We start from the raw sequence: 72,089 nt of genomic DNA, 5'->3' as shown, positions 1-72,089 counted from the left end.
TAAATTGATATGAATATGAATCCTTTGGCATATCTTATTTTTAATTAATCCCATATTATTTAATTTATTTATTTATTTAAGTTATCTTAACATGTCTTTTGATAAATAAATATCATAGACAAATTCAACAAAGTGATGTGTATTAAATTTAAATGATGAATCATGTTACGTATAAATTCGACAAATAAGTATTACATTCAAATACAAATAATAATAAATGACATGTATCACAAACTACATTCTATACAGATCCCGCAATATCAATTTTTATTAATACAACAGAAGATTACAAAATGCGTTACATGAAAAAGAGACATCATTAGGTAGTACATGCATATAATGCGTCATAGGCTTCTTGGAGCAAGGCCCCATGGTCAAAGCTACTCTTTATTGTAGGCAACAATCTATTTTTCCCTAGAAGTTCCTGCCTAATGACACTAGGGTCTTCAACTGCAGCAACCATATCATGGGCCACCATGGAGAAAAGTGGGCCAAACTTAGTACACCACCTTTGAACGTCAAAGGAACACTATTTTCTTCAAGCTGGAGTTGGTTAGGATGGTCTTGAAGGGGCTAGCCTTTGTCACTGCCCTCAGCCTCAAGAATTTCTCAGCGAAAGCAAAAGAACATATCTTATGAAATACTACTATCACTACAAGATACAAGCCTCATATCGATGTTTAAAGTGATTAAAATGTTTACAAAAAAAGTTACCCCTATCGTCCCTAAACGCATTGGTATTAGTGTCTCCGTAGAACCATTGCTAACAGCATAGATAGGGATGCTTTGTGATGCCAATAGCGGCACTCTATGATGCAAATTGCGATGCCGATAGCAACACATGTAGTAAATTTGCAACGCTAATAGCGACGGTTACATAGAAAGTAAAATTCTGGTAGGGCAGAGAAATTAAAATTGTGGTAGTGCATCTTGCTGCCCTGCCACATGTAGCACTATGTGTTGTAATTACATTCCACAAATGGCTTACATATAAAGTGTACAATGGTCATCAAAATGAAGGCAAAGTGTAGTTGAATCCACTAGACTGATACATAAAATAAATACAAGATCAGTTAATGAAAGCGCCCATGGAATCATAGCAAGATACAAAGGATGATAATAACATAGTGCATAGAAAATGTATACACAAATCACAGGACCAAAAAAGAAGAGAATGTGCACTCCACAAATCCAAGTGCAAGGTATAGATTCTTGACATCCCGACACAAAGGAGCATCGAACGGACTCTGCAAAAAAAGAAGCAACTACACAGTGGTCCACCATATAATAATGCATTTTAATTAAAAATAGTAACTACGGACAAGAAATATGAGTGACTTATTGGGCCACCGTGTGCATTCAATCTATCGATCAATGTAGTGAGACTATTTCTCTCTGCATATTGAGTCCCTAGGTTGGTGGGATCGCAATTTGTAATGGAGTGCTGCAAAGAAAACAAAATACAACTATTAGAAACACGATTGTTAGTGCAAGAAATATTGCAAAAAAATAAGCAATAAGAACAGAAGGAAAACTTACAAAGTCCTCTAGATAAGTCATGTGGGCGCCACTCCTAACATGATGGACCACTCTTTCCTCCAGTCCTACCCTCACTACCTTACACTCCTGCTATCTCCAATGTCCTGAAGAATCTATAGCCTCCTCCTTGAGTCGGCACCAGTCATCTGCATCTAGCCACTCAGACTTTGAGGCCCCACTCTTAAGTGCCTTGCATGAGTCCAATTATCTGTGAAACATGTACGCACGTATGCACTTCATCATCCACCCTATGGAAAACCTATATGCTACAATGGGTATCGAAGACTCCTCATACAAGGATGTTACTATGTAGTCCTTACTCCCCTTTGGTATGTTCTTCTAGTGATCCAAGACATTGTGTCAAAAAACTTGTTGGCACAATTCTCTCATATGATCTATCCCCCTCCTCCCCTCATCATTTATGATGATGGCTCCTATCCTATAATCTACAAGGTATCCATACCCCTTTGGGGTATGTCTAAGATGTGTCTTCTCCCACCTGTGACCATGCTCCTCGGCATATCCAAGAGACTCCTATACATTTGGTGTACCCACGAGGGTGGTATCTCTAACATTAGCATCCATAGGGATACCACCTACGAACAGCTCATTAAAAGCTAGAGTGATTGGAGTAGACGTCCCCACACATGTGACAAATCCCACAGGTGACGCAACTCCAATGGAGCCCCGAGAGGAACACCAAGGAAAAGGGAATTCTCTTGCAAGAAAATCTATCTTGTAACATCAACAAGCTTGTTTATCATATTTCATATTATCACAATGAAGAAAAGAACACCAGGCACAACAAATCTTCATGCAGCATCATGTAAATCTCCCACGGTTTTTAATAGAATCAACCATATTCTTCAACATCTTCACAAAATCCATCAATATCACAAAGAAATCAAAGAAATACACCATCTTTGAATGGAAATACATCACATAGTATTCATCTTCAATATCTTCATAGTCTTCTCTCTCAATCTCTCATATACAATCACTCTATTTCAATAGAATTGGCTATCTCTGACTCTCTCTCTCTCTCTCCATCAATAATACATCATATCCTCACTACAATCTCTCAAAATCACACTCAATAATCCCTCTTAGGTCGTGGATACCCCTCCCAAGAGGTATGTCTGATATGAAAGGTCACCAGAGCCACTACAGTGTCTCTTCACAGCTCACTACTGTCACTTCACTCTAGTCTTCTCTTGAGTCTTCAGCAGCTACTTCTTCCACTTCTTTCAGCTCTTTTGCACTTGTATTCACCTCTTTCCAAGGCTAGAAAACTTTCCCCAAAGTCATACATACATTCCTCAGAACACTTACAGAACAGAACCAGAACAGAAGCAGAAGCTCTACAGAAGACCTACAGAAGGTTACAGAAGGTCATCCAAACCACATAACTTACTCTCAAACCATGTCAAACTCTCACAAACCATTCAATAAGCTTTCACAATATCTCATTCTTCATCAATCAATACTCCATCCCTCCTTACAGAAGACAATCAGAACAAAAACAGACCAAAACAGAACAAAACAGAAGGTATACAGAACCATTCAGAACCTATCAGAACATCACAGAACCATCAACAAACATCATGATCTTCCAAAACACAATCAATATCATCCAAAACACTCTCAAACCACTTCCTAATCAATCAATCATCCCATAAAATCAATCATTCAGCTCTCAAAAACAACAAAAATCATCCAAAAAACAAGTCATTTCAGCACTCAACATCCAACAAAACGATGAAACAGAGACAGTGCGTCGGTATCTCCACAACAACTACCTCAGCCACCCTTTCTCAAACCTACATGAGAGCAAGGAGTAGCACATGTATCTCGAGCCGACCGTGGGCTCATCTTATCCATGTCTCCATAGCATCCCCCAAAACCACTCCCTTCGTCAGTCTGGAGCATCGACCTCATCTACTAGAAACCTAAGCATCAGAGCATGTCAAAATAGATCTAACAGAACGGCCTGATGGTGTCCAAGATAGCTCCAGATCCACCATATCTCTGAATCAAGCCATCTAATCTAGAGACATACATGTGAAGATCTCTTGTAGCTCCTCCTCGCTCATCCCTTGACTCATCGTGTTGTCCAAATATCCACACAGGTCATATGCACAAACAAACATTAATGTTAGCATAATGAATATAAAGGTTCAAGCAAAGCACAGTAATATAACTCTGAACAAAATGATTTTTCTTAAAATTCATATTCTAGAATGCCCATATAAGCAATTCATCAACGAAAACTTTAACAGCATCTCAAGCAGCTTAATTATTTTTGAAAACTGTTTTGACTAATCATGGTTTACCAAAAGTTATTATTTCTGATCGTGACTCTAGATTTTGTAATAATTTTTGGATTACTTTGTTTGCTAACTTAGGCATAAAGATTGAATAGGTGGATGCTACAAGTATGACATAGCCTATTGTCCCATGTCAATATCATGACATAACTCTACACACACTAGAAGGTCAATAGAAAGGTCACCACAAAAGGATGAGTCCACCTCATTCTCAAAGAATTCTTGGCCTCTTGTCTTTCCATCATCGTTATCCAATTCTCCCTCCTTTACATGCTACAAGATTTGGCTGACCTCCACCCCTTGCAATATTGACCCCTCTGTCTATATGATGTCCTCATCTACATTGGGAACATTATTTTCATCACAGAGCTGAAGGTAAAACATACTAGCATTGAGGTTGTCAAGGGTTTGGATAAAAATTTACCTGCTCAAAATGAGATACAAGAGACATTTAACATTTATGACATATACCATGTCGTAATAAAATTTTAAAATACATGAGTTTAAGTACTTGTTCACTATGGGCCAGCAAGACAAATGTGTCATGCAAATCCGTCCATCTTTTTTCAAAATATATTTTGAGAAATGTAGATGAACCTCATCAAATAGTTTCCCCAGCTCCTTGTAGGATCACTTTAAACCATTGCACATTAAATAGGATCATGGAGAAGCTATGGTACTCCACTGTGATAATACTTTGCAAGTTCCCAAAATACTCCATCTCTTCTATAATGATATTTGGATCCGTGGCTCCCAATTGGCTCTCTTGCTCGAACTTTGCCATGACACCACAATCCATTGTGGAGTGCCTTTTGTCAATATGCTCCACGTGAAAATGTCGTCTGTGCAACCATATCGCACTTTATATTTTGTACTGTACATTGAAATGGTTAACTAGTTGTCACATATAAAATATAGATACAACAGCTTATAAAGCATATGGTCACCTTTGAACTACATCCCCTCAAGAATTTCAACTTCTCAGTAAAGACCTCCATCCTTTAGGAGAGGCTATGATCAAAGCTCCATGTGACCATCGCATAGACATAAACTGCGGCATCTCCTCCATGCCCTTGGGATATCAAATTAGTCAATGGCGCATACTACATCGAAATTTGAATCACGCTTCTTTTTTATTTTTCCTAGCTTGCTCATACCTTGCGAGCTACGTCTCCACGGAGACATAGTGCAATATACAAAAACGATTCACTTTCTCCTCCATTGCAACATCCATCATTTTTTCTACCCCATTTCCAACCACCACATCTACGATTAGTCTATCATCGTCCTTCAATGAACATAGCATACTGTTGTCTAAATCCATCGTTGGTAGCCACTGTGAAATATGCACTAACACCTCAGACACCAACCAATCTTCAGCCATACTACCTTCGAGCCTAGCTCTTTCTCACACAAAGCCTTTCAGGGTTTTCATGAAGTGCTCCAAAAAGAACATCCATTGTGTATGGACAGGTCTTGCAATCTCCACTTCATCTACAAGGTGCACTAGGAGGTGGGTTTGTATCATGAGCATGCTGGTGGGCAAGTACTTCTCAAAGAGACAAACTGTATCAACTGCTCCCCACCTTGAAAATTCAATAGATGATGTCTGTAAAGTTCTAAACCTCCTTCCTCATGTGAACTAACCCTTATAGGAAAGGGGAATAATGATAAGGAAAATTTTATTAAATTTTTGACAATAAATAGAAATTTTTTTCCTTATTCCCTCCCCAGTCGATAGTCCTGCTGGAGGGGGAGGAATAGAAACCAGGCGGATGCTCCTCAGTGGAGCTCGCAGAGGGATAGGCTCATGCATGAGGACACGAAGGGAGGGAGGATCCCCCTCCCCTCCCCTATTTAAACCAAGGGGGGGCTGCTGCCATGGGGGACGAAAGGAGAGAGTAACCGCCGCCATAACGCCGTGTCGTGCCGCTGCTGTAAGGAGGGAGGGCCGCCTCATTTCGGTGCTGTGGACGAGGACTGGGCTCCCGTGCAGCCAACAGGAGGCGCTACCTTCCTTTTCGCCGTCGACAGATGGCTCTCACCCCCCCACGTAATCTTCTACAAGTCAGAAGCTTCCAAAGGGGGGGCCTCCTTAACCCCCCTTCCTATACCTTATTATCCCCCGCCGTGTGTCTAAACCCCCCTTTCCATGGGTATTAGAACCCCCTCTCCCCGTGTCTAAACCCCCCTTTCCATGGGTATTAGAACCCCCCCTGCCCGGTTTTAAAAATCCCTTAATTCCCCTTTCACCCTCGTGCTAAAACCCTTTCCCTTCACTTTGGAGTCACTCCCTCCAAGAGCACGAAGGCCTTAAGGGTCTTATTACTTTTTTCCCCCCCCGTGTATAATCCCTAAAAGCCCTATCCCTTGGCTTTGGGATCACCCCCCCTATATTTTATCCCTTGAAACCCCTTTCATCCCCGTATCATAAAACCCTCCAAGGGCCCTACTTGTTCCTATTATTTACCCCCCCCTCCCCCTCTTGTTTAAAGGTCTATAAGCCCCTTTTTGCCCAGTAAAGAGTGGGCTTAGAGATCCTATTATTACTCCCCCCTCGTGCTTTTAATCTTTCTTAAGCCCTTTTCCTTGAGATTTGAAGGCCGTGCAAAAATACCCCTTGGAACTCTCTCACGCCTTGTGTTTTTTCCACACCTTTCTATTCCCCTTCGTGCGAAGTTTACAAAGGCCATTAAGCCATCCCCATGGTTTAATGGGTCTTAGTCGTGAAAGATTCTAAAACACCCTTTCGAATTCCCGACTTCAAGGAGGGAGCCTTCCAAAAACTACTTTTGATGGATGGTACAAGGGAGTGACAATGGAATTCCAAGAAGGAATTGTAAAGCTGCTTCCATGTCCGAAAAACTACAATTGCAATGCCTCCTAAGAAAGTCCAAGGCACAACCACGGGAGGGTCATCTCCCGGTATCCATGTGGATATTTCACCTCAAACCCAGGTTTTTCTTCCTAAATTTTATTTGATATTTTTTTAATTCAATCATGCAAAGTTAATTGTTAGAAATAGAATATATTCTCCTCCTAGTTGTTCATGACGAAGGAACTAGTCATCAATACGTTTAAATGAAACATGCTAATTAAGAAAGCATAAAAGCATTTCTAGCAAATAGCTTATGCATTGAAATGAATTATAAGATTAGATTATTATCCATTGAAATAATATACTTCGATTAAGCCTAGAATTATAAACTGCATCTCGTACTATTAATCCATATCCTCTTTGCAATGAATCATCATGGAAAGTGCAAGCATAAAATGATTCTTATGATGCATAAACTCTAGGAAAATATCGTTTGTCAACAGCATAAATCATTAAGTAAAAGGTTGCTTGTTTAGCATGAATTTTGTTCGCAAAGTGTAGGAAGATTATTTCGAATTAACTTAACCTCAAATCGATAAAGTTTAGGATTGAAAAATCAATTTACGCATAGACAACGAATCATGTGGAAGTAATCTTGAAATTATCTTCTAGAGTTAATCAAATTGACATAAACTTAAAACACCTATAGTGCAAAATACTCGTTGAGAATGAGTTAAATTCCAAGAGACGCCTATACCTTAAATACTTGCCCACATTCCTTGAATGTAGGGACATTGAATTGTAATCGTAAAAGGGACTAGGGTTTGTCCCTGAGAATCTTATAAAGATCAAGCTTGGAAACCCTAGGTCTAACGACGTCAGCTTAAAGAACCTGAAACAAATTGTTTCGTAATTCCATTGTCTCATAGTTCTATGCAACGCTTGCGTAGCAAATGCGGAGTCATATGATCTTGTGATTGGATCACAAGAGAATGGCCAAAGTCTCGGAATGGGATTGGCGGATCCTTACGCAAGTTATCTTGCAAGAGGATGAATACTTTAGTATCCTTCTTGAGTAAGGAAGATTGTTTAGAAACTAAAGACCGGCCGATAGACTGAAGTAACCAATGAACTCAAGGTTTGACCAAGTTGGGTTAATAGGGTACGCCCTAACCCAGGATATAGGGGATCTTGCCAAGTTGCAAGTCATCCGGCATCGAGTGCTGGACGCATTTGAAAGGAAGGATTCATTCCTTAGTAGTTTGCCAACAAAAACGATCAATGGAAATGTTTGTGCTTGCTATAGATTTTAGAGCACTGTTTGGATTTATTTGATCAATGAATTAAAAGATAAATGGATATCTATACTTTAGGTTGAAGTCCTGAAGGGACAGGCAGCTTCAGTTACCCCCGAATGCCTACCTAACCCTAACCAAGGGGGTTGTTGACCGCGCTGAAAAAGTGGACCGAACCTGTCATGAGAGGTCTCTCCATTGAGCGCTACTTGGAGCAGGAGGACGCTTGGGTGCCAAGGGGGCTCTGGCCATAAATCCCTCACCTTCCGGGTCCTGCACAAGAGGCTAACGTGACTCGGGATTGGATCTCGAGGCCCGCATACTAGTCTATGGGCGGAAACTTGGAATAGTGATCCTTGTGGATTGCTGGATAGCCTTCGGGCGGATTGTGGATACGCCTACGGCTTAGACTCTTTGTATTTCAAAGATAAATATAATAACCTGTTAATAAGGAACTTGTCTGACATTGTTTTTCTATGTCAAGTGATAAGATTACGTGAAGGAACCAGTGCCTAACGGGTTAATTAAAGAAGCTGGTTAATACATGTCTAACTAATGTGTTAGGTAATTAAATAACTAAAACAACCTGACGAAAGTGCAGAGGATGGGCCATAGGACCGTGCTACGGATGGGTGGTCTCGGTTGGCCAGGAACTTTTCTCAAATCACGATTGTCAGCAGGAGGATTGTCAAAGAACACGAATAACAAAAGCGTTGACCTAGAGTTATGATTAAACCTGATTTATGTTGTTTTAGGGGAGCTGAATGGGACTATGCCTTATGGCAAAGAGGTTGAGCTTTGCATCCCTCTCATTTCCTATTCTCCTTGAACCAAGTGCAGTGTGAATCCGCTTCGGACTTGGCGTTTTTGCATAAAGTAGTTCGCTTGGGTCCGACGCTAGTTGTTGTTAGGAAATGACCAATAAGGAAAACCCTAATTCAGCTCGATCCTAAGTGGGAACGGCCGGAAATATTTCTGCTACGTGGAGGATGTGGAAAGCCCTAGATTGCAAACCCCGTAACATTCCATGGGAGTGCCGGGCGGAGCTTTCTAGACATCCTTTCCGATGGACTGCTAAACATATCCTGGATGATATTAGTGGACACGTTACAGTTGATATCAGAGCCGACCAACAAGGGAAATTTTTTTATGAAATCTTAATAAGATGAAGTAAAGGAAATATTGTTGTCCAAACATTTCCTTACCTTCAATGCTGTCTTGCAGAATTACGAAGTGTGGAACAAGTTCTTAGTATTTCGAATCATGTTTATGACTGCAATGCATTCTCCGCATTATCAACAAAGGGTTGGGATGATGAACATCCTGGAGCAAATCTATAATCCATCACCTTTGTACATGGAATAAAGATGGACGGGTGCTTCAGGAATCTACTATATAGCCGCCCACCGATGTGCTTATCTACAAACCAACCTAAAGAGGATCAAGTGGTTGGAAGACCTGAAAGTCGTGAAGCTGTTCATTTTTGTGGAAGCTCACGTAAACACAACTTTACATATTTGAGGTCGGAGGGTTGAGATGAACTCATATGTATATGAGGAAGTAACCCGTGTAATCCCCACCGACAGGATTAAAGTGTTGGGTCGCCATGAGAAGTATGGATTTCAACGGAAAGGATGTCCTGAACTTCCAATGACTTACCGATTCCTGAAGATCCATGACCCGAAACCATACTATTATACAGTTCCTATAAATAAATGTAATACAACGTTATTCTCCCCAAACTCAATGTAACAGTTGGCTTATCATCACAATAAATGTTGTATTCAAAAGGGATATGGCCATATAATTACAAATAAAGACTTCTTTTTATCAATGTCTGATTGTGCATAAGAGTTGATAAAAAGTTAAGTAGCTACATTGTTTACATGATAGCTGAATTAAAGATGTAATATAAATCAATAATGATTATCGTATAATAACATTAAGAAACCTTTATCCAGGCACAACCCCAGGTACAGGTTCCTAGTTTGCCTCCTACATCAAGTACTGCTGTAATCCAGGAGAAGAAGTTCCTTCTCAAGCAGATTAAGTCGCCCGAGTTTGACGGGAGAGGCAGATTCGTCCAAGTTGATGCTGAAATTTGGATTGAATCCATGGAGGATTACTTTGAAGTAGCCGGTACTGCACCCACCAATCAGACTATGCTCACCGAGTTAAAGCTCACTAGCGAAGCCAGACTTTGGTTGAAGCAATGGTGCAGGGATCAAGGGATTGCGGAGGGATTTGTTACCTGGGAGAAGCTAAAGAAAGCCGTGCACGGACGATACTTGCCACCTGCATATCGCACGTAGAAGATGAATGAGTTCTACGAGCTAAAACAGCTGGGGCTCACGCTTGATGCATACTATTCTAAATTTGTCTCACTTCTTAAGTATGCGCCGCAAATGGACATGACACAGCAGGTGTCCAAATTTTATGTGGGTTTAAATCCACCAGTAAATACCCGTCTTGAATCTATGCATCCATCGGATCTTTAGGACGCACTCATTCGAGGGGCGCCTATAATTCAGGAGGTTCAGGCTAGACCAAGGGGTAACAAAAGTTGGTCTTATAGTGACCCAAACTGAGGAGCATTCAAACCTCAGACAAAGAGAGTTCAAGGTCATAATCAGGGACAAAGAAAGAAAGCAAGGACTAACAATGTCAACAACTTTGTTCCTACTCAAAGCAATGGCCGAAACCTCTGTTCTTTCCACTGCAACAAACTCGTTCACTTCAAGAGGCAATGTCCCAAGCTTGGTGGGGGACAGCACCAAGTTCCTTTCCAAGGAACAGGCCGTGGTCAAGGAGCCACTACCCGAGGTAGAGGAAGAACCGCCTGCATTGCCAATAGACAAATGTGCGATGAAGAAGAAGAGGAAGATCCGACCATGGAAGCAGAGTTCGAAAGGGCGACAATCCATGCCGCCCTACACAAGAAAGGCTCGAATCGCCAATTCTCGGTGATTCACACACCGTCAGACTATCAAGGTAAAAGTTTCAAGACCTTGATTGATTGTGGCAGTACACATTCCTTCATCTCACCAGCATGTGCAAAAATATTAGGAATAGCCACAGTAGAAGTACCTACCCTGCTTGTGGAATTGGAAAATGGTCGTGAGGTTACTTATACCAGGAAAACTGCTAAGGTGGAATTCTTTCTGGGAGGAAAGAAGACTTCGGTCAAATTCAAAGTCATGAATTTAGGTATCCATGAGTGTCTACTTGGAATGGATTGGCTTAAGCCTAATGACGTCCACATTCATTGTGGAAAGGGTCAAGTTTCCTTTTAAAACTCTGAAAGGGAATTAGTCACAACTCAAGGTGAGGCCAGAGTGCTGAGAATCCAATTGGCCAAAGTATCTCGGATCATAAAAGGAGTCAGAAAAGGATTACATGTTTACTTGATCAAACTCAACAAGTTAGATCGGAAGCAAGAGTCTAATGAAGGACCTTCTTGGCTAAAGGAATACGCGGACGTATTCCCTGAAGAGTTGACTGAACTTCCGCCTCAAAGAGAAGTGGATCATGAGATTAGGTTAGCACCTGGAGCTGCACCAATTGCAAAGAGACCTTATAGAATGTCTATACCAGAAGCAATTGAGCTGAAGGAACAATTCAAGCAACTACTAGATCAGGGCTACATCTAGCCTAGCAATTCACTGTGGGGAGCTCTAGTACTATTCTAGAAAAAGAAAGATGGAACACTTCGACTATGTATTGATTACAAAGGGTTGAATCAATCAACTGTCAAGAACAAGTACCCTATTCCTAGAATAGATGAGCTTCTTGATCATCTTTAGGGTGCGAAGATATTCTCTAAGATTGATCTAAGGTCTGGTTACTATGAGATAAGGATCAAGGAAGAAGATATCCCCAAGACGGCCTTTAATACAAGATATGGGCGCTTTGAGTTCCTAGTTATGTCATTCGGGCTTACGAATGCACCTACCACCTTCAACATGTTAATGCAGGATATCTTTAGGCCATATCTTGATGATTTTGTGCTTGTCTTCTTCGATGACACTTTAATCTATTCTAAATAGGAAAAAGATCATGAACCCCAACTTCGGATTGTCCTTGAGACAATGAGGTCACATAAGTTGTATGCTAAAATGAAGAAGTGTGCATTCTTCAAGTGTCAAATTGAATATCTGGGATTCATAGTATCAGCAGAAGGAATCTCAGTGGACCTAGCCAAGGTCAGAGATGTGCTTGAATGGCCAATACCAACATTTGTAAAGGAAATACGCAGCTTTCTTGGTTTGACAGGATGGTAAAGGAAATACGCAGCTTTCTTGGTTTGACAGGATGGTATAGGGCACCCTTGATGGACTTATTGAAGAAGCAAACTTCCATTGCATGGTCAACTCCCGAACAAAATGGCTTTGACACACTGAAGCAAAGTTTGGTATCAACACCTATCCTAAAACTTCCAGACCTCAATAAGGAGTTCTAAGTAGTAACTGATGCTAGCATTCTTTCCTTGGGGTGTGTACTCATGCAGGAAGGTCATCCAATAGCATACTCTTCAAGGAAATTGAAGAGTCATGAAAAGAATTATGCTACGCATGATCTAGAATTGTTAGATGTCATCCATGCTCTAAAGCTTTGGAGACACTACCTATTGGGTAACAAGTTTACTCTAGTAACTGACCATAAGAGTCTCAAATGGATCTTTACCCAGAATGAGCTCAACATGAGGCAATGTCAGTGGATTGAAGTGTTGGAGGAATATGACTTTGAAATCAAGTACCGACCAGGGAAAGAAAATGTAGTTGCCGATGCACTTAGTCGCAAGGCATTCCTTAATTCCCTAATCTTGCAGAATCCATCAACAACCATATCTCTAGCTACAAAAGTATCTATGCCAAACAACCCTATACTTGAGTTAGCTAGAGAGGATGCATGCCATGATCTGGCCTACCAAACAATGCTAAGGGAGATCTCTATCAAGGATTAGAATAAAAAGTTGCAAGCTAAGTATCATGAATTTTCTATCAATAATGGACTTGTCTACTATAGAACAAGGCTGTGTATACTAGCAAGCCAGCCACTTAAGCAGAAGGTATTGTGGGAGGCTCATGATTCCCCTTTCGCAGGACATCCTGGCTATGCCAAGACTCTTAATGCAGTTAGGAAGAGCTACCATTGGGTGAGGCTCAAAGGTGACGTTCTCAAATATGTCACCGAGTGTTTGTCTTGCCAACGTATCAAACCCGAACATGTCATGATGCCAGGGAAATTGCAACCGCTTGACATTCCCCAAATGAAATGGGAATTCATTAGTATGGATTTTGTTGTAGGCCTATCCCAAGTCCAGGGAGGATACAACTCCATCATGGTTGTGGTTGAAATGCTTACTAAGGTTGCACACCTTATTCCAGTAAAGACAAACTATAAAGCCTCAGACATTGCAAGATTGTTTATCAAGGAGATATTCAAGCTACATGGTTTGCCCATAAGAATCATTAGTGATCGTGACTCTCTCTTCACATCACACTTCTTGAGAGCTATCTTTGAAGCTATTGGGACTCAACTCTATTTTAGCACTGCTTACTATCCTCAAACGGATGGCCAAACAGAGCGAGTAAATCAAGTCATGGAGGATATGCTAAGGGCATATTACTGTCGTGAGCTGAAGAGGTGGATTCAATACTTGCCTTTGGTTGAATTTGCCTACAATGCTTCATACCAACAAAGCATTTAGATGACCCCTTTCCAAGCATTGTATGGTCATGACTGTCGAAGTCCCCTAAACTTTTCAGATCCAACCTTAAGGGTTGAAGCTTCAAGGCAAATGTTGGAAGAGATGGGTGACCAAATAAAGTCAATAAGACAGGACATCCAAGTGGCCAAGGATAGAAAGAAGGCATACGCGGATTTGAAGCATCAAGATAGAGTCTTCAAAGAAGGAGACATGGTCTTCATTTGCGTATGCCCTAAAAAGAGTTCCCTATCCTTAGGAGATTGCAAGAAGCTAAGTCCAAGGTATTGTGGGCCATACAAGAGCCTCAAATGCCTAGGACCTAATGCTTATAAATTGCAACTTCCTCAGAACCTAAAGGTTCACAATGTATTCCATATCAGCCTATTGAAGAAATATGTACCTAACCCTAACCATGTACTTGACGATCAACAAGTTGTAATGCCTAGTCAAGGAGTCCTTGAACTAAGGCCTGACAGGATCTTAGATGTTAGGGAGAGACAATTAAGATCCAGAACCTTGAGAGAATGCCTCGTCCAGTGGAAAGACTATCCCGAAGAGGATGCCACTTGGGTAGATGAAGGCACTCTCAACCATCAATATCCCTAGTTCATCTCGAGATGAGAACATCTCGATTCCTCTAAGGGGGAGAGAATGTAAAGCTCAAAATCTCCTTCCTCGTGTGAACTACCCCTTATAGGAAAGAGGGATAATGATAAGGTAAATTTTATTAAATTTTTAACGATAAATACAAATGTTTTTTCCTTATTCCCCCCCTGGCTGACAGTCGTGCTAGAGGGGGAGGAATAGAAACCAAGCAGATGCTCCTCGGTGGAGCTCACACAGGGATAGGCTCATGCATGAGGACCCGAAGGGAGGGAGGATCCCCCTCCCCTCCCCTATTTAAACCAAGGGGGGGCTGCTGCCATGGGGGACCAAAGGAGAGAGTAACAGCCACCATAATGTCGTGTTGTGCCACTGCCGTAAGGAGGGAGGGGGTGTTGTGGACGAGGATTGGGCTGCCGTGCAGCCAACGGGAGCCGCTGCCTTCTTTTTTGCCGTCGATAAACAGCTCTCACACCCCCCCATGTAATCTTCTGGAAGTCAGAAGCTTCTAGAGGGGGGAGCCTCCTTAATCCCCCTTCCTATACCTTATTATCCCCCCCCCCGTGTCTAAACCCCCCTTTCCATGGGTATTAGAACCCCCCCTGTCGGGTTTTAAAAATCCCTTAAGTCCCCTTTCACCCTCGTGCTAAAACCCTTTCCCTTCACTTTGGAGTCACTCCCCCCAAGAGCACGAACGCCTTAAGGGTCTTATTACTTTTTTTCCCCCCGTGTATAATCCCTAAAAGCCCTATCCCTTGGCTTCGGGATCACCCCGCCCCCCCCCCCCCCCCCCCCCCGGTGTTTTATCCCTTGAAACCCCTTTCACCCCCATATCGTAAAACCCTCCAAGGGCCCTACTTGTGCCTATTATTACCCCCGCTCCCCCTCATATTTAAAGGTCTATAAGCCCCTTTTTCCCCAATAAAGAGTGGGCTTAGAGGTCCTATTATTACTCCCCCCTTGTGCTTTTAATCTCTCTTAAGCCCTTTTCCTTGAGCTTTGAAGGCCATGCAAAAATACCCCTTGGAACTCTCCGATGCCTTGTGTTTTTGCCACACCTTTCTATTCCCGTTCGTGCAAAGTTTACAAAGGCCATTAAGCCGTCCCCATGGTTTAATGGGTCTTATTCGTGAAAGATTCTGAAATACCCTTTCGAATTCCCAAATTCAAGGAGGGAGCCTTCCAAAAACTACTTTCGACGGACGGTGCAAGGGAGCAACGGTGGAATTCCAAGGAGGAATTGTAAAGCTGCTTCCACATCCGAAAATCTACAATTGCGATGCCTCCTGAGAAAGTCCAAGGTGCAAGCGCGGGAGGGTCATCTCCCGGTATCCATGTGGATATTTCACCTCAAACCCAGGTTTTCCTTCCTAATTTTTATTTGATATTTTTGTAATTCAATCATGCAAGGTTAATTGTTAGAAATAGAATATATTCTCGTCCTAGTTGTTCACGATGAAGGAACTAGTCATCAATATGTTTAAATGAAACATGCGAATTAAGAAAGCATAAAAGCATTTCTAGCAAATAGCTTATGCATTGAAATGAATTATAAGATTAGATTATTATCCATTGAAATAATATACTTTGATCAAGCCTAGAATTATAAACTACATCTCGTACTATTAATCCATATCCTCTTTGAAATGAATCATCATGGAAAGTGCAAGCATAAAATGATTCTTATGATGCATAAACTCTAGGAAAATATCATTTGTCAACAGCATAAATTATTAAGTAGAAGGTTGCTTGTTTAGCATGAATTTTGTTTGCAAAGTGTAAGAAGATTATTTGGAATTAACTTAACCTCAAATCGATAAAGTTTAGGATTGAAAAATCAATTTACACATAGACAATGGATCATGTGGAAGTAATCTCAAAATTATCTTCTAGAGTTAATCAAATTGACATAAACTTAAAACACCTATGCTACGAAATACTCGTTGGGAATGAGTTAAATTCCAAGAGATGCCTATACCTTAAATACTTGCCCACATTCCCTGAATGTAGGGACTGTGAATTGTAATCGTAAAAGGAACTAGGGTTTTTCCCTGAGAATCTTACAAAGATGTGTAAAATATTACACGGCGCAGCGAACAGAATCTGAGAAAGAGATAGAGAGTACACAACAGATAAGAGGAGAATCAGTAAAATTCTTTAACTCCAAACAACTGATACAAAGATGGCTCTGTCCACCCGTGCGCTTCCACTGTGTGAAGCTTAGATGGCGATCTAGACAGAAGATAGGTGAAGAGCTTAAGGCTAGCTGGAACAACAACTCTGACTGGGTGAAAGATCAGTGTCCGATGGCTGCGAAGGGGTTTAGCTTTTATAGCTCGCGAAGGTCGTTAGGTCGGCCTGCTGACCGACCTACCATATGAGCCTCCACTAGTCGGCCAGGGAATATTCCCTTTACCATCGGGCCGGGGGCGCTGCCCCCGGACCCCCGCCAGGGGGGCCGCTGGCCCCCCTGGGACCCCCCAGCCAGGGGCCGCTTCCGCGGCCCCCGGACCCCACAATAGGGGCCCCTTTTAACTCCCTTACCACGCAACTCAATGCAATGTGCCTCGAGTTGCTACCAACTTAACCACTCCGTCTAACCCAAAGATTAGACCCACAATGGTCACCTTTTTGCCATCCGGTCACATAGACCTCATCTGATATACAAGTCAGGACTCCACCAATGTCCGGGCTCACACTTGGCTTCTCCTCATAATGGGGGCCTTACAACTTTGAGCACCATGGATCATTGGTAGTACCTAATGAGGGTGGGGCATTGATCATATCTAACACCCCCCCTCAATGTCCACCCATAGGTGAACTATCTCCTCGGCCCAATGCCGAGTCTCTGAAGATGAACTTGAAGCAGATCCTTCGTAAGTGCTTTGGTGAAGATATCTGCTCCATTCTCCTCTGTTGGACAGTAGACCAATTCCACTATCCCATCCTCCATCAAATCACGCACATAGTGATACTGGATCTCTATATGTTTGGTGCGTGCATGAAACACTGGATTTTTGGCAATGGCGATGCAACTCTGATTGTCACATCTCAGCACAGTTGGTTCTTCATCCTGCACTCCCATATGCCATAGAATCCTTCTCAACCATACGGCCTCACATGCAGCAAAACAAGCTGCCTTGTACTCTGCTTCGGTAGAAGACAATGCCACTGTTGGTTGCTTCTTACTAATCCAAGAGAAAATTCCTGAACCCAAAGAGAAACAATAACCAGAAACTGACTTCCTGGAATCAATGTCTCCTGCCCAATCTGAGTCACAGTTCCCCACAAGAGAAGTTCCGAAACTGTATGTGATACCATAGTCAAGAGTTTTCTTCAAGTATCTGAGCACCCGCATCCCAGCCTTCCAATGACTCTCATGAGGTTTGTTTGAGAACCTGCTCAAAACACCAACAGCAAAACTGATATCTGGTCTGGTGTTACACAAGTAGATTAGACTGCCGACCAACCTCCTATACCTCCCAATGTCTGCTAGTGCTGATGTATCCTCAACGGATAACTTTACATTCACCTCCATAGGTGTAGCTATCTCCTTGCACTCGGTCATACCAAATGCCTTCAAGATCTCCCATGCATACTTCTTCTGAGAGATGAAGATCTTTCCTAGCTCTTGCCAGACTTCAATCCCCAAACAATAGTGCAGCAAGCCCAAGTCTGTCATTTCAAACTCAAAACTCAAAGCCTTTCGAGTTTGGTTGATCATATCTTCATAGTCACCTGTAATAAGAAGGTCGTCCACATATAGGACAATCACTGCAGACTTTTTACCATCCCTGTAAACATACAAGTTAGCATCTGAGGCACATCTTTTGAAGTTTAGGTTTAAAAAGAACCTATCTATCCGCTGGTACCATGCTCTGGGGGCTTGTTTCAGCCCATACAATGCCTTCTTCAGTTTACACACTTTGTTCTCAGAATGGGGGGCCTCAAACCCTGGTGGCTGAGCCACGTACACCTCCTCCTTGAGGTCACCATTTAAGAACGCTGACTTAACATCCATTTGGTACACTGGCCACTTCTTGTGGGCAGCCACTGCAAGTACCGTGCGAATAGTGGTCATTCTGGCAGTTGGGGCAAATGACTCTTGAAAATCAAACCCTTCAACTTGTGAAAATCCTTGGGCAACCAGTCTAGCTTTGTACTTTTCTAAGGTACCATCAGCCTTGTACTTTACCTTCCAGATCCACTTGGTGCCAATAATCTTCCGCTTTGCTGGCCGATCCACTAGCTCCCAAGTGTCATTCTTCATTATGCTGTCATACTCCGCCTGCATAGCAGCCTTCCATGATGGATCTGCAAGTGCTTCTTCTAAGTCAGTTGGCTCCTTTACTTCTCTCATAATCTCAACCATCAAGGCCATGTTGACTATGTGAGCAGAAGCCCTCCTTTGCTCCTCTATTCTCTGAGACCTCCTTGGTCCGTCTGCCTTCTCCTCAACAGATGCAGGCATAGGATTATTGTGGTCATAGAGCTGCTTCACCCAGCGCGGCAATGGCTTTTCCGGTGGGGTGATGTCAGGTTGGTGAACTTTTTCCTCATCATCTGAAGATGATGCTTCCTCCTCCTTAAGGATAGGGATAGCTCTCGGGACAGGTTCATAGTGGACTACTTCTTCGCTTGATGATAAAGTGGAAGACCTTGCCTTCTCCTCCTCCACTGTATGCGGCTCCTCCTTGAACACCACATCACGGCTCGCGATGATCTTCTTTGCCTCTTGGTCATATAACTTGTAAGCCTTCTGCTCATCACTATAACCCAAGAAGATACATTTTCTGCTTTTTGGTTGTAACTTGTTTCTCTTCTCATCTGGAACATGTGCATAACATTCACATCCAAAAATTCTGAAATGTGAAACAGATGGTTTCTTACCAGTGTAAGCCTCATGAGGTGTTTTTCCCTTGAGAGCCTTTGTGTAGCTCCGATTTAGAATGTAGACTGCAGTATTAACAGCTTCAGCCCAAAAATGGTTAGGCAATCCCTTGCCCTTTAGCATGCATCTTGCCATCTCCACAATGGTACGATTCCTGCGTTCCACAACACCATTCTGCTGAGGTGTGTGAGGCGTCGTCAATTGACGCTTGATCCCTTTGCTCTTGCAAAAGCCTTCAAACTCCTTTGAGTTGAACTCACCACCACCATCTGTTCTAAATTTCTTCACACTTTTCCCTGTTTCATTCTCAACAAGTATTAGCCATTCTTTAAACTTACCAAAAGCTTGAGCCTTATCACGAAGGAAGTACACCCACATCTTCCTACTGTAGTCGTCGACAATCAACATAAAATAAGAAGATCCCCCCAAGGCCTGTGTAGGCATCTTACCACACAAGTCAGCATGCACCAACTCTAGAGGAGCATGTGCTCTATTCTTGCTTTCTTGTGGAAATGCCTTTCTCTGTTGCTTGCCCATCATACAAGCTTCACATGGTTCCTCCAATTCAGTTATTGTAGGTAGGTGAGCAACCATACCTTGCTTTTGCATCTCCTTCAATACTGCAAATCCGATGTGTCCAAACCTTTCATGCCAAAGCTTACTTGTGCCCACTCCAGCGGTGGCTGTAAGAGCACTTAGCTCATACAGGTTGTTCCTCCTTTCTCCTTTGCCAACAATTGTGCCAGCACTATCAATAATTTCTGCACCTGTCTTCTTGAACCTTACTTCATGACCAAGATCAGTTATGGCAGCAACTGATAAGAGATTTCTTCTGATTTCGGGAACATACAACACATTTGAAAGCTTTTTGACTTCACCATTTGCAGCAACAAAAGAAATAGTACCTGTGCCCGCAGCAGGGCATTTAGCATCATTTCCAACCGTCACAGTGATGGATTCTTGTAGAGGCTGCATAGAACTGTATAGACCTTTCTTGTTGGTCATGTGACGGGAGGCCCCACTATCCAACACCCAAGAGTCAGTGGTAGATTCTTCTTGCGCCGAGGAGCACACTTCCTCAATGGTCGCCATGAATAATTCCAACTCTGCTTCAGCCGTATTGGCTGTCTCTTTCCCTTTAGTTTTAAGGGTACCATTCTTTTCATCTGCCTTCTTGACACGACAATCTGCAATTGCATGTCCTTTCTTCTTACAGTAGAAGCACTCTCCTTGAAACTTCTTCTTGCCGCCCTTTTTCTTTTTGTCACCATCATTTTTGGTGGAGGAAACACCTTTGCCTTTTGCATTGGCAGAGAATGCAGCATCTCCATTGTTGCTTCCTTCTCGGGCTTTCAGCCTCAACTCCTCCTCCATTAATAATGCACAAAACTCCTCAAAAGTCAAAGCTTGAGGTCTCACCTGAGTATTAAGGGCAGTTACTAGTCCATCAAACTTTTGTGGACAAATCCGAAGACACCTCCGAGCTAGCTCTTCGCTAGTCTTTTGTATCCCAGCGCCAGCCATCTGGTCGCGCAGATTCTTAATCCGAGTGATGAATGCTTCAACCGTCTCTCCTTCAGCAAACTTCTCCGCTGCTAGTTGATTCTCCAAGTTTTGAATCCTTGTTTGGTTTCGTGTTTCATACTGACTCCTTAGTACATTCCAAGCCTCTGACGCTTTGGTTGTATGCTGAATCAGAGTCAAAACACTGTCAGAACAGCTTGTAACTAAGGCACACAATGCATCTGCATTCCTTCGTTTCCAAGCTCGTAGAAGATCTGCATTCGGAGGAATCATCACACTAGGATTTGATGGGTCGGGGGTAGGCTGTGGTTCTGCGTCAGTCCCCAGCACAGTCTCCAGAAGCTCATAAGAATCAAGGATAGTAGTAATTTTGAACTTCCACAAGGTGTAGTTTGTACCATCTAACTTGCCTTCGCTGAAGGTTGGTGGACGAATCCTCAGTGTTTGAATAGCCGGTACAGCAGCACCACCTCCTGCACCGCTTCCTGATGCGCCAGAACTGCTTCCCGGAGTCGACATCGTTTCTCTTTGCTGTTGAAGCCTTTGCCTCTTGCACTCTCTCCGATCTCTAGAGCCCCCTGGGCTCTGATACCATGTAAAATATTACACGGCGCAGCGAACAGAATCTGAGAAAGAGATAGAGAGTACACAACAGATAAGAGGAGAATCAGTAAAATTCTTTAACTCCAAACAACTGATACAAAGATGGCTCTGTCCACCCGTGCGCTTCCACTGTGTGAAGCTTAGATGGCGATCTAGACAGAAGATAGGTGAAGAGCTTAAGGCTAGCTGGAACAACAACTCTGACTGGGTGAAAGATCAGTGTCCGATGGCTGCGAAGGGGTTTAGCTTTTATAGCTCGCGAAGGTCGTTAGGTCGGCCTGCTGACCGACCTACCATATGAGCCTCCACTAGTCGGCCAGGGAATATTCCCTTTACCATCGGGCCGGGGGCGCTGCCCCCGGACCCCCGCCAGGGGGGCCGCTGGCCCCCCTGGGACCCCCCAGCCAGGGGCCGCTTCCGCGGCCCCCGGACCCCACAATAGGGGCCCCTTTTAACTCCCTTACCACGCAACTCAATGCAATGTGCCTCGAGTTGCTACCAACTTAACCACTCCGTCTAACCCAAAGATTAGACCCACAATGGTCACCTTTTTGCCATCCGGTCACATAGACCTCATCTGATATACAAGTCAGGACTCCACCAATGTCCGGGCTCACACTTGGCTTCTCCTCATAATGGGGGCCTTACAACTTTGAGCACCATGGATCATTGGTAGTACCTAATGAGGGTGGGGCATTGATCATATCTAACAAGATGAAGCTTGGAAACCCTAGGTCTATCGATGTCAGCTTAAAGAACCTGAAACAAGTTATTTCGTGACTCCATTGTCTCATAGTTATATGCGATGCTTGCATAGCAAATGCAGATTCATATGATCTTGTGACTGGATCACAAGAGAATGGCCAAAGTCTCACAATGGGTTTAACGGATCCTTACACAAGTTATCTTGCAAGAGGATGAATACTTTAGTATCCTTCTTGAGTAAGGAAGATTGTTTAGAAACTAAAGACCGGCTGATAGACTGAAGTAACCAATGAACTCAAGGTTTGACCAAGTTGGGTTAATAGGGTATGCCCTAACCCAGGATATAGGGGATCCTTCCAGGTTGCAAGTCATCCTGGATCGAGTACTGGACGCATTCAAAAGGAAGGATTCATTCCTTAGCAGTTTGCCAACAAAAATGATCAATGGACATGTTTGTGCTTGCTACAGATTTTAGAGCACTTTTTGGCTTTATTTAATCAATGAATTAAAAGATAAATGGATATCTATACTTAAGGTTGAAGTCCTGAACCGAGAGGCAGGTTTAGTTACCCCCGACTGCCTGCCTAACCCTAACCAAGGGGGTTGTTGACCATGTCGGGAAAGTGGACCGAACCCGCCGCGAGAGGTCTCTTCGTTGAGCGCTACTTGGATTAGGAGGACGCTTGGGTACTAGGAGGGCTTTGGCCGTAAATCCCTCACCTTCTGGGTCCTGCACAAGAGGCTAACGTGACTCGAGATTGGATCTTGAGGCCTGCATACTAGTCTACGGGCGGAAACTTGGAATAGTGATCCCTGTGGATTGCTGGATAGCCTTCGGGCGGATTGTGGATAAGCCTACGGGCTGGACTCTTTGTATTTCAAAGATAAATATAATAACCTGTTAATAAGGAACTTGTCTGACATTGTTTTTCTATGTCAAGTGATAAGATTACGTGAAGGAACTAGTGCCTAACGGGTTAATTAAAGAAGCTGGTTGATACATGTCCAACTAATGTGTTAGGTAATTAAATAACTAAAACAACTCGAGGAAAGTGCAGAGGATGGGCCATAGGACCGTCCTATGGTGTCAAAGAGTTTACTGTTCATAATATAAATCATGGGATTCTTATGAACACAGAAGAGCTTCACTGGAAGTTATATGAGGAATTTGCATACAAAATTCAGACATTGTTATCCAATAACCAACTTAGTTACACAAGTTCTTTTGTATTTAGCATATAATTTTCAGGTATACCATGTATATTTATGAAAAATAAGTCTATGGGAACGTACAACTTGGTCAACTGAAAGTAATTGACAGTCTGCAGGATAAAGCACATTGATTCAGGTGCAAAAATATGGTCAGAATCCAAGAAAAATGCCAAAAGTTGCCAAAAGTCCACTAGGTCCACATGGGACGTGAAGTAATAGACTTACGTGACCAGCAAGTGACGTGGGTAGGTCAAAAAGTGACCAGGGGCTGAGCAGGAGCAGCCTGCATTTTTTGGTGCAAAATGTGGGCTGCACAGTCTGAAGCAAACTGGAGAGAGCTGGAGCTATGGTGCATGATTTGGAGCATGCAAACTGAAGATCAACAGGCCCAAATACTGAAGATGTAAACATGGTGAGAGCTCCACTTTTCTGCCCATTTGGTCTGACAAAAATGCATGCTCAAAAAGTCTATAAAAGAGGGAAATTTGAGAGAAAAGTATTTAGCCTGCTCTTATGCACGACTTCTCTCATTTTGTCTACCTTATTCTTGGTCCAATGAATCCCGACTTGTACCCAAGTACTTGAGTGACTTTGGGGCAAGCAAAGGGTGAGGATTTTGAAGGTATATGGGTTGTTATGGGTTGAAATAACCAGTCTCATAAACAAGGCAACCCACTATTATGGTCCAATTTTATAAGCAAACATGAGATTTATGTGGTTGTAATGGAAGGAAATGTCCTCTTTTCATCAGGACTTTGATCATGAATGATTGGAAGTGCTTCTTCTTGAGTTTATGCACTCATTTTGAGTTTGATTATGGGCTGGAATTTTCTGTTTTAAAACAAGGCTGAAGCTAAAATTATGCTTCTTCAATTCATTTCATGTATCTTTGGCCCAAATCTTGAATGCATTTGAATCTATCAACAAAATACTTGTTCCAAAGGGTTGAAATCCATCTATGTACTTGAAATAAATGCCATTAGATCTTGCATTTGATATTCATAATTGAATTGAGAATCTAAAATATCCTTTATGATATGATATATGTATCCAGAGGCATTTGATGTAATCAAGATAGACTTATTTCTTCCGTTCATGTATGCTAAGTACATAGTGAAAAAGCTTGAACTCTTCTTCCGTACCTAAATCATTTCTAAATCCCGGATTTGATTAAACCCCAATCTACTTCCCCTTCCTGAACCTTGAATCCTAAACTCCTCTTTTGCACTAAAGCCCCGGTGGTAGACCTTCAACCCTTAACGCGACGACAGTGGTGAACCCGACGTGAAGGTCTGCTGCGGAAGAAGAAGTCCAATGGGAGAATCATCGAGTTCGGGAGGAGATGCCTTGCAACAGTTGGTTCGTCTAATGCAAGAAAGCCAACAACAACAGTTGCAATTTTAGCAGCAGTTGCAATTGCAACAACAACGAAGAAAAGAAGAAGAGCGGATTGATGCTGCTGCCATTAAAGCCTTAGAAGCAGTTGGACAAGAGCTCAAGAAATTTAATGGGCAAAATGTATCCTCTTTTATCCGCCTTTATACTGACAAGATGGTCTTCTTTGGAGTTTCTCAACATGCCTGGAGCTGTTATTTTGCTCGCCAGGCTGTACATAGTCTCCAGGACCGAATTCATGGTCTTTTCCAGAAAGATGCAGGATGGACTGTGTTCAAGAAGGCTCTTCAAGAAGAATTTTTCCTTGAAGATTCTGGCCTTATGACAAAGAAAGTCTTCACCGAATGGGTCGAAAGGCCCAATAAGAGTCTAACCGCTACTGCTCTTCATCGAGAATTTGAAAGCAAATTTGCCCAACTAGATCCTGATGACCAACAAGGTATGGAAAGTCAAAAGATTGAATTATTTTTAAAGGCTGCAGATTCTTCTCTTCAGGAGAAATTAACTGACCGACTTGAAGTCCCTAACTCTGAGTTGGGATTGAAGACTGCTTGGAGTGATGTCACTAAAACAGTTAATATGATTGCTTGAAGAGAGCGATTGCGCCTAAGATGGGGATCAACCCCTGCAACAACTGAATCTATGAAGGAGCTTGTTCCAGTTTCTCGACCTCCTGTCTCTATGGCCGAGCAACAAAGAAATTTTGTTGTTCCTTCTCCAAAGAAGGATGTCATGGACGAGCTAATTAAAAGCATGCGGGATCTCCATCTTAATTTAATGGAAATTAATTCTAAAGTAGAAAGGCTTGATGTAAAAGTAGAAGAAAGGGGTCGATCAACTGCCCAAAGGCCTGCACGAGAAGGCTTCAAAACACGCTGCATTTGGTGTGATAGCCTTCAGCATGACAAGAGGGAGTGCGGTGCATTCCGTGAAGCTGAAGCACAAAAATTAGTCTTTTAGAAGGATGGTAAAATTCATGCAACCGAAACCAGGCTTCCTCTCGAGCCAAACTTCGGCAACGGTGGCATGAAGAAAAGATTGGAGGATTTGGCAACAAGAACGGCCTATGCAGTTGTTGATGCTGCAACTCATGGGCTGCAAATTGAGCCAACTAATGAAATTGTTAACTAAAGATGATTTAACCACTGCCAAGTCAATGTATTCGAGGGAGAACCGGTTGGTCCGAGCCTGTAGATTCATTTTCAGCTTTTTCTCGGTTAGCTGAAATTAATAATCAAGAAGCCATGATAGAAGAAAAGAGAAAAAGAGAAGAAGATATTGCCGGTCCTTCTTCTTCAGGACCGACTAAACACATAACAAGAAATAAACCAGACCAATAGAAGGTTGTTGAAAATCCGCCGCCACCAGAATTTGACATGGGAGATGCCCCTCAAGCAAAGAAGATAGAAGGAAAAAGAAAAAGCAAACATCCCAATTACAAGTTGCAGTCAGACATAGAGACCGCAACGGATCTTAAACGGATCCTAGAAGAAAGGATTCTTGGAAGTAGAATTGAATTTATATTAGGTGAAATTCTCGGTATTGCAAAACGAGGATTTCATGATGTAATAATTGATGTAATTAAACAAAAAAGACAATATGTTGGTGAGGAAACTGAAGAATCTGTACATGCTTTTTTGCAAGTACTTCATGTGTATTTGCAAGATGAAGAGAAGCTGAAAACTCAAGGGATTCGATTGGAGGCAATCAAAGAATCGATTGCAGCCATAGAAGCCAAAGATGAAGACATTTATGAAGCAGAAGCTGAAGAAGCCGTAATGGTGGGGACTTCTCAATCTAAAGTGCAGCCCATGTGTAAGAAAGAGACTCTTCTTCACAACATGCAAGAAGAAAGTGAAGCTCACTTTATTCCTAGTAGTCACTATTCCCGTACCCATTGGGCAAGGGAGACTACTGAAACTGTTGTTAAAATCGGTGAAAAAGAAACTCCATTCATTGCCCTTATAGACCATGGTTCAGAAATTAATGTTATGTCAAGAAGTCTCTATGAGAATGGTGGATGGCCCATTGATGTGGACCCAGGATGGCGCATGAAGGTAGCCAATAACTCTTCTGGCGATCTTTATGCAGCATGTCCTTATGTACAAGTTACTATTGGTAATGTAAAAGATAAATTTCATTTCTTTGTTCAAGATTCCTGCAGTTATCCTATCATTCTTGGACAACCATTTATTTCCGAGTCTCGTTTAGAGACAAAGGCTCTTGATGATGGTTCATCATATGCTCGGATAAGAAGCAAGGATAATGATAAAGCTGTTGAATTCCTAACTGTCTGTGTTAATCACCACCGGAATAGGGATCGATTGAGAGATCATCCTGTTCCTCCTAATGCCCGAGAATTTAAGGGTTTTCCGGTAGCGCTGCTATAAGTGGAGACTATGGCAGTGCATCATGTCACAAAAAATTGCCTCCACATATGAAGGAGGCAAGGCCAAAAGCTGATTTGCAGGTTTTTTCAGTCAATGGTGTGGGCTGTTATAAATAGTTTTCAGCCATGAACAGGGCTGAAAGAAAGTATTTGAGTCATATGGAGCAAGAGCTGAAGCAAATTGATGTTTTACCTAAAGATGAAGAAATTTCGGGACTATTTTATGGACTGAATTATAATGATACAATGGCTGAAATTCATACAGCCGTTCATGCAAAAAATCAAGCTGAAAATCAGTCCATACAGGTATGTACATTGGATATGTATGACATAGTTTAAGAATTTGCAGATTATGAAGCTTTTGGATAGCCAAACAAGGATGAAGTAAGAGTAGAAACAAAGTATAAAACTGTTGATAAGAAGGTCAAGCTGGTAGCTACTCCTCTACCACCTGAAAGCGAAGGACTGGCAGAAAGGGTATCCAAACAACCAAGCCTTCGTGATCCTAAAGATATTGGTCACCAATTTACAGCAGAAAGTCTACAAAAGCTGAAAATTGGTGAAGACTCTTTCCTCTTGCCGGCTGAAAAGAAAATCTTCATGCAGATGTTAAAGAACCATGGTAAAGCCTTTTCATTTCAGCCACATGAAAGTGGCTGTGTGGATCCAAGCATTGTTGCACCAATGGTAATTTTTACAGTCCCACATGTTCCTTGGAATCTTAAGCCAATTCCGGTCCCAAGGGCCGATTTGCCTAAGTTATTGGAACTTTTAAATGAAAAGATAAAAATGCGAATATTGGAGCCATCTTCAGCTCCATATTCCAACCGATGGTTTACCGTACCTAAGAAGAATGGATCTTTACGATTCATTCAAGATTTACAACCCGTCAATAAAGTCACTATTAGAAATGTTGGATTAGGACCAATTGTGGATGAGTTTACTGAAGCTTTTGCAGGTAGGGCAATCTACTCCATGGGAGACTTATATTCAGGCTACGAGCAATTTTAGCTTGCTTTGGAAAGCCGTGACATTACCACAATGAAGACACCTCTTGGCCTAGTTCGCATGTGTACTCTACCTCAAGGGGCTACAAATTCAGTAGCTCACATGATGAATGCTATGCATAAAGTATTGATGGATTATATTCCTCAATTGACTCTTCCTTTTCTTGATGATGTTCCAATCAAAGGATGTGAAGTTCATGAGAAAAATGAAGGACTCAATGAACTTGGATGTCAAAAATTTGTCTCTGATCATATTAATGATTGTGCTCAAATCTTGTCTAAATTAGAAGAAGTCCATCTTACTCTTTCAGGAGATAAATCTGTTTTTGGAGTCGAAGAAGTCCTTGTGGTCAGACATATGTGTGGTCCATACGGACGAAAGCCTTCTCCATCCAAAATAGATGCTATCGGCAAAATGTAGGAAGAATGTACAAATGTTTCAGAGGTGAGAAGATTTCTTGGTGCATGTGTCTTCTACCTTATTTGGATACCACATTTTGCCCATGTTGCTGAAAGTCTTTATCAGCTTCTAAGAAACGGCCAAAGGTTTCTATGGGAAAAAGAACACACTCACGCTATTCGGAAACTCAAGAAAATGCTGATTTCAGCCCCCACTTTAAAGAGGGCTGACTACTCTAATGGACAGCCCATTATACTCACAGTGGACATAAGTCCTATTGGAATAGGATGGGCAGTTGGTTAAGACAACCTTGAAGGCAACAGATATGTAATCTGCTTTGGAGCAAAGGTTCTTAATGAATGACAAAGAAGGTATGCTCAAATTAAAAGAGAACTTTGGGGAGTAGTAACTGCATAAAAATGTGACAGGGAGTACTTCATGGGCGCACATGTTATAGTTGAGACTGATTTCCTTCCACTCTTGGGCATGATCGCCAACTGTTCCACTCCCGACATAGCCATGCTAAGATGGATAGCCTATATTAAATCCTTAAATCCTGATTTGAAACATATTGCAGGTAGAGATAATCCAGTTGCTGACATGCTTTCACGTGCCAGATATATGGATAAAGAAGAAATGATGGATGAAGAAGAATCAGAGTTTATAAATGATGCTGTTAATGTAGGTACAAATTTGAAAACAGCAAGTATAGTTGAATCTAATATTGATTCAGCAGTCAAAAATGCAGGTACAACAAAAATTACAGCAAGTACAGCAGGTTCAGCTGCTAAAACAAATGTTACATCAGCAAGGAAGGATGAAACAACCAAAGAAGGACAATGGACAGCTAGTAAACATCATATTCAATGTTTTGTTATGGTTTGTTCACACTTTAAAGAAGGATATTATGCAGATGATTGGCTAAAAATTGGCCAAATTTTGAGCACTATGACAAAGAAGGAAGATGGACTAATGAAGAGTTCAAGAGAATTAAGAGAAAAGCTTATGGTTTTTTTTCTTAAAGATGGTTACCTTTGGAGGCATGCGAAAAAGAAAGGAAGGGCGCCTGTTCGTGTCTTAGGAGATAAAAAGACACAAAGACAGGTCATGCAAGAATTCCATGAAAGCCTATTGGCTGGTCATAGAGGCATATGGGGCATTTTTGCCAAATAAAAGAGAAATTTTGGTGGCAAAGCATGTATAAAGATATTGAGCATTTTGTTGAATCTTGTTATGTTTGTCAAATGTATTCTATGGTAAAGCATAGAGATGGGCTTCAGCCTACCTATCCTTTATCCATTCATTATAGATGGGTTATTGATTTAGTAACCATGCCTACAGGAATTTGGAACATGAGATATCTAGTACTTGCTAGAGAAGATCTCACAAATCAAGTAGAAGGAAAGGCCTTGACAACAAAGTCCACCCATGCTGTTTGTAGATTTTTACTTGAAGTATTTTGCATGTATGGATGTGTAGCTAAAGTAACTGCTGATAGAGGGGAATTGGATGCTGATGAGGCTTGCCATTTCTTTGCTCAATTGGGAATTAAGCTATCTCTTACTTTAGCCTACAACCCTGAAGGCAATGGTAAGAGTGAAAGAGGTCATCAACCAATTCTTAAAGCTTTAGCAAAATCATGCAAAGGAAAGTTGAGGGAATGGCCTAAAATGCTACCATTTGCATTATGGGCTGATAGAACTACCCATAGTGCAGTGACAGGATATATGCCAGCTGAACTTATATATGGATAGCCACCTGTTATGCCTATTGAGGAATCCATTGTCACATAGAGTATCTTGCCTTGGGATAAAGGCGTGAATAGAGAAGAATTGCTGTCTTTAGGCATAAGGCAACTTGAAAGAAGGCCAGAAGATGTCAAAACAACCATTGAAAGGCTAAAAACAGCAAGATTAAAGAATAAGAAGAGGTTTGACAAGTATCATCAACTCCGTCCAAGAGCTATTCAAGAGAATGATTGGGTTCTTGTCTATGATAGCAGCCTAGATAATCAATATAGTGCTCATAGGAAGTTAGCCAAGCGATGGTTTGGGCCATATGTTGTAAAAGTAGTACATAATAATTCTACTTACTCTTTGGCTGAAATGGATGGGACCATGATTAAGATTCCAATAGCTGGGAAATGAATCAAACTCTTCAAACGAAGAGAATCTTCAACTTATGAACTTGATGACTTAGATATGAGCCCTCTACTTGAAGACATGCCAGAAGAAAAAGACTTAGAGAATGAAGATGAAGAAGAAGACCGTCCTTGACCTGTAATCTTATCAAATGGCACATGCCGGAGGCTGTGCAGGTTAGGAGGGGGTGAATGTCAAAGAGTTTACTGTTCATAATATAAATCATGGGATTCTTATGAACACAGAAGAGCTTCATTGCAAGTTACATGAGGAATTTGCATACAAAATTCAGACATTGTTATCCAATAACCAACTTAGTTACACAAGTTCTTTTGTATTTAGCATATAATTTTCAGTTATACTATGTATATTTATGAAAAATAAGTCTATGGGAACCTACAACTTGGTCAACTGAAAGTAATTGACAGTCTGCAGGATAAAGCACATCGATTCAGGTGCAAAAATATGGTCAGAACCCAAGGAAAATGCCAAAAGTTGCCAAAAGTCCACTAGGTCCACATGGGACCTGAAGTAATAGACTTAAGTGAACAGCAAGTGACCTGGGTAGGTCAAAAAGTGACCAGGGGCTGAGCAGGGAGCAGCCCGCATTTTTTGGTGCAAAATGCGAGCTGCACAGTCTGAAGCAAACTCGAGAGAGCTGGAGCTATGGTGCATGATTTGAAACATGCAAACTGAAGATCAACAGGCCCAAATACTGAAGATGTAAACTGAGAGCTCCACTTCTCTGCCCATTTGGTCTGACAAAAATGCATGCTGAAACAGTCTATAAAAGAGGGAAATCTGAGAGAAAAGTATTCAACCTGCTCTTATGCACGACTTTTGTAACGTGTCCACTAGAATCATTCCGGACACGTCTTAGCAGTCCATCGGGAAGGATGTCTAGAAAGCTCCGCCCGGCACTCCCATGGAATGTTACGGGACTTGCGATCTAGGTCTTCCCGCGTCTGCCACGTAGCGGAAGTGTCCTGGCCGTTCCCACTTAGGATCGACCTGAATTTGGGTTTTCCTGTTTGGTCATTAGCTAGCAACAACTAGCGTCAGACCCGAGCGAACTACTTTACGCAGAAACGCCAGGTCTGAAGCGGATTCACGCTGCACTTGGTTCAAGGAGAATGGGAAACGAGAGGGATGCAAGGCTCGACCTCTCTGCCATAAGGCATAGTCCCATTCCGTTCCCCTAAAACAACGTGAATCGGGTAATAGTTAATTCTAAGTCATTGTTCTCGTTATTTGTTTCGGTGATGACGATCATCCTCGGTTCGTTGAAGACTTTGAGAAAAGTTCCCGGCTAACCGAGACCACCCATCCATAGGACAGACCCATGGTCCGTCCTCCGCACTTTCCTCGGTTTGTTTTAGTTATGTAATTACCTACCACATTAATTTGACATATATTAAATAGCTTCTTCCATTAACCCTGTTAAGCACTGGTTCCTTCACGTAATCTTATCACAGGACATAAAGAAAACAATGTCAAACAACTTCTTTGTTATCATTTTAGCCCTTTTATCTTTGAAATACAAGGAGTTCCGCCCGTAGGCTTAATCATAATCTGCCCGAAGGCTATCCAGTAATCCACCAGGGATCACTATTCCAAGCTTCTGCCCGTAGACTAGTATGCGGGCCTCGAGATCCAATCTCGAGTCACGTTAGCCTGTTGTGCAGGGCCCGGAAGGCGAGGGATTTACGGCCAGAGCCCCCTCTGGCACCCAAGCGTCCTCCTGCTCCAAGTAGAACTCAACGGAGAGACCTCTCACGGCGGGTTCGGTCCACGTTCCCGGCGCGGTTAACAACCCCCTTGGTTAGGGTCAGGCAGGCAGTCGGGGGTAACTGAAGCTGCCTCTCCCTTCAGGCCTTCAACCTGAAGTATTTAGATATCGTTTCATCCTTTAGTTCATTGAGCAAACAATGCAAACAGTACTTTCTAAACTGTTACAAGCACAATCAATTTCAATGGTTGTTTAAGCTGGCAAACTGTTAAGGAGTGACTCCTTTTCTCCGAATGCAACCCACATTCGATTCGGAATCAATTGCAACTTGGCAAGATTCCTATCATTCTTGGGTTAGGGTCATACCCTACCAATACTTTAGGTTTTGTTATGGTAGATTCCAGCGACCATGTCGCTTTAGTTTATTGACTAATCATTTGCGTCCAAGCAAATACCTAGCTTCCCTTAACTTGACAAATTTTCCCTAATGAGGATAGAGTAAGAGGATGACTACCCTTTTCCCTTGCAAGTTAACTTGCACAAGAACCTGCCAACCTTAAACCATGGAATGGTAAAACTTCCTATGATCAGCCCGCAAGGCTAAGTGACGTTGCAATTTATTGCACAAGTGTCGCCTCCATTCCAAGGGATCATTTCACCTAATGAATGGCGTATCCAGGTCACGGAATTAACTTCAGCTGAGAAGGAGGGTTTAGGGTGTCTTTTTACCCAACCCATCCCTAATTCCCTAAGTCGACAACGTTTTAGTCCTAGGGTTCCAACTCAATTCGGGTTTCATCATTTTGGATGCTTGGACCCATAAGGTAGGAATCCTAGCTTATTGTTTACATGAGCATCCAATTAGCTCAACATTTTTCGGAAATGTGGGTATGATCTTTGGGTTTGAGGGTTTTGACTTGGCAACAAGTGTAAACTAGGTGGACTCCTTATCGTGCTACCTTAGTTAGCACCTTGGGATATTTGTCGTATCGACTGAACCATGCCCATATGAATCCCTTGGGGTTAGGTGATTTAGGCAACTCAATATACTTGTCCTGCGACAAGGATGAACCTTTCCTAGAGATAATAAACTAGATCTAAAGGAGGATAAATAGTTACAACTACACCAATACTCGTAAACATGCGATTTATTGCTTCTACGCATCACATGGTTCACGATAACTTTATCTTTCCTTGGTGTAGTAAAAATGCATGATAATCTGGATACTAACTTTTCCTAGGACTTACTAGGACTTACATCAAATAATCATGCCTACAACCTTGTTGTCTACACTTTAGAATCTTATGCTTTGACGAACCATGCAACCTTTCCTTAATGCGGCTCCTGATGAATGACATTTTTGCATGATGACTATGCAATACGCAACGTTCTCCTAGCTACAATGAAACTTATACAAAACTAAAGCTAGTGATAATTTATTCCATTTTACATGCCACTTGCAAGTCCATAAGATCATTTCCATACCCTTCTATTTCTTTTCGGATAATATCTTATGGGTGTTAACTTTTCCTCATGAAATCATTACGAGGAGGATGTTGCCTAACATGCGGCACACGCTTATTCCTACCATGTCTAGGAAGAAAAATGCACTTATCAATTTCATTTCTTTGCCCTAAGTAATATATGTTTAGATTCATTACTTTGATAATTTACCAAAATAGCTACATGCAGCTAGTCTTCTAAGGCAGACAACTCGTTTCAATTTCATGTCATGCTTCAACCTTGCCTAATGTTTCAAGAGATACTTTATCCAATGTATTTTTACCACTGCCACATGCCTTAAAAATAAGCGTAAAATGCATTCTCCCTTATGGAACTAAGCGCACCTAATCATTTCTTTATGCGAAAATAAACTTGAAAGAACCTGGACTTGTGGGCTCGGGGAGATATCCACTTGTATGCTCGGAGATGAACCTCCCGCAGTCGCACCTTGTGTCCTTTTAGGGGCCATCGTAGGCGTGGTTTCGGCTTCTGGGTTGCCTTTGCGGTCAATGAATTGACTTGCCTCGGAATGCAGCTTCCAGACCTTTGCCTTTTTCCCTCGTACGCAGGAGATTCCTTTGCGGGACTTTGGATAAATGGTGCTTGCGGAAGAGGGCTTTATGAGTCCTTTAGGAAAACCCGGGGTGGCTAGGAATGGGTTCACGGACGGCTTATGGGCTTTGAAACCTAATTTCAGGAAGCCTCTTACGAAGGTCTTGCGGGAGGGCTTTATAGCTTCATCCTCGTCTCTTCAAAGTTCCGGGGGGGGGGTATGAATGGACTTTTGGGCCTAGTGGGAAGGGGGCTTTAAAAAAAACCCCCTTAGAAGCTTCTTAAGAAGCTTCTAAGAAGCTTCTAGTCCACTGCAGCACCATCTAATATCTTTTCGGGTCTTAGTTCAAGGACTCCTTGACTAGGCATTACAATTTGTTGGTCATCAAGTACATGATTTGGGTTGGGTACATATTTTTTTAAGAGACTAATATGGAATACATTGTGAACTTTTAGGTTATCAGGAAGTTGCAATTTATAAGCATTGGGTCCCAGGCATTTGAGGATTTTATATGGTCCACAATACCTTGGACTTAGCTTCTTGCATTCACCTAGAGATAGAGAACTCTTTTTCGGCTGTACAAGAATGAAGACCATGTCTCCTTCTCCGAAGACCCTCTCTTGGCGTTTCAAATCCGCATATGCCTTTTGCCTATCTTTGGCTGCTTGAATATCTTGTCTTATTGACCTTATTTGGTCATCCATGTCCTCCAACATTTGTCTTGAAGCTTCCACCCTTAGGGTAGGATCAGAAAAGTTTAGGGGACTTCGACAATCATGACCATACAATGCCTGGAAAGGCGTCATTTGAATGCTCTGCTGGTAAGAAGCATTGTAAGCAAATTCTACTAACGGCAAGTATTGAATCCACCTCTTCGGCTCCCGACAGCAGTAAGCCCTAAGCATATCCTCAATGATTTGATTTACTCGCTCTGTTTGTCCATCTGTTTGGGGATGGTAGGCAGTGCTAAAACAGAGTTGAGTTCCAATAGCTTCAAAGATAGCTCTCCAAAAGTGTGAAGTGAAAGAGAATCTCGATCGCTAATGATCCTTCTAGGTAACCCATGTAGCTTAAATATTTCTTTGATAAACACTCTAGCAATGTTGGAGGCTTTATAGTTTGTCTTTACTGGAATCAGGTGTGCAACCTTAGTAAGCAAGTCAACTACAACCATAATGGAGTTGTACCCTCCTTGGACTTGGGGTAAGCCCACCACAAAATCCATACTGATGAATTCCCATTTCATTTGGGGAATGTCAAGTGGTTGCAATTTTCCTGGCATCATGACATGTTCAGCCTTGATACGTTGGCAAGACAAACATTCAGTGACATATTTGAGAACGTCACCTTTGAGCCTCTCCCAATGATAGCTCTTCCTAATTGCATTAAGAGTTTTTGCATAGCCAGGATGTCCTGCGAAAGGGGAATCATGAGCTTCCCATAATATCTTTTGCTTAAGTGACTGGCTTGTTGGTATACGTAGCCTTGTTCTATAGTAAATAAGTCCATTGTCAACAGAAAATTCATGATACTTGGCCTGTAACTTCAGATTCTGATCCTTGGTAGATATTTCTTTTATCATTGCTTGGTAGGCTAAGTCATGGCATGCTTCCTCTCTAGCTAGTTCGAGTATAGGGTTGCTTGGCATAGATACCTTTGTAGCCAGAGATCTAGCCGTTGATGGATTCTGCAAGATTAGGGAATTTAGGAATGCCTTGCGACTAAGTGCATCGGCAACTACATTCTCTTTCCCTGGTCGATACTTGATTTCAAAATCATACTCCTCCAATACTTCGATCCATCGACGTTGCCTCATGTTGAGCTCGTTCTGGGTAAAAATCCATTTGAGACTCTTATGATCTGTTACTAGAGTAAACTTGTTACCCAACAGGTAGTGTCTCCAAAGCTTTAGAGCATGGATGACAGCTAATGACTCCAGATCATGCGTGGCATAATTCTTTTCGTGACTCTTCAATTTCCTTGAAGAGTATGCTACTGGATGACCTTCCTGCATAAGAACACACCCCAAGGCAAGAATGTTGGCATCAGTTACTACCTCGAACTCATTATTGAGGTCAGGAAGTTTCAGAATGGGTGCTGATACCAAACATTGCTTCAATTGGTCGAAGCTATTTTGTTCGGGAGTTGACCATGTAATAGAAGTCTGCTTCTTTAGTAAGTCGGTAAGAGGTGCTGCAATCAAAGCATAGTTTTTTATAAAGACCCTATACCATCCTGTCAAGCCAAGAAAACTACGTAGCTCTTTGACGGATACTGGTATTGGCCATTCAAGCACATCTCTGACTTTGGCTGGATCTACTGATATTCCTTCTGATGATACTATGAATCCTAGATATTCAATCTGACGTATGAAGAATGCACACTTCTTCATTTTTGCATACAGCTTGTGAGACCTCATTGTCTCCAAAACAATCCGTAGATGAGGTTCATGATCTTCTTCCTGTTTAGAATAGACTAAAATGTCATCGAAGAAGACAAGCACGAAATCATCAAGATATGGTCTAAAAATATCCTGCATTAATCTATTGAAGGTGGCAGGTGCATTTGTAAGCCCGAATGACATAACCAAGAATTCAAAGTGCCCATATCTTGTATTGAAGGCCGTTTTTGGAATATCTTCATCTTTGATCCTGACTTGATAATAACCTGACCTGAGATCAATTTTGGAGAAGATCTTTGCACCTTGAAGGCGATCGAGAAGCTCATCTATTCTAGGAATAGGATACTTGTTCTTGACCGTTGATTGATTCAACCCACGGTAATCAATACATAATCGAAGTGTCCCATCTTTCTTCTTCTGGAATAGAACTGGAGCTCCCCATGGTGAGTTGCTAGGCCAGATGTAACCCTGATCTAACAGTTGCTTGAGTTGTTCCTTCAACTCAATAGCTTCCGGAATAGACATTCTATAAGGTCTCTTTGCAATTGGCGCAACTCCAGGTATTAGCCTTATTTCATGATCAACTTCTCTTGGGGGTGGAAGTTCAGTTAATTCCTCAGGGAATACGTCAGCATATTCTTTTAGCCAAGAGGGTCCCTCATGAGACTCTTGCTTCTGATCTAACTTGTTGAGTTTGATCAAGTAAACAGGTAATCCTTTCCTAACCGCTTTTATGATCCGCGATACTTTGGCTAACTGGATCCTTGGCACTCCTACCTCACCTTGAGTTGTAACAAACTCTCTTTCAGAGTTTCGAAAGGAAACTTGGCCCTTTCCACAGTGGATGTGAGCGTCATTAGGCTTAAGCCAATCCATCCCGAGTAGGCACTCATGGATACCTAAGTTCATGACTCTGAATTTGACTGAGGTTTTCTTTCCTCCCAGATAGAACTCCTCCTTAGCAGTTTGCCTAGCACAAGTTACCTCACGACCGTTTGCCAATTCCACAAGTAGGGTAGGTGCTTCTACTGTGGCTATTCCTAATCTCTTAGCACACGCTGGTGAGATAAAGGAATGTGTACTGCCACAATCAATCAAGGTTTTGAAACCTTTACCTTGATAGTCTGACGGTGTTTGAATCACCAAGAATTGGCGATTCGGCCCCTTCTTGTGTAAAGCAGCATGGACCGTCGCTCTTTCGAATTCCGCTTCCATAGTCGGGTCTTCCCCTTCTTCTGCTTCACATCTTTGCCTATTGGTAATGCAGGCAGCTCTTCCCCTTCCACGGGTGGCGGCTCCCTGACCGCGGCCAGCACCTTGACGGTGTCCTTCGCTAAGCCTGGGACATTGCCTTTTGAAGTGACCGAGTTCATTGTAGTGGAAACATCGGATGTTTCGGCCACTACCGTGAGTAGGAACAAAGTTGTTGACGTTATTTTTCCTTGCTTTCTTCCTTTGTCCCTGATTGTGTCCTTGAACTCTCTTAACCTGGGGTCTGAATGCTCCTCTGCTTGGATCGCTATAAGACCAATTCTTAATACCCCTTGGTTTAGCTTGCACTTCCTGAATTATAGGTGCCGCTCGAATGAGTGCATCCTGAAGATCTGATGGACGCATAGATTCGAGACGGGTATTTACAGGTGGATTTAAGCCTGCGCAAAATTTGGACACCTGCTGTGTCGTGTCCATTTGTGGCGCATACTTTAAGAGTGAGACAAATTTAGAGTAGTATGCGTCAAGAGTGAGTCCTAACTGTTTTAGCTTATAGAACTCATTCATTTTCTGTGTACGATATGCAGGCGGCAAATATCTCCCTTGCACGGCTTGCTTTAACTTCTCCCAGATAACGGACCCCTCTGAAATCCCTTGATCCCTGCACCATTGTTTCCACCATAGTCTGGCTTCACCGGTGAGTTTTAATTTGGCGAGCATGGCCTGATTGGTAGGTGCAGTGCTAGCTGCTTCGAAGTAGTCCTCCATAGATTCAATCCAAATCTCAGCATCCGACTGGACGAATCTGCCTCTCCCGTCAAACTCGGGTGGCTTTATCTGTTTGAGGAGGAACTTCTTCTCCTGGATCACAGTAGTACTTGATGTAGGGGGCGAATTTGGAACCTGTACCTGGGGTTGTGCCTGAGTAAAAGTTTTCTTAACATTATTGTATGATAATTGACATTAGCTTATCTTTAGTTCAGCTATCTCGTAAATCATGAAGCTACTTAACTTTTTGCAACAACCCTGATGCACAATCGGATAGTGATAAAAAGGAAGTCCTTATTTATATTTATATGGCGTAGCCTTATACAACATCTCGTGTGATGATAATCCAATCATTACATTTAGTTTGGGGAGAACAACATTGTATTGGATTTGTCTACAGGAACTGTGTAATAGTAGGGTTTTGGGTTATGAATCTTTAGGAATCGATAATTCATCGGAAGTTCAGGATATCCTTTCCGCTGGAATCCATACTTCCCATGGCGGCCCAATACCTTAATCCTATCAGCTGGGATTACACGGGTTACTTCCTCATATACATATGAGTTCAATTCAACTCTCCGACCTCGAATATGCAAAGTCAAATTTACATGAGCTTCCACAAAAATGAACAGCTTCACGACTTTCAACTCTTCCAACCACTTGATCCTCTTCAGGTTGGTCTGTAGATAAGCGAACAGGTGGGCAGCTATGTAGTAGATTCCTGAAGTCCCAGTCCATCTTCGTTCTATATATAAAGGTGATGGATTATAAATCTGCTCCAGGATGTTCATCATTTCGATTCTCTGCCTATAATGCGGAGAATGCATTGCAGTCATAAACATGATCCGGAACACCAAAAACTTGTTTCACGCTTCGTAATTCTGCAAGACAGTATTGAAGATGAGGAAATGTTTGGACAGCAACAATCTCATGAAAACAATTCCATTGTTGGTCGGCTCTGATACCAACTATAATGTGTCTACTAGAATCATTCCGGACACGTCTTAGCAGTCCATCGGGAAGGATGTCTAGAAAGCTCCGCCCGGCACTCCCATGGAATGTTACGGGACTTGCGATCTAGGTCTTCCCGCGTCTGCCACGTAGCGGAAGTGTCCTGGCCGTTCCCACTTAGGATCGACCTGAATTTGGGTTTTCCTGTTTGGTCATTAGCTAGCAACAACTAGCGTCAGACCCGAGCGAACTACTTTACGCAGAAATGCCAGGTCTGAAGCGGATTCACGCTGCACTTGGTTCAAGGAGAATGGGAAACGAGAGGGATGCAAGGCTCGACCTCTCTGCCATAAGGCATAGTCCCATTCCGTTCCCCTAAAACAACGTGAATCGGGCAATAGTTAATTCTAAGTCATCGTTCTCGTTACTTGTTTCGGTGATGACGATCATCCTCGGTTCGTTGAAGACTTTGAGAAAAGTTCCCGGCTAACCGGGACCACCCATCCATAGGACAGACCCATAGTCCGTCCTCCGCACTTTCCTCGGTTTGTTTTAGTTATGTAATTACCTACCACATTAATTTGACATATATCAAACAGCTTCTTCGATTAACCCTGTTAAGCACTGGTTCCTTCACGTAATCTTATCACAGGACATAAAAAAAACAATGTCAAACAACTTCTTTGTTATCATTTTAGCCCTTTTATCTTTGAAATACAAGGAGTTCCGCCCGTAGGCTTAATCATAATCCGCCCGAAGGCTATCCAGTAATCCACCAGGGATCACTATTCCAAGCTTCTGCCCGTAGACTAGTATGCGGGCCTCGAGATCCAATCTTGAGTCACGTTAGCCTCTTGTGCAGGGCCCGGAAGGCGAGGGATTTACGGCCAGAGCCCCCTCTGGCACCCAAGCGTCCTCCTGCTCCAAGTAGAACTCAACGGAGAGACCTCTCACGGCGGGTTCGGTCCACGTTCCCGGCGTGGTTAACAACCCCCTTGGTTAGGGTCAGGCAGGCAGTCGGGGGTAACTGAAGCTGCCTCTCCCTTCAGGCCTTCAACCTGAAGTATTTAGATATCGTTTCATCCTTTAGTTCATTGAGCAAACAATGCAAACAGTACTTTCTAAACTGTTACAAGCACAATCAATTTCAATGGTCGTTTAAGCTGGCAAACTGTTAAGGAGTGACTCCTTTTCTCCGAATGCAACCCGCATTCGATTCGGAATCAATTGCAACTTGGCAAGATTCCTATCATTCTTGGGTTAGGGTCATACCCTACCAATACTTTAGGTTTTGTTATGGTAGATTCCAGCGACCATGTCGCTTTAGTTTATTGACTAATCATTTGCGTCCAAGCAAATACCTAGCTTCCCTTAACTTGACAAATTTTCCCTAATGAGGATAGAGTAAGAGGATGACTACCCTTTTCCCTTGCAAGTTAACTTGCACAAGAACCTGCCAACCTTAAACCATGGAATGGTAAAACTTCCTATGATCAGCCCGCAAGGCTAAGTGACGTTGCAATTTATTGCACAAGTGTCGCCTCCATTCCAAGGGATCATTTCACCTAATGAATGGCGTATCCAGGTCACGGAATTAACTTCAGCTGAGAAGGAGGGTTTAGGGTGTCTTTTTACCCAACCCATCCCTAATTCCCTAAGTCGACAACGTTTTAGTCCTAGGGTTCCAACTCAATTCGGGTTTCATCATTTTGGATGCTTGGACCCATAAGGTAGGAATCCTAGCTTATTGTTTACATGAGCATCCAATTAGCTCAACATTTTTCGGAAATGTGGGTATGATCTTTGGGTTTGAGGGTTTTGACTTGGCAACAAGTGTAAACTAGGTGGACTCCTTATCGTGCTACCTTAGTTAGCACCTTGGGATATTTGTCGTATCGACTGAACCATGCCCATATGAATCCCTTGGGGTTAGGTGATTTAGGCAACTCAATATACTTGTCCTGCGACAAGGATGAACCTTTCCTAGAGATAATAAACTAGATCTAAAGGAGGATAAATAGTTACAACTACACCAATACTCGTAAACATGCGATTTATTGCTTCTACGCATCACATGGTTCACGATAACTTTATCTTTCCTTGGTGTAGTAAAAATGCATGATAATCTGGATACTAACTTTTCCTAGGACTTACTAGGACTTACATCAAATAATCATGCCTACAACCTTGTTGTCTACACTTTAGAATCTTATGCTTTGACGAACCATGCAACCTTTCCTTAATGCGGCTCCTGATGAATGACATTTTTGCATGATGACTATGCAATACGCAACGTTCTCCTAGCTACAATGAAACTTATACAAAACTAAAGCTAGTGATAATTTATTCCATTTTACATGCCACTTGCAAGTCCATAAGATCATTTCCATACCCTTCTATTTCTTTTCGGATAATATCTTATGGGTGTTAACTTTTCCTCATGAAATCATTACGAGGAGGATGTTGCCTAACATGCGGCACACGCTTATTCCTACCATGTCTAGGAAGAAAAATGCACTTATCAATTTCATTTCTTTGCCCTAAGTAATATATGTTTAGATTCATTACTTTGATAATTTACCAAAATAGCTACATGCAGCTAGTCTTCTAAGGCAGACAACTCGTTTCAATTTCATGTCATGCTTCAACCTTGCCTAATGTTTCAAGAGATACTTTATCCAATGTATTTTTACCACTGCCACATGCCTTAAAAATAAGCGTAAAATGCATTCTCCCTTATGGAACTAAGCGCACCTAATCATTTCTTTATGCGAAAATAAACTTGAAAGAACCTGGACTTGTGGGCTCGGGGAGATATCCACTTGTATGCTCGGAGATGAACCTCCCGCAGTCGCACCTTGTGTCCTTTTAGGGGCCATCGTAGGCGTGGTTTCGGCTTCTGGGTTGCCTTTGCGGTCAATGAATTGACTTGCCTCGGAATGCAGCTTCCAGACCTTTGCCTTTTTCCCTCGTACGCAGGAGATTCCTTTGCGGGACTTTGGATAAATGGTGCTTGCGGAAGAGGGCTTTATGAGTCCTTTAGGAAAACCCGGGGTGGCTAGGAATGGGTTCACGGACGGCTTATGGGCTTTGAAACCTAATTTCAGGAAGCCTCTTACGAAGGTCTTGCGGGAGGGCTTTATAGCTTCATCCTCGTCTCTTCAAAGTTCCGGGGGGGGGGTATGAATGGACTTTTGGGCCTAGTGGGAAGGGGGCTTTAAAAAAAACCCCCTTAGAAGCTTCTTAAGAAGCTTCTAAGAAGCTTCTAGTCCACTGCAGCAACGTCGGGGGGGGGGGGGGGGGGGGGGGGGGGGGGTTGTGATCCAGGCGGCGGCGGACTGTGGCAGTCTGGCGGCCCGTGGCGTCGGCTATGGCGGCTGGCAACTGGCGGACTGGGGCGGCAGCGTGGCGGCTTCACGACGGCGACGGCCTGGTTTTCCCAACGGCGGCAGCAGCATCCTCTCCTCTTCCTCACAGTCCCGTCCCTTTCCTTGCCTTCTCTCCCTAACGGGGGTTCATATAGGCAAGGGGGGGGGAAAGATAGAGGGCCTCCACACACATGGAGGACTCCTCCTCATGCAATCCGACTCACTCCTCCTTGGCCATTCCTCCCCACACTCCCTCTCCTCCAGCCATGCATCGGCTGGGGGAAGGGATAATAATTTAAAAAAAATTGCCTAAAAATCTCCAAATTGCCCCTTCAAAAAGGGTGTTCCCTCGCGGCTTTTACGGTCTTCAACCTCAGCCTCTTATTTACAATGTGGAGGCCTCATTTTTGAGCGTGCATGGTATGGATTATGCTCCCAATAATACGATGTAGGGGATAACCTTGCACAGGATTTTCACGGCGTGCGGAAAGTCAATTTTTACGGTACGCAGTGTGCGGAAATATTACAACTTCTCTCATTTTGTCTACCTTATTCTTGGTCCAATGAAGCCCGACTTGTACCCAAGTACTTGAGTGACTTTGGGGCAAGAAAAGGGTGAGGATTTTGAAGGTATATGGGCTGTTATGGGCTGAAATAACCAGTCATAAACAGGGCAGCCCACTGTTATGGTCCATTTTTATGAGCAAACATGAGATTTATGTGGTTGTAATGGAAGGAAATGTCCTCTTTTCATCAGGACTTTGATCATTAATGATTGGAAGTGCTTCTTCTTGAGTTTATGCACTCATTTTGAGTTTGATTATGGGCTGGAATTTTTTGTTTTAAAATAGGGCTGAAGCTAAAATTATGCTTCTTCAATTCATTTCATGTATCTTTGGCCCAAATCTTGAATGCATTTGAATCTATCAACAAAATACTTGTTCCAAAGGGTTGAGATCCATCTATGTACTTGAAATAAATGCCATTAGATCTTGCATTTGATATTCATAATTGAATTGAGAATCTGAAAATATCCTTTATGATATGATGTATGTATCCAGAGGCATTTGATGTAATCAAGATAGACTTATTTCTTCCGTTCATGTATGCTAAGTACATAGTGAAAAAGCTTGAACTCTTCTTCCGTACCTAAATCATTTCTAAATCCCAGATCTTATTAAACCCCAATCTACTTCGCCTTCCTGAACCTTGAATCGTAAACTCCTCTTCTGCACTAAAGCCCCAGTGGTAGACCTTCAACCCTTAACGCGACGACAATGGATGGGTGGTCCCGGTTGGCCGAGAACTTTTCTCAAATCACGATGGACAGCAGGAGGATTGTCAAAGAACACAAACAACAAAAGCATTGACCTAGAGTTAAGATTAAACCCGATTTACGCTGTTTTAGGGGAACGGAATGGGACTATGCCTTATGACAAAGAGGTTGAGCTTTGCATCCCTCTCGTTTCTCATTCTCCTTGAACCAAGTGCAGCGTGAATCCGCTTCGGACCTGGTGTTTTTGCGTAAAGTAGTTCGCTTGGGTCCGACGCTAGTTGCTGTTAGGAAATGACCAATCAGGAAAACCCTAATTCAGGTCGATCTTAAGTGGGAACGGCCGGAAATACTTCCACTACGTGGCAGACGCGGAAAGCCCCACATCGCAAACCTCATAACATTCCATGGGAGTGCCGGGCGGAGCTTTCTAGATATCATTTCCGATGGACTGCTAAGACGTGTCCTGGATGATATTAGTGGACATGTTATAATGTCTAGATTCCCTTCTGTGAGATCCATTGCACTAAATTTGACAACCTATAAATTGCTCCACATATTTCTGGAGTGAGGCATCTTGCAATTGCTATCAATAGTATAAACTACCGCAAATGAAGAAGCATTACGAACACTAACTAAACTTTATAGCAAAATATACAAGCCACTTACAATCCATTTGTAGTACAAACCTGACATATCTTATGCCAATCATGGATTCTAGCACTTATAGTTGGTCATCTTTAGAAAAAGCAGATCTAAGAGAATGCATCATACATGTTGGAGTGCAGATACACCTGATAATTTGCTTCACAATGCACTCTTCTTTAGTGAACAAAACCCAAGGAGCACAAGGTAGTTGCAAGCGACCATCAACACCCGACTGTGGCCAAAGTGCCTCCATCTTTCCTACCTCCTTCAAATCCATTCGTGCCCCTACAGAGTCTCTCTTTCATGTGTAGATGTGGTCCCATAGTAAGCTGTAACCCACATTCTTGAAAATATGCATGGGATCCAATAAGCGGTTGATCTTAAGTGGGTCCAATTCGGCAACTGATAGAAAACTGAGAACCATCACATTCTCTTTGGATGCGACTCCTTGTTGACCATTTTCAACTCATACCAGCTTTGGGCATTCATTCATGCTGGAAGTCATCCAAGAAAACCTTCTCTTAGTTCATGACCCTTTGTAAGAACATGGTGTGTCCTTGATATACTATATTCTTCATGGTTTGTGACCTTTGGGAGTCTAACTATGGCCCACACAATGGACATGCATGATAACCTGAGGTAACCAAACTTGTCCCAACACCTCTATCCTGTGAATACAAACTTGAATGAGCTATGATAGATATGACCAATGGGGACAAAAGCCTACTCACTTGAGCATCCTTGAATCCTGGAGAGTCATGCATGGTCCATATAAGAATGGCTCGTATATTGGCGGGTAGTCGACCATCATGCTTGCTTCTATCTTCCACGATGACCTTCTCCCACAAGATCTTAAGCTCATCGACTAAGGGCAATAGATAGACATCCATATTCTTGACTTTGTAGTAGCAAGGAACGAGCAAGCTAAGGATTAGGAGTCCTTTCTTTGTATAAAGCCATGGTGGGATGTTGTAGTTAATAAGGACTACATGCCACACACTGTAAGAAGTTGAGCAGAGACCAAATGGGTTCATGCCATCCATATCAAGACCGAGCCGAAGATTCTTTGTCTCTCATACAAAGCTTGGAAAGGTAGATTCAATGTGGCTCCATGCGTATGAATCCGCTAATATTTGTTGGTCTCCATATGTGGATCTATTCTGTGCATGCCACGCTGTCAAGCTCACCAAGCCCGATGTACAAAACATGTGATGTATATGGGGGATGATTAGAAAGTTTCTAAGAACTTTTTGAGGAATGGTTTGCCCTTGCAAGTCCTACCGATACCTGTGAGCACCACACTTGGGACATGTCTCCATAATCTCATACTTTCCTTGAAACAGCATGCAATCGTTGACACATACATGGATGTTGTTGTAGTCCATGCCAAGCTTTCATAAAAAATATCACGCATCATCACAAGAATCAAGCATGGTATTTCCAAGTGGTAATATATGATACTTTAGTAACCTTAAAAAAAATCGTAAAACAGATTGAAAAAACACAATTTTTTTAAATAATGGTGCCAAAAAGAAATCAATAAATTGTACGTAGAAGGTATGCCCGGGGGGTCCACCTTATAGGCCCGTAGGTGTAGCACGTGCACTCAACAGGAGGGGGTTTAATATCAGTTTCACCTACAGATTTAAAATGAAAGAAGGGGGTTAAATATTGTATACTGAGAAATTAAAATAAGGGGTATTTTTATCCACAAATCTTCAGAACTAGGTTGTTAGTATACACACACACACACACACACACACACACACACACACACACACACACACACACACACACACACACACACACACACACTACAAGGTATTATGGATATACCGACACGGCCTATCGACGCAAAAATCGGTATATGCCTCGGTATAAGTCTTTCTATATGTCTCGGTATGTGCGTCGGTATACAAAAATATTGAGGCGTATACCGAGACTTATACAGAGGCGTATACCAAGGCCAAAAAAAAGTCCTAACCTTAATCTTTTCCTTTTCTCTCCAGTGATGGGTTTCTACCAGTGTTCGAAATAAACTTATGTGCAAGAGCTTACAAAACCTATAAAAGCAAGAACTAGGATGTTTTTTTACTAAATTTCAAAGGCATTTTTTTAAAAATACACCAAACTCTCCCAACATCATATAACAAAAAGTACTATAAAATCAAGTCAAAAACAAACACGGCATCTTCATCATTATTGTAGTTAGAAAATTCATTTTATAAACCATACACAAATCCGTTTTTATAGAAAACCCCAGCCTGTGGTGTTACTCCAGGTCTTTGATTGCCTTTTTTTCTGTTTCATAAGAGGATTGATTTGGAATTTTGGACTGGAAACCATTTTGAGAGCTACCTGGATTTGGCGATTTTTGGTCACAAGGTGTTGATAATGGGCCTTTAGAAAGAGAGTCTGTACTTAATGTCTTGTGACTTCAGCAACCACACCATCCACACCTTCGACAACCCCCTCACCAACACTCCCTCACTCAACTCCACGCATGTGGGGAGGGTGTAGCCTTTAGGGCTGGTATGCAAGGCCTAAAATTGACGGCTGTTTTTCCTATCAAGGGCCATTTTGCCTGTCAAAAAAAGCAATGGAAAAATTTCTCTGTCAAATAACAACTCATGTTTAAAAGTTTTCCTGTCACTTTGACAAGTGTTGAAAAACCTTGCATGTCAATTGACATGCTCAAATGTATCAATCTCCTGTCATTTTTTTGTGTTATTAGTAGTAGTAAAGATAACTAGTCTAAGGAGTGGAGAGCGGGGGGAATGTTATGAGTCACGACTCATTATCAAAGGATTGTCCGGTGCCCAATGTCCATTGCCCATTGTCCACTGGCCCCAGCTTTAGCCCAAAATGAAGATTTTTTTTCCTCCCGTGAGAAACCATCAACAACTAATAAATGTAGTGCCAGTAGGTACCTCCCTCCCTCTCTCTCTCTCTCTCTCTATATATATATATATATATGATAAGTGAGTGGATTCACTTGGCTAATGATTTTGAATGGCCCAAGTCTTTAATAATCCATCTTCTAGGAAGGGCAAGAAGAACATAACTTTTGTTGTAAAAGCCAAACTCAATCAGTGTTGTCTTTGTATCCTTCATGGGCTTGTTAAGTTTATTAAACTCCATTTATAGGTGCCCTCCCCATGAAATAGAAGAACAACCCTATAGTCATGGAGTCATAATTCATAGAGTAGAAGGATTTAATTGATAGGGAGACACTAGCCTTGTGAATTCTCTTTGCAGTAGTGGCCAACGAGTGTTTCTTTGCAAGATTGAGCTTCTACATGTCTATAGTGATGCACCACACAAAGGGGAAGTCACATAACCTATAGTTTGTGAATCCTCTTTCTAGTAGCGCCAAAGAGTGTTTCTCGCAAGATTGAGCTTCTACATATCTACAACCAAGACTTTGGTCACAAAGTGCCCTTGATTTGCTTTTTGTGCAGCACCACCCTCTTCCCTTGCATGCATGTGGGGTTGGAATATTGGACGCCTTGTCACTTTCTTGCCTTACTTGCTTTGTGAACCTTTATTTCTTTAAGAGAACTTGAAAAACATATCGAAAAAGAAAAAATAAAGGGGGTAGCATAGTTGTTTTCCAAGAAGCATAACTGCATGCATATAGCATAAATAGTTTGATAGCTTGCCATAACTTTTTACGTAATTACAACTAGCAATGAATAATGGGCTAGTTTTTATGAAGGGTAGCTTGGATTCTTCTGTGGATACTATCTATGTAGATTTCACTTCCAAACATCTTTGTCTCTTCTATGTCGCTTTTCCTTTTTCTTTATCTTGCTTTAGGTGTCTCAACCAGGTTCTTTAGATCGAAGCGTCATCGTAGTAATAAATCGGACTTAAAACCGCTTACAGGATCCATTGGGACATTATTAAAAACAGTTTTATTTTTGAAAATCCAAATATTCCAGAGATAATGACTCCAAGGGAACCAACTTTTTGATCCGGTAAATAAATATAAATGAAATAACTATAAATATAAATATAAATATAAATAAATCTAAATATCAATGAAGTTTTGGGCAGGGCTCTGGGCGGCGGGCCGCCGACTAGGGCCCTTTTTCAAAGGGACTGGGACTGAGACAGCAGACAATTCTGCTTATTCTTCTTTTGCGGCTTCTCCTGTTGGTGCAGGTGCAATGGAGCCGGGCTATGGAGGCGGACACCCTTACTCTGCGCCCGTGGGGCAGTTCCCCATGCCATCGCTGCAGCAATTTCCTGGGCAGGCAGCCGCTCCTCTCATCTACCCCCCTGCGCCCCCGCCTTCCCCCCTGCAGTACCCTAGATCCTACCCCTCCATACCCTACCCTCACTTCGCACCCCCAGCCGTGCCCCTCCAGCCTGTTCCCTAGGCCTTCTTCAACCCCTGGGAGCCCCCGCCCCCCATCATGCCCCCTCCCACCGACCCTGAGCTCCACAAGCGCATAGACAAGCTCGTCGAGTATGCGGCCAAGAATGGCCCCGAGTTTGAGAAAATGCTCAAGGAGAAGCAGAAGGAGAACCCTGCCTACGCTTTCCTATTTGGCGCCGAGGGCTATGGCTACTACAGGTACAAGCTTTGGATCACGGTCAATCCTCCTTTAGGTGGTTTCATGGGCCCCGTGGTGGCACCCCTGCCGCATTTGAACCTGGCATTATCGCCTTTGAATCCTGCACTGGCACCTCTGAGCCATTCTGTGAGTCCGTCTCTCAATCCGGCTTTTAATGCATCCCTCACTCCACCTCTTCACAGTGGCCCAAGTCCTCCAGTTTTGTCTCACTACTACGATCAGCAGCAATAGCCACATCATCAACTGCCACAGTCGCAGCCATACTTTGAACCTACTTACCAGGAATCTGGGTTCAAGGGGCTTTCGGACCCTCTTCCTACAGATGTTGCAGTTGAATTACAGGGAGTCTTAGAGAACCTAACTAGCACCAAGGAGTCTATCAAGGGGGCTAAGAATTGGTTCATGCAAAGGTCCCCATTTGCACCTGCGTTGGCTAAGGCCCTGCGTGAGCGAGTGCTTGCTTTAGATGATGATGTACGATAATTGCATATTATCTACTTGGCAAATGACATTCTATTCGACAGGTAAAAACTACCATATTTTCTTGCTTAATGATGTAGGAGTCATTTAAATTATCTGTTAATGATAGATGGTGATGAATTGTACTGCTATTTCTATTTTCTCACCATTGGGATAACCAGCATAAGCATCCTTTAGTGTACACAAATTAATTTAGTAATTCATTCAGCTCTAGGATACGTGATTACCCCTTGAGATTTTGAAGATCATTGTCAAATGGTCCACGTTAGATATCCATGGACTTTGGTGATGCTCAACCAGTTGATTTTGTTCATAGATGAGGTTTTGAGCATTTAGCAAATGGCATGTCCACATACCTCAACACAGAATGTCTTTGATTGGCTAAGGTTTCGGAACATTTAATGGCCTTGGGATTTGTATTTCTGTAGGAAACTGTAAACGCCCCGAACAACGTAGTATGCTTAACAATTATGATATTCGCTTGTTTTCGAGATTTAATATAAAAGAGAATGAACACTTAAAGCTGAAAATGAAAATTGCTCACAAAATTACAGCCATGAAAATGTAAAAGTAATGGAGACAAAATTGAGGGTTGAAGATGGGCAACCCCCCCCCAAGGAATGTATTTCTGCTCAACCCAAGTCCCTTAGAGAAGAGCTCAGTTACAATCAACCTGAGAGTGAGAAGAAGTAATTCTCACTCTCACAAGATCATGCAAAGATGTACAAACACACATGCATTATCTATTATGCAATGATAAGAACTGATTTCTTTACAATATGAGAGAAGAAAAAGGGAAATTCAGCCTTTCTCCATCGTTGATCAGCAGTGAAGAGTTCTGACGAAGATGTCCCAGGAACTCCTACAAGAATTTCTGATGAAGAGGCTCATGCATCTGCAAGGAGCGTCATGGACACCAGCGATGGGGAATGCATTCCTGTGGAAGCCCCAGTTGCAGATGCTTCCTTATCTTCTTACAAGGAGGAGGAGAAAGGGAAAGCACAGACTCTAGAGCTGTCAGATGTTGATGTAACTCATAACTCAGATGGTGGCTTCTTTGCTGTATGCGAAGATGCCAAGGCTACTGAACTTTTGAAGGATGATAAATTGCCACACGTTGAGAGGGGTTGTCACATTGTTTCATTTCCCATGGAATTGGGCACTAATGAACGTCACGATAGTAAGTTTGCATCTGAGCCAGACTCTGTACCTCACACACCTTGGGATGAAGCAGCTGGAAAGGGAGTGCCAAGTGCTACTTTGTCTCAACTTCTCTCTGAGAGTACTGGCCAGGTGGTGCATATTGCATCCTCAGCAAGTGGTTCTGCGTCATTTCGTGCTAATCTAGCAAGTGGAGAGCAATATGCGCCCAGAGTCTCTCCTATGAAAGCTGCGTACATGGCTAGCTCAAGTTTGAAGCATCTAGGCGCTATCATTCCTGACTACTTCAGTCCCTCTGCTGCTACCCTTGTGGAGTCCCCAGTTGGAAGTCTTGCTTCTCGGGATTCTTCTGGAGTTCAGTATTCTTCTGATACGGATCTCACTCACTCACAAAAGAAGTTGGGCTCCTCTCAAAAGTCTATAGTAGTGATTGTTCCACCCAAAGAACCTGCAAGAGGTTTCAAGCGCTTGCTGAAGTTCGGTCGAAAAAGTCGCGAAACACCAGATATCATTGTGAGGGATGGTGTATCTGCATCTGCCCCTTCAGAAGGTGACGACGAACTCGAAGAGGTCAACAAGGAAGAAAATAAGCACTCCTCTAATATAATACTCCAAAAACTGAAGCTTCAAGAGAGGCTTATAAAAGATTATGGTAGTGGTAGTCATGCCAGTAACACAGACATAGGACCAGGTAAGCTCTATTGTTCACTTTACTGTTTGTATTATGTATTTCTTTGGTATAAAAGTTTCACAAGAATAAGTGGAGCCTAAGTGAAGGAGGTCAGTGGCAGTTATATTTTAGATTCCATCTTATCTTTTTCATTTTTTTAAAATGCAGACCTATCTGTACAAAGCTCCATTGTTCCATCTAATTTTAAGCTTCAATATGATCATGCTCATGGGAGTACAAAGCTCAAAGGTAGCTTCTTCTGTTGATTTGCATTGATAGCTTTCCACTAGACGAAAGTTGTGTAGCTGAACATATTTCTTTTTATACCTGTTACAGCACCATGATCATTCTTTTCTTTGTCGACTTTTCGTTGTTGTAAACTTGGGCTGATTCATGATGAACATAGACTTGATATTTTTTACACTGTTGAGCAGGAGCAATCTTCTCAATGTATTAGACTTTCTGAAGCGGCCAAATTCTGCTCAACTGGTATCAGGCACAAGAGACCGTGTAAATTTGCATGACAAGTTCAAGAGCTTGTATGTCCAGATGTTTCCTGGTTCTATTGAAGAACTAGAGAGTAAAGCTGCAGCAAAAGCTAAGCAAAGAAATGCTGGCTCATTTTGGGACACAGTGATGGATGCCAAAGTTGGCAGCTTCAAATTTGGTTTCTGAAATGCAGTTTTTTAGTGACCGCTATGTTTAGGCAGGTAATACTCTCTACAATCTTCCTGGTGCATGGTGAGAAAACTAACATATTTGCCTTGAGTTGTATCATGTGATACCTTATTAGGTTTGTTGGCATGCAAAGTCAACTTTGTACCGATTATCCCATTTGCCTGCTGGTGGCATAAAAAAGTTCTCTTTGGTGCTCAAATCATATGCAAGGAAATATATTGAAGTCAAAAATTTATATTTAGCAGCCTCATTGTCTTCATATCTTTGCCATGTAGTAGCGTATTATTTTTGTAGCTTCATACCCTAAATGTTGAGGGTGGTTGAGATGTGACCAAAATGTCAGTGTTGATACACTCGTCATTTTCTTAATGTTGGCCTCTACTTTGTGTCTCATAAGAACAGGAAGAACTTTTTGCAATCTGAGTAGGGACTCCTGCTTTTTCGAGCTCTTGGCATCAAGGGTTGAACTATGGAGTGATCTCACAAGGACACACTTGCCTCTCTTCTCTATATGGAATGCTGCGCTTTCTTTATTATTATTTTTTTACTCCATGGCATGCCCAATATTGGCAAAGGGCTGATGTGTTTCACCACACTACGTTTTACAAGATGGACAGTTGCTTCTTATTGCTGTATTGGCCCTAATAGCATGGATTTCAACCTGCATAGGTGTTTTTCTTTGTCCTAATGAAGGTTCTCAGTCAAGGTTGGAAAGCCACTCTCTAGTTGCAGTATCAAATACATTTGACAAAGATCTGCAATCAGACGAGCCAGTTTTTTAGATTACTTTTGAACCGAGTGCTTTCAAGTGCCACATACGATGTTAAGGAAACTTTTCACATAAAATGTCTTCTCCATCCAGTGCCTCAAGTGAATGGGCCTGGACGATTCAGCAAAAGCCTCGACACATGTCCCATGGACAAGAATGGTCTTTCTCTGAATACCTAGCTAAGTGTCGTTGGAGGGTCCTTCGCTAGAAAATGTCTCTATGGGTTGCATTTAAAGGCTGTGTTAGCTTGGAACTAAGTGCTAGAAGTGGGCCTGAATGATTATTGCAGCTCTGACAATGTCTATCTTAGTACCCAAATGTGCTAGATTGTCACACCTAGCATAGTTCTGTTTTAAGAATTTATCAAAGCAAGGTCTTAGTGCCCAAGTGTGCCAGATTGTCACCTAGAATATGTCTATTTTAAGACTTTATTAAAGCAAAGTCTAGACTCATGCAAGCCCTATGCAGTCTGGCATTATGAAGTTGTGTAGCAGAAATGTTGAGAGTAGACCTGTTTTTCTGTTACTAAGCTATCAAAAAAAATTTTGGCGTCTTCCATCTTTCTACTAATGGACAATTTTGTGGATAGAAACATTTGTGTAGCCGAATAGCATAATATTTAATTGTGGAAGGAGTGGTTGCACACATGGTCATAAGCCATAGTTGCCATGGTTTGAAAGCCTATGAGCCATGCAAATATGTGCGAAATAGAGTCATAAAATGATACTCTTACAAGGTTATCACACCAAATCAATATGGTGAAGCATGCAATACTGTCATTCTTTATTTATCTCTTCAAGTAAGCCTATTTGTGACTTCTGAGGGGTGTACCTATGGTTGAAGCTTGGCTCACCCAATGGTTCATGAAAGATTGGGTGGTTCAAGCAGTTAGGGTGTTCTTTTGTAATCCTCTCAAAGTCATGCCAATTTTGTCTTTTATGGATTGGAGAATATACTAGAAATAAAAAGATCGGATGGGTCTAGCAGACCTATTCTCAAGGAAATATTCTCTCCTTAAGTGCAGCTACTATTGTCCATCTATTCTTTGTCCCATTCTATTAGATGGGATGGCTATAATATACCTCTGCATGTGGTTCCAATTTTGACAACTACGCTCTTTTCTTTTTGTTTTCAGTTGTTTCCCACTTCAAAAGGGCATATGGTAGTGGTGGATCCTCATAGACATCTCTCAATTTTGTAGGTCTTACAAAGGCTGGTGCAATTGAGGCTATTAATACTTTTTTAACCCTTTATTCTTCCCAACTCCACCATCTAGTTGTATTTTGATACTCGTCGTTGATTCTTCAAGCAAGAGTTCAATTGCATATCTAACACGTGTATTTTTTTGCATATTCATTGGGCATTTTGCTTTCTCAATCTAGAAACTCATTGAACACTTCTCTTCATAGTTAGGGACTTCTCTTCATCGAGTCTGGCAATCCACTCTTGCGTAGTACCAAAGATCTTGTAATGTAAATTATACAGGGAGGGGGGGGGAGAAATGCATAAGCTTAAAATTTTAAAATTACAGGAGGGTTATTATAATATACCACAAAGATAACAGGAGGTATATATTAAATAGGGCAAAAAAGGTTACAGAGGGGTTTTAAAATATGCCTTTGCACGCACGTGATATCCATGATTTTGTAAGGTGGACCCCCCGAGAAGGTATGTCGAGACCTAAGGCGGGCCCACACTGGCTCTCTAGCGCTAGTCAGACTTGTAAGACACAGAAGACACCCCACACAGCCTCACAACTAGGAGCATCTAATATGCTACACCAAATCCTAATATCAATCTTGTGTTTGTAATAGGACACAGTCTAATGTTTTCCTTCTCCTACTTCTCAAAGGGAGATCCCGTAGATATTAGTATGATATACCATGTATCACATACACAAGAGGCAACCTCTCAACTGAAACACTGTGATCTCACTACAGCTCTCCTACATCTCAGGGATTGGCCCCTTGATGCACTGCTCCAACATAAAGAAGAAACGTACAAGCTCCACTCTTTTTTCTATCGAACGATCCAGGAGTTGTTATTTCCTCACTAAACTTACCCTAAGGAACCGCTTGTCTAACCTACAAATAGGGCTTCCTCACACTCTCAGCGTTGGTCAATGTTTGGCATACAGGTGCCGTGCAAAGGATTTGATACCATGCTATGGTTAATGAAAATTTAGATAACTATTTCACACAAACATTTTATTCTAAAACTAATCAACAAAGTGGAGTGTAAAATCAACCTCTCAACGATTTTTAATCTATGTGTTGTTGCTGCGTTGGAGACTAGCACCGAACTTAATCGTGCTACTAGTCTCTTTATCTTAAGTAATGAATCGTCCTAGATGACATGCACAAAAAAAAGATTAGACTTTGCATCCTTTTCAACACTTAAATGCTTTCACAAACCCTTTTTTTCCCCTAGCGTTTACGTGTTGTATCGTTGCATAGGTGTAGGGTTTTGTTTATTTATCATTTTCAATATATAAAGCAATAAAAACACACTAAAACATACAAATAAGGATGATCTGAGGCTTTACCTCATGCGTCAATCTTGCTAAACATTCACAATAAGTAAACATATTTTTTCTTAATTTTCTATCTCAAAAGACCTAAATTTCTCCATTTATTATTATTTTTTACTATTTATTTTCTCAAAAATTATGAAAATTCAGAATTCTCAGTTTCTACTAATCAAAATTACTTATCTCCACTTCCATACCAATGTTTATTTAATAGGAACTCAAAACACCCAATGAAACCCCAAATTTCATCATTTTTCCATGAAAACTACAATTTGCGGGTTTTATGGGAAATCAATATCATTAAAATTTTGTATTTTCATTATGATTTCAAAGAATATGCAGCATAAGAAACCATGAACAAACATTATCAAGCATTTCACTTAAGCATTTTTTCATAAAAATGAAGAAAACGCATACCTACGCATAAACCCCCCCTGCATTTGGACAGTAAGCCATGCTCATGAGGCCGCTGATGCTTCTTCTTTGCCGTTGATGCACTCCCTTGCTCCCATCTACAAGCTCTACCACTCCATCAGCATCATTACATCCAAATTTGTCATCAAAACCCATGCTCTTTCTCTTTTAAATTCATACGCATGACAAGCATTATGACAAGCATTAAGAGAAGAGAGGGAAGAGGAGAGAGAAAGATTGGTTTTCATTCTCTTTGCATAAGACATCATTCTTTGATCTGATTTTAGTGATGGAGAGCAAAGATTAGATGCATTTGAAGGCCCTCTACATATCCTTCATCTCTATCGGTTGAGAAATGCCCAAATCTCCCCAAAAATTAGTCGCGCGAAAAAATGCACCCCCATGTCATTTCATTTTTGAGAGATTAGAGCAAAGCTAATTAGGCTTTAAAGCCTAAACCTTGAAAATAACCAGTTCATGCTTGTGTTTCACATTATTGGTAAATGGAAATTTCAGTTTTTAGGGGCAACCCAACTTCAATTTGAAAACCATCTGGACAAGCATCTTCATGAGATTGAAATCCATCATCTTGACGTGCATTGTGCTCTTCTCAGCTCCCGGATCCAGTAGCCACTTTATAATGCCAAACCTTGTGAAGATTAAATGGGGGGTCAAACGACCTCTAATTGAAAAATCAAAAGTTTTTTTCGATTCCTGATGTTGAAATGCATGTAGGAAAGCTCTAGCTTAGCCATCCGCCATTGTTTGATTTTTCATGAAAATTGGCTCTTTGACACCTCTCGGCCATGTTTTCGCTTCAAAACAGGCTCAAAGCACTTCTAAATCAGCTCAAAACCACTCTTAAACTGCAACTCTCATTGGCAACCACGGGATAGGGCAACTTAGCCCGTCGAAGCCCACGAAAAAATCATAAACACAACCAAAAAGAACATCAAGGTGATACAAAGAATACACAACAAAATACATCACAGCTTTCACCCTTCCCCCAATAAAACCACCGCATGAAATCCATGAAGAGTGGGCCTAGCATAAGCTAATAGAAGGCCTGGAGTGAGTCACTAACCGATTATTCCAACACGTCCAAGCTAAAAAAAACTATCAAAAAGGGCACCCTGAGTGGTGGACTGAACAACCTACCTATTGAGAACAACTCAACTAGGAGCTTCGACTAGGCAAGGACGCCTATAGCCTGATCAAGAAAGATTGTCTTTTAAAACACTCTTCTTTTAGGCATTTATGTTTCGATACTCGGGCGTGTGAAAAGGAGGGAGCTGAGCGTGGTGACCTAAGGAGAACATGGCATTAGCCTTAGGTCATGTCTCAATACCTAAGAGCCTACCAAGCTCTCGCAAGGCGACACTTAATCCTTTTCTGATGCTCACTTTTATTTTTTCTCCAATCCTCTCTTATATTTTTTGGCTAGAATCCATCCCTAGAAAGACAAGGCACTAAGCCCTGGGTCTTGTCTCCTCCCCAATAACCTACCAAGCGTTTAAAAGGTGGTGCACAATTACTCAAGGATTTTTATTTTCCATTTTTTTCTATTTTTATAGGGATTAGAACTCCTTTTTACACACCTATGTATATTTTTATTCTTTCAGATATATAGGATTTTCTTCTTTGTATATATATTTTGTGGCACGCTTTTCTAACTACCACACAACTAACAAAAACTCCTAGAATAGCCACCTAGGAGGTCAGTAGAACAGGGTCACTAGGATTGCCTTCTGATCCGAGAAAATCACAAAAAAATATTTGTCTAACATTTTGTTGATTTTTTGTACATTTGGAGCTTTGAAATAAAGAAGAGGGTGGGAACAACCTCTTGGGAAATCCAAGAAATCACTGGATGAAAATATTTCATGGACCGGTTTACCAAGGGGGGGTGAAGAGTAAAGATCAATGGAGGAAGGTGAAGGGAAAATGTATAATGTGAAAAGGAAAGATATGAAATGGATTTGGAGCCATCCAAAGGGCATGTGAGGCTCATAATGTCATGACTTTGGAGCCTTATGACAATTCAACCAAATGGGACCCTTCTTGGAAGCATTAGTGGAAGAAAAACCAGGCACATGATTTTGTAAGATTTTTTAAAAATACTTCCACTCCGATCCAAAAAAACTTTTCAACATGAAAGTTGTAGCGCGTGAGCTGAAGTTTCGGGTGGTATTTTTTTATAATTTTTTGGAGCTACGAGTCGGGAGATATGGCCAAAATGGTGGATGCCAACTTTTTCCAACTGCAGTGGAGACCACCTCCCAATTTAATACACATCCATACTTTCTTCCCCACACTTAACACTTCCATAAAACATTATTCATTAGACCCCCAACCCTTTCCCCTCTCTTATCCTCTCTCTCAAGCTAATAAACCATTAGAATTCCCCTCCTAAATCACCCTCAAATCATCCTTAGTTGTAGTAGTAATGTATGAACTCTCATTACTCTCTCTCTATTATTGCTAGATATGATCTTATTTTATGAAGATTCTCTATATTTTTTTATAGGAGAGCTCTTGGACTCAAGCTATGGGGGGGAGAATGGAGACAAATCACCTATGATGGAGCTTGATTAAGTACAAATTGGTCAACAAAACATCTAGATGGAGCTTCCACATTGGTGGAACCGCCTTAATGCAGCTTTGGTGGTATTAATTCCTATTACATCTTAACCTCCTCCCTAAACACCCTCAAGGCCTATATAAAGAGGCCTTCTCCTTTGTAATTGGTAAGAAGAAAAGAATAGAGAGAGCAAAGAGGCCTCCTTCAGTCCTATTGAGCCTTCCCCATTCTCCCTCATGAGCTTATGGAATTCCTTCTCTTACTATAGCTTATGTATGCTCTACAATGTAATAAGCCCATGATATTGGTGTCCATATTGTGTATATTGGTTATGTCTCGAGGGTTCTCCATCTCTTAAGTTTATTGATTCATCTATTTTTCCATAGTTCTCTCACTCTCACTCACTCACTCTCTCTCTCTCCCTCTCTTAGTTTTCATCTCTTCTCCCTTACAATCTCCTCTCCCTCTTGCATAGCGTCCTAGTCCGCTCTTCCATGACTAGGTGGTGCCCTTATCTCATTCACTTTGTGGCAGAAGGGAGTTTGGCATAGTATAGAGGCTGCCATACCGAATTTCCTTCGTCATAAATTGGTGCCCCCGCTGAGGACATTCTCATCCATGCGGGACGATACAACACATGGTGGTGCATCCTCTACAACAAGTACTCCAAGTGGCTCTTCTCCAACGCCTTCACCAACTCTTTTTGAAGCTGATCGAAGTCCACGACTCCCACAATGGTCTCCCAAGGAAGCCCAAGAAAGGAAGTATGCCTATCGGATGACGGCACGTATGCGGGTAAAAGGTGTTCACCTTAGAAATTCCATTCTCTCACAACGGAAAAAATCATGTTGCCATCAATTGCTAGGTTCTCATAATTGTGGTGAGTGTTTTGCAAACAAAGTAAAGGCTCTTCCGGAAGGTCCTCGTCTCCAAATCATCAAATCCCTCTCTCTCTCTGGCCTAATCCACATCAAAGGAGGACAACTATGCATGAACGGTGTGGAGTTTTGTAGAAGTGCAAAGTATGAAGACTACCTTCAACTGTTGTTAGCTCGAAGGTTGGGTGTGGTTGAAAAGGTGGCCATCACACCTTACGAAATATATGTCGCCGAGGATGGACACACTAAGGCAAGAACAATCACTGGTGAGCAAATTCTCCGTATAGCAAAGTTGGTGGGATCCAAAAAGAAACATTCTGGGAAAAATCCTTCATAATTCAAGAAAGTGCATTCCCTCTACTCCCTTAAGTAGTTTCTACTCATGAATAATAATAATGGCCCGAATTTCTACACCTTCCACTCTGTACAAAACATCCAAGTTAATGTATGCATCAGTAGGAAGATTTTCTTCCAACAGCGTCTTGTCATGTACTTTGGAGCTGAAAGATTAAGGGAGATTCTTGTATCACCAGAACCTATAATCTTCCCAATGCTAGACTACAATGCATCCTTCAATGTACATGTCTTTATCCTATTATAATAGTTTCTCATGAATCACAACGAGTTGTATGGACCTATCCGTCCACTTGCTATGCAAACTGTGCATATTGCAGCTAGCACAAAGCTTAGATTCCAAGGCATTATTAGAAGCATATTGGGGCCTAGACGTCTTGCCGAAATCAATGCATCTGTAAACCCATTCATCCTTCCCCTCATAAAATACAACTTAAGTCTAGACGTGTTCATCTTTGTACTCTACTAAGGCAACATGGCATTTCCAAGCTTCTTTGGGCGCAATGGAGAAAATGCATTGGATTTTTTGGACAACCTTGAGATGGCCTTTCTTGTCTCTGGGAGGGATGATGAAGCATTAAAGTTGAGGGCTTTTCCTTTGGTGCTCAAGGAAGAAGCTAGAATGTGGTTCCAAACTCTAAATCCGGCCCAAAGAGCTGAATGGGAAGGATTGAAGGCAGCTTTCTTGCAGAGATTTCAACAAACTAACTCAGCTGAAGAGTTATGGCAACGGCTTTTGGCCCTCCATCAAAGTGATCCTTATGGTTATGCAACTTATGAGGAAGGGTTTTTGAAGCTTTGGGGGCAGTGGTCAGACTCACTAAACCCTGGAGAGAGAGCTCCAAACTGCCTTCAAAAGGATCGATTTATTTCAGGTTTGTATCCCTTGCTTAGGGAGAAGGTAAAGGTGAAATTTCCAAACACTTTTGAAGATGCTTTGAGAATCACTAGGGAAAAGAATCGAAAGATTCTGTACCAAGCCCAAGCTAGCCAAACAGGTTTGGGAAACAACATCACAACTATGGAGGCCTCTCAAGTTTCCCCAAATGTATCTAATGCACCGGGCCTTGTTAGAGGTCAAGAAGACATGATCCAACAAATAAACAATCTTACTAATCAACTAGAGGGTTTGAGAGTGAATCTTGTGCAAGGTGCAAGAAGACCTATCGAGGGGAATGGTGGGAATCGACCACAAATGCGGCGACAAGCAAGGGAGATGTTGTGTTACAACTGTGGAGAAAATGGACATGGCATGTACAATTGTCCTCACCCTAGAAGATATGATCACCCTACCAGAGGTCCTCGACAACAAGTAAGCCCTCCTCGTGCTAGGACTCAAGAGCAAGAGCAGTCACGACCTGCAATTTTACAACCACCTTATGTTCAAGCTGAAAACCCTGTTGTTCAACCAAATGTTAATGTCATAAAAATAGAGGAGGTGGTCAGGGATAGAAGGCTCCAAGAAGAAATAGCAAGAGGTAAGATGAAGGTAGATGTAGTAGAGACCATGCCTATCAAGCGGGTACGTGTCCAAACTGAGGCAAGTAAGGCAGCAACCAATGAGGCAAGTACATCACGGGCACCTAGAGATGAAGGGAAGAAGAGAAAAACTCGAGCTAGGTCTAAAATTGATATCTCCGACTTCCCTTTGGGTTCTAGGACACAACCTTATGATCTGGTAGCAGATGTGAGCTCTCAAGGGCCAAAAATTACTTGGCCACAACTACTTCATGCCTCTCCAAAGCTACGACGACAATGGTCAAAAATGGTAAGCACAAGGGCAAGGCAAGGTAAAATGGTTAGTGCAATCAAGGCATATGGACTCAAAGATATAGTGCCTATAGTGGAGGCTCAAATTAAAGGTCAACGGATTCGAAAAACATATATCGATAGTGGAGCAGAGGTTTGTGTCATGACAGAAAAACTTATGCATCAATTAGGTTTAGAAGTAATGGAATCCTCAACCTTCAGGGCAAAGATGGCCAACAATGATGCGGTCACATGCGTGGGTGTAGTGAAAGCTTTGAGAGTTTCTGTTTTTGGAATCACTGCAGCAGTGGATGTTTATGTGATGCCAGTAAAGGGGGAAGGATATCCCCTCATCCTAGGGAGACCTTGGCTTATGGGCATCGGAGCTAGGCAAGATTGGGCAACAGGAGATCTGGAGTTGAGGCCACGTAAGGTGGGTGGCCACGATCAAAAGGTGGTTTACAACTTGAAGAGTGGGCGTCAAGAGAACCTTGAACTAGAAACGTCTGCCGATGAGTGGAGCTCAAGTGGATGTTCCTCATCAGTAGAAGAGGAAGAGAGTTCAAGTGGAGAGAGTGATAGCACTCTCGAAGTTATGGGCGTCACCTTAAAAGAACCTACCTTATCAGAAGACAACCCAAGAATCCAAGGAGAAGATGTGTGGGATGCTAGCCTAGAGAAGATGATATCCAAGGATATAAAGGATGAAGAAAGGGAGGGTTATGTGAATGTTCTCAAGAAGCATGCATCATTGTTTATTTCTGATTATACTCACATTACAGGTATCACTGCAGTGAAGCATCACATCCAACTCAAAGAAGGAAGCAAACCTATAGTACAAAGATTGAGAAGACTGGGAGTTGTGCAACAGGATGCACTGTTGATGGAGGTGAAGAGACTCTTGAATGCAGGATTCATATACCCAGTGGAAGATTCAGAATGGGTCTCCCCAGTAGTAGTGAGGCCAAAGAAAAATGGTAAGTGGCGAGTATGCATAGATTACAAGCCACTAAATGCTGCAACAAAGAGGGACCACTTCCCTCTCCCATTTCAGGATGAAATCTTGAATGAAGTAGCGGGACATGAGCGGTATACGGTGTGTGATGGCTACTCTGGCTACTTCCAGATTCGCATTGCAGAGGAGGATCAAAAGAAGACCACTTTCATCACACCATGGGGCTGTTTTGCCTTTCGGGTCATGCCCTTTGGTCTCACAAATGCCCCAGCAACCTTTCAAAGATTCATGAATATGGTTTTCCAACCTTACTTTGGTAAGTCCATAAGGGTTTTCATAGATGACTTTTGTATTTACAGCTCAAGGAACATACATCTACGCAAGGTTGATGAAGGATTTACTCGCTTAGCTAGGTTGGGTGGACAACTAAATAAGGATAAATGCCACATTGGGGAAAGCAAGGTTACACTACTAGGGCATGTAGTGTCAATTGAAGGAATTGAGGTAGATCCAAATAAGGTAGAAACATTGCTAGCTCTACCTTCCCCAACCTCCATCAAACAATTGGTCTCCTTCTTACAAAAGCTAAGATATTTGGGTAGATTTATACACTTACTCTCTCAGGCCATATACCCCCTGCAGCAACTGACACGCCAAGAAACACTTGTATGGAGTGAACAAAGTGAAGGACATTTTAAGGAGATAAAGAAAATGTTGGGGTCACTTCCTATAATCCTCCAGCCTTGTTGGGAAGAAACATTCTTTGTAAACCCTAGTGTGGGAGAAGAGGCCATTGGTGCTGCTCTCCTACAAAAAGATCCAAAAACATCCTTCATGAGGCCTGTGTATTTTGCCAGCCGCCTCATGAAAGCCTCAGAGAAGGCTTACACCTCCATGGAACAACTAGTGTTGGCCCTCATGTTTGCAGTAACCAAATTTCGGCCATATTTACTCCCAAAGAGGTTTGTGATCATCACTGTGGAGGATATGTTTCCCTATGCACTACAACATATGGAAATCTCTGACAAAATAGCAAAGTGGGTGGTCCGACTTCAAGAGTTTGACTATACAGTGCAGGTTGAAAAAACAACTCGGGCATGCTTGGCTGATATTTTGACAAATAGGTGCTATGAGAAAAATCTCGTGGTGAAAAGAAAGAACCTTCCACCACCCCCATCCATAAAAACTCTTGTAGATGCTTATAGCCTCTACTTTGATGGTGCATACAAGAGAACTAAGGATAAGGCAGCCGCAGGCATCGTTGTTTTCTCTCCTTTAGGAGAGAAAATCTATTGTGAAGGAATCATCTTGGAAGGTGTCCACTCTAACAATGAGGCAGAATATCAAGCTTTAATTCATGGTCTTTGTTGGTGTCTTAGTAATTCAATCGAGAGATTGAATGCTTTTGGAGACTCCATGCTATTGGTAAGGCAAATGCAAGGTACATGGGCATGCAAAATACAAACCTCTCTAGTAAAATGAGAGAGGCCAAATCTCTTATGAGAAGATTTAGGGAGGCACAAGTACATCATGTGCCAAGAGACCAGAACAAAGATGCCGACCATCTAGCATCATCAAAGCTGAATGAGTCAATGGTGGGAGCGGTGGCTATCAAACCCCCACTTCGACAAGGCAAGGAAGACTTAGAAGATATTCTACATCTCTTAGAACAAGGAGAAGCTCCCAAACACCTGACTAAGGGAGAAAGACAGTGGCTAGCTCGGAAGGCTACAAGATATCGCATAGTAAATGACAGTTTGTATTGTCTTGGTAAGGATGGTGTGCTTAGGAAAGTGCCGTCAAAATGGGAAATTGAAGAAATCTTAAAAGCTTGCCATGATGATGTGTGTGGAGGCCACTTTGCACACGACATCACAAGTAGAAAGGTTCTACAAGCCGGCTTTACTTGGCCCAGTCTACACCGAGATATCAAATATTGGTGTCAAACATGTGAAGAATGTCAGAAATCAGGACCACGACGGCTCATAGCAGAACCCCAAACCCCAATCAAGGTCTATGGACCCTTTGAGAAGTGGGGAATTGATGCCATAGGGCCTCTACCACGCACTCCATCAGGAAAAGAGTATATTATCATGGGGGTAGATTACATGACTAGATGGGCCGAGGCTATGCCAACTAGAAGAATCACTGCTAAGGAAGTGAGTAAATTCATCTTTGACCACATTTGTTGTAGGTTTGGTACCCCTCTTGAAATACTATCAGATAGAGGACCAGGGTTTAGAGCTAATGTGGTGGGTGAACTCATGCAAAAGCTAAATATTCAACGACGACACTCTACCCCTTACTACCCTCAATGCAATGGATTGGTCGAAAAGGTAAATGGAATGATTTGTAAAATCATCAGCAAACAGGTACATTCAAGGCCCCGGGATTGGGACAAGCACCTTAGTGGAGCTCTATGGGCTTATAGAACCTCCTTCAAAACCATGTTAGGGTTCACACCTTTTCATCTAGTTTATGGACAAGAGGCTCTTTTGCCTATTGAGGTGAAATTAGCTAGCCTTCGGGTATTAGGTGGCACAGTAGGCTCTCAAAAGGAGAAGTTACATCAAAGATTACTGGACCTAGAGAGGCTACAATTGGATCGTGAAGAAGCCATCAACCACTACTCCCAGGAAGCTGAGAAGCGTAGAGAAAATTTCAACAAGAAGCTAACAGATAAAAACATCAAGGAGGGATCTTTAGTGCTTCGATATGACAATCGCTTTGATAAAAGAAAGGATGGCAAGTTTCTCTACCGGTGGGAGGGATCGTTTTGGGTCACAAAAAAATTCAACAATGGCTCCTACAAACTTCAAGACATTGAGGGAAAAGTTCACAAGACCAGTGTGAATGGATGGCGCTTAAAACCCTATCACATCAGGGTGGGGTTAGCTCAAGATACCAAAGAGTGTCTAGAGGCATAAATACCTCTAGCCAGGTTTGGGAGGGCTATATGATCCGAGAAAATCACAAAAAAATATTTGTCTAACATTTTGTTGATTTTTTGTACATTTGGAGCTTTGAAATAAAGAAGAGGGTGGGAACAACCTCTTGGGAAATCCAAGAAATCACTGGATGAAAATATTTCATGGACCGGTTTACCAAGGGGGGGTGAAGAGTAAAGATCAATGGAGGAAGGTGAAGGGAAAATGTATAATGTGAAAAGGAAAGATATGAAATGGATTTGGAGCCATCCAAAGGGCATGTGAGGCTCATAATGTCATGACTTTGGAGCCTTATGACAATTCAACCAAATGGGACCCTTCTTGGAAGCATTAGTGGAAGAAAAACCAGGCACATGATTTTGTAAGATTTTTTAAAAATACTTCCACTCCGATCCAAAAAAACTTTTCAACATGAAAGTTGTAGCGCGTGAGCTGAAGTTTCGGGTGGTATTTTTTTATAATTTTTTGGAGCTACGAGTCGGGAGATATGGCCAAAATGGTGGATGCCAACTTTTTCCAACTGCAGTGGAGACCACCTCCCAATTTAATACACATCCATACTTTCTTCCCCACACTTAACACTTCCATAAAACATTATTCATTAGACCCCCAACCCTTTCCCCTCTCTTATCCTCTCTCTCAAGCTAATAAACCATTAGAATTCCCCTCCTAAATCACCCTCAAATCATCCTTAGTTGTAGTAGTAATGTATGAACTCTCATTACTCTCTCTCTATTATTGCTAGATATGATCTTATTTTATGAAGATTCTCTATATTTTTTTATAGGAGAGCTCTTGGACTCAAGCTATGGGGGGGAGAATGGAGACAAATCACCTATGATGGAGCTTGATTAAGTACAAATTGGTCTACAAAACATCTAGATGGAGCTTCCACATTGGTGGAACCGCCTTAATGCAGCTTTGGTGGTATTAATTCCTATTACATCTTAACCTCCTCCCTAAACACCCTCAAGGCCTATATAAAGAGGCCTTCTCCTTTGTAATTGGTAAGAAGAAAAGAATAGAGAGAGCAAAGAGGCCTCCTTCAGTCCTATTGAGCCTTCCCCATTCTCCCTCATGAGCTTATGGAATTCCTTCTCTTACTATAGCTTATGTATGCTCTACAATGTAATAAGCCCATGATATTGGTGTCCATATTGTGTATATTGGTTATGTCTCGAGGGTTCTCCATCTCTTAAGTTTATTGATTCATCTATTTTTTCATAGTTCTCTCACTCTCACTCACTCACTCTCTCTCTCTCCCTCTCTTAGTTTTCATCTCTTCTCCCTTACAATCTCCTCTCCCTCTTGCATAGCGTCCTAGTCCGCTCTTCCATGACTAGGTGGTGCCCTTATCTCATTCACTTTGTGGCAGAAGGGAGTTTGGCATAGTATAGAGGCTGCCATACCGAATTTCCTTCGTCACCTTCCAAAATAGGTCTTTCAATTCCTGACAATGCATTCCTATCTTTCTCTCTCTCTCTCTCTCTCTCTCTCTCTCTCTCTCTCTCTCTCTCTCTCTCTCTTTCTTTGTTGCCCCTCTCTTTGTTTCTCTCCACCCCCTTATGTTTTCTCACTCATTCTCATGTCTCCCTCCCTCCCTCCCTCTCTCTCTCTCTCTCTCTCTCTCTCTCTCAATCCATTTCTTTGTTATCTTTCATGTTTATTCTCTCTCTCTCATTCTCTTTTCCTTTTCCTTTCTTCTTCTCCCTCTCTCATTTCCTATCTTTCTCCCTCAATGCACCTTATTCTCAAGAAGAACCCTCGCTTTATTTGTCTTCACTCCCTCGTGTTTTATCCCTCATTCTGCTCTCTTTCTCCCTCCCTCTCTCTCTCTCTCTCTCTCCTTTGTTATCTTTCATGTTTATTCTCTCTCTCGTTTTCTCTTCCTTTTCCTTTCTTCTTCTCCCTCTCTCATTTCCTATTGCATTTCCTCTCTTTCTCCCTCAATCCACATCATTCTTAAAAAAACAAACAAAAAAAAGAAGAAACATCAAGAACAAACCCTCTCTTTGTTTCTCTCTATCCCCTCGTGATTTCTCATTCATTCTCCTCTCTCTCTCCCTCTCTCTCTCTTTCTTTATTATGTTTCATGTTTATTCCCCTGTCTCTCTCTGTCCCTCTCATTCTTTCTTCCTTTTCCATTCTTCTTCTCCCTCTCTTATTTCCTCTCTTTCTCATTGACAAGCTGGCCCAATGTACTCTTTCAATGTAGAGTCATATATCCTTCCTTTGCCACTAAATCAGCCACCTTACCTAGATGAAAACTCATCTATACAGATAATGTCCTATGTCACATAAGTACACTATCGAACTCATTATTCACGGAGTATTAAAAATATATACTTTCTTTTTGAGTGCAACTTCACCTTTAGGACCTCGAGGGCATAAGGACCCACATCATCAAATTTGATTGGGATCCTTGCATGATCCATGTCTGGATGCTCGCGTCTGGGGGGCTACTGCATGAAAAGAGGTTTTTATGCCCTTGAGGCCCTACGGGTGAAGTTGTGCTGAAAATTGAAAACATTACCTTCTCTGCGTCATCTATTCACGCTCCAAATCTTGGTTGGAGATGTTTGTGGGAGCTCTCGCTTAACCGCCAAGACCCACGGACTTCTTATTACTTCAAGCGTTCCAAGCCAAGCACTAATGGCTACCTCTCACATAGCTGATGCGCCATCCATATCTACGAGTGCTACGGGTGTAGAGAGCTTACCCCCATGCCCGATCGAGTTACCTCCTCTCCCTCGCACTCTGGTAGCTCCACGATCCAAGTGCAAGCTTCAAGCAAGCTCCGTCCTCAAGCTCCACGCTCCAAGTCCCATTTCCGTGAGCAAGACAAGACAAGAGAAAAGAAGAGAAGAAGAGAGGAGAAGATGGAGAGCTTCTCCTCCCTAGTCCCTCACCCTCACACACTCACTCCCTCAGACTCTCACACTCCCTCTCTCAAGCACAAGCTCAAGCTAGCAAGAAGAAGAAGAAGAAGAAGAAGAAGAGAGCCACTTTTGGCCACACACAAGAATGAGCTTCTCATTCACTTTTCAACTTTATATACAAAACCCTAAATCCCTTTTGGGCGGTCATCCCCTTATCTCCTTTTTTACATGGCCAGCCGTGGCCTAGGCCCTTTTTCCCATTGTCCTATCTGCCTAGCTTCCTTCCTACCGCCCATCTACCTTTAGAAATTGCACGGGTGAGAGCGCGACACTCTTGAAATTGCACTCTTTTACAAAAGTGTTGACTTGCGCTTTTTCTAATGTGCCTTTTTTCTTTATTTAGGACTTTTTTGCACTTCTTGTGCTTTCATATTTTTCTTGGCGCGCCTTCGTTTTCCGTTTCACTTTTGCCTTAGCCTTTGTCTTCTGCTTTAGATTTTCCAGATTTTCCACCTTGTTCATTTGAGGGTTAACATTATCCCCCTCCTAGATGAGTGCGAGTTCCATGGCACTCACCGTCATAGGTAGCAGGCTTTGGCATGCACTGAAGACGTGAGTGGAAGGGAATGTTGTGGTTGGACTTGGAGGAGTTTTAATGGTGGTGCAGATGAAGGTGGTTGGTGGCACTTTGTTGGCCTGATTGGTTGGTGATAGGGCTATTGAACTTGGGGATAGGGCTGGCTTTTGTTGGGAGTTGCACTCATGGGTTGCCACAGGTGTTGATATTCGGGGGATTCTAGGGCGTGCAATGATTCATTGGTGGGATTGCACGATGATGAAGGATAAGAATTCAGAGTTGAGTGTTGATGAAGAGCTGATGGTACTTTTGTTGGAGTTTGCAATACCTGCAATTAAAAACCTCTCATATGTGGTCTCTCCCTAGGGTAGTGCTAGTCTTATTATCATGCACAAGACATAGTTTGATTAGTTTGGGAGACAGGTCGTGAACTCTAAGCATGCTGAGAGTAATGTCCTGCACTTGAGGACCCAAACTGTGTATAGATTGTGGTGCAGATATTATGTGAGTGCATGTGCATACTTAGATATTACTTAGGTAGAAGACTGTTGGGCTTGTTTCTCATAGCTATACGTGGATGACACAAGGGTTTGATGGGATGGAAAAAATTACCGATGTTCAGGAGAAGTACACTTGAAGGCTTCTTGAGACATCATTTGTGATTTTAACCACATGATGTAGCATATTTAAGCTCATTGATGCCTTAGCTTTGGTAGTTGGTGGCTACTTGAAGAGTACAATGTACTTTCCATGGTCTTCCATGCCTTGCTTACTACTATTGATTGCAATGGTACTAAGATGGAGTGCGAAAAAGAATTGTGCAAATGGTTTAGGGTGACAGGTCTAACCATAGGTGAGACAAGCTCCCTAGGTATGTCCTACCCTTGATTTTCCTTGAACAATTGTGGGGGATGTGTAGAGGGCTAGGGGACTAGGGACGGAGCCAACCAACCAAGGTCACCGAGCTTACCTAATTTGAGGACCCCTAGGTGGCATGCTGTGATTGTGAGTGCTTTTTTCTTTTCTTTTCTTTTCTTTTTTCTTTTTCTTTTTGTTTTTCTTCTTTCTTTTTATTTCCCACACTTTAAAAAAAAAAGAATAACATGAGTACAAGCATTGCAATACGTTGAGGCCATAGCCTTTCAATTGGATCGGGAAATGTCGAGATTCAAAGGCTGCAAAACTGGATATTACAGCGATAATTGTGTCCCAGTCTCCTTGCTAAAGGAACAATTGTTGAGATGGGGAGATACATTGGAGATTTTGCAAAACCTCTTTGTAACGTGTGATGTTGGTACAATTGAGATAACAGTTGCAGTGAATGCCAGGTGTAGAGTTTGACCCAGAAAGAGAAAGTGGCCAACTAATCATGCTTTGGGCCATGCGATGTGGGTGATCAACAAGGGTTATTTTCGCTTTCCATGGTGTGGCTTGGCCATGGCTCTTTGTGAGGTTGGTGGTCTTGCGGTGACTTGGACATTGAACACTTTTGTACAAAGACTTGTGTCATCATGCATCCACTTGACACTTAGTGAGAGCATATGCAAGTCACATGCATCAATTATAATGAACAAATGCAACAAAAAAAGATATTACTATATCAAAATCCTATGGTGCTGACTGCGATGCATATCCTCGGCGCTTGTGAAAGACGTGACATATATTAGTAGTAGGTAATGGAGGTTTACACAATTGGCGAGCCTACCCCTTTAACCACTTAAGGAGAAAAAGTCATGACAAAATGGCATTTGGCGAGCAGCTTATACACATAGTGCCTATTATATTTGTATGAGGCAAGGTGAATTTGGGTGATCAGACAACTGGGGCTGTGCCAATGGTGGGCTCCTGTTAGGCTGGGCAGGGAAGATATTGGCCGGGACCTGAATGATGTAGTCCCTGGTCGCAGCTCTTTCAAGAATGGTTTTAAACAATTCATCAAATTCCCGCTTGTCTCTAGCTGCCTTCTCCTCTTTCGAGCACCTGCTGGTGCCCGAGCATGTGGTGGGGGCCTGCATGGCCAGTGTTGCCATACCCCAAGTGCTCCCTTGAGCCTTCGTTCTCTTGGCTTGGGGAGTTTTCAGCCTATGTCTTGGGCAGTGTCTCTTGGGGCCTCTTTTTGGCACGTACATCTTTAGAGTAGGCACGTAGCATTCTGGTGGGGGCGCTAGTGCCTTATGCTCCCTTCTACGGAGGAGAGCTTCCTTACATGCTAGCTGCATTGTGTGCTCCATGACAGCTATTGTGGGAAAATTTGCAAAATGTAAACCAAGGTTAGGCTTTGAGACATGAAAGAATTATTTACATGAAAGGGATTAAACAGTAGATTATCAAGCGCATATGAGGAGGAGTGTGATGAGGTGAGGCATGCAGTGTTTGTTGTAGAGGGATGGCCCCCGCGATGATATTCATCCTGCTTCGATTGTGGGGCGTATTCTAGCTATAGAAGATCTTGGCTTATGCTAAGTTGTATGGATTGGTTGTCATGGAGTGGAGCAGGGCTCATCTTGTAGAGAAGGGGACGGCACCCGTCTACGCCGTCAGAGATGTTGGTCAGGGCTTCCTATGGCAGTAATGAGGGTTGCATGCCCTCCACTTGGAGGCGAGAATGGTCACACGACTTCTAAACATGTGGTGAGAGGAGGACCTGAGGAGCCTCAGCCTGTCAAACCCAACTCTTCTCCCTATGCTTGGCTATCATTGTTTGTGTGTGTTGATATTATCTATACAGGGTCACAAAACTAATTGTTTATTTATGTACATATTCATGAATCCATGTCACTTCGTGAGGATAAAAATCAATTCTAGAACTCAGGATTGTACTTGAGTGTGGCACACGCATCCAGTACTCGTGGCAGCTTACTCAATAACGATAGATATTTTGCAACATTGAGTAACATGGTACCTTGTCTGAGTCTAC

At 42.2% G+C, this 72,089-nt stretch overlaps 1 pseudogene; it reads left to right on the top strand.

The window, feature by feature from the left end:
• Nucleotides 1-49,387: 49,387 nt before the first annotated feature.
• LOC148033620 (SUPPRESSOR-OF-WHITE-APRICOT/SURP RNA-binding domain containing protein 1 pseudogene) lies at nucleotides 49,388-50,032 on the top strand (annotated as a pseudogene).
• The last annotated feature ends 22,057 nt before the right edge of the window (nucleotides 50,033-72,089 follow it).

This window comes from Lygodium microphyllum, chromosome 7 (assembly GCF_053477565.2).
Source record: "Lygodium microphyllum isolate KBCC chromosome 7, Lygodium_microphyllum_v1.1.10, whole genome shotgun sequence".
Classification (NCBI taxonomy): domain Eukaryota; kingdom Viridiplantae; phylum Streptophyta; class Polypodiopsida; order Schizaeales; family Lygodiaceae; genus Lygodium; species Lygodium microphyllum.
The sequence above is the reverse complement of the archived record's forward strand: the minus strand, read 5'-3'. Positions and strand labels throughout refer to the sequence as shown.